The sequence below is a fragment of the Bidens hawaiensis genome, unplaced genomic scaffold (genome assembly GCF_021521415.1).
Source record: "Bidens hawaiensis isolate Kalapana, Puna unplaced genomic scaffold, B.hawaiensis_p1.1 tig00023827_1, whole genome shotgun sequence".
NCBI classification, from domain to species: domain Eukaryota; kingdom Viridiplantae; phylum Streptophyta; class Magnoliopsida; order Asterales; family Asteraceae; genus Bidens; species Bidens hawaiensis.
This window is the reverse complement of record NW_027493748.1, coordinates 82,684-154,772: the sequence shown is the minus strand read 5'-3', so window position 1 is coordinate 154,772 and position 72,089 is coordinate 82,684. Positions and strand designations below refer to the sequence as shown.

The 72,089-nt window shown below is 36.1% G+C and overlaps 2 protein-coding genes and 3 pseudogenes across 2 annotated transcripts; 1 reads left to right on the top strand and 4 right to left on the bottom strand.

Annotated features, from left to right (window-relative positions):
- Positions 1 to 14,010: 14,010 nt before the first annotated feature.
- LOC143568193 (uncharacterized protein At1g66480 pseudogene) lies at positions 14,011 to 14,433 on the bottom strand (annotated as a pseudogene).
- Positions 14,434 to 29,703: 15,270 nt separating this feature from the next.
- LOC143568192 (heavy metal-associated isoprenylated plant protein 21 pseudogene) lies at positions 29,704 to 30,325 on the bottom strand (annotated as a pseudogene).
- A 799-nt stretch (positions 30,326 to 31,124) lies between these two features.
- LOC143568191 (akuammiline synthase 1-like) lies at positions 31,125 to 41,027 on the top strand (annotated as a pseudogene).
- Positions 41,028 to 41,381: 354 nt separating this feature from the next.
- LOC143568188 (uncharacterized) lies at positions 41,382 to 44,532 on the bottom strand. The gene is made up of 4 exons (XM_077054401.1): positions 44,412 to 44,532; positions 43,061 to 43,416; positions 42,940 to 42,982; positions 41,382 to 41,824 (listed from the first exon to the last, which is right to left on the bottom strand). The coding sequence occupies exons 1-4, from the start codon at positions 44,530 to 44,532 to the stop codon at positions 41,382 to 41,384; spliced, it is 963 nt and encodes a 320-aa protein (XP_076910516.1).
- Positions 44,533 to 70,672: 26,140 nt separating this feature from the next.
- Positions 70,673 to 71,086, bottom strand: LOC143568190 (uncharacterized). The gene has a single exon (XM_077054403.1). It carries the CDS (start codon positions 71,084 to 71,086, stop codon positions 70,673 to 70,675), a length of 414 nt encoding a protein of 137 aa, XP_076910518.1.
- Between the last annotated feature and the right edge of the window lie 1,003 nt (positions 71,087 to 72,089).

Genomic DNA, 72,089 nt, shown 5'->3' with positions numbered 1-72,089 from the left:
ACTTGGTTCCTAACTAGCATATCCTCATTTGCAAAACGTAAAAGTCTCATTCTCATCTTTAAAGAAATTAAGTGATTATTATTTTTATTGATAATAATAATAATAGTGATGATGATGATGATTTGTGCAGTGCAGTCAACATTAGAGCTACTACACTTTTCACATATCACCCACAATAGATTTTGGTGAAGCTGGTGTTAGTGCAGCAATTAGTGTTATACCCACTTGGAATAGTCAAATTCTCAAATCACTTGTGACTTCCTCTTGCTAGTTTTGTCTCCACCAATTTTCGATCAGGTATTAATTGATTTAGGTACATTTTTTGCTTTATTTTACATCTGTTTTGAGTTGAATTTTCCATAGTTTTCTGGAAACCATGAACTGCTAACTTGGGAAAATTTGCGAATTGTTAGTTGAATTCTGGTAGTTGTCAAACGACAGGAAAACAGAGATTGCAGGTTGATTAGTGCTTTAAATCCTAATTTTAATTTTAGTTTAAGTACCCCTAATAATTTGTAGGACGCAAAAGGCTATTGTAATGCGATGTTCAAAAGGGCTTTGCTTTAAAAGCAGGCGTCGCAACAAAATTTGCTCTTAGCATTCAAAAATCTTAGTGCTCTTCATGTATTATCTTTTTGGTAACATCTTAGAGATGTCTTTTGTAACTTACAGGAACTAATTCTGGTCCAATCTAAAAGGTTTAAAGTTGAAAATTCTTTACAAGGCGGGTCATGCAAAAATTTTGAGCGCACATTATCTATGGTACAAGAATTTGATATCAAGCTCCGGTACAAGAGATGAGCGTGGAAATTTAAGGATTCCCCTTTTCTTTATTCAGGTAATAAATTAAATATGTTACCTGTATATATTGAAATTTGGACTGTTTGGACTCTTGATTTTTAGTAAAATTTGGAGAAGCATAACCAAAAGCCAAAGCAGCAACAAATCTTCATAGTTTCTTTCCATATGTTGCAGTCCGGGTTGTCACTAAAGAGTTTGAGGTGCGTTCTTTCACGTGCGTATTTATGGTTAAAAATCACGAAACTAAGGTCGAACAAAAAGTTTGATCAGAATTGGCTTTTACTTGCAGGCAGACTTATGAACTAGATTAGGGTCGAACAAAAGTGATCTCTAATGGATATATGGAAGACTTTGTAGTTATCATAATTTTCATGTTGTATTATTATTATTATTATTATTTGTCTTTGCATACATATGATTATAATAATGCAAACCGAACACAGTGTTTTCTTTACCTTAAATTCTTTGACTATTTTCCTAATGCCAATCACGAAATGCATTCAATTTGTTTTTTCCAAAAACCGTATTCACCGGTTAGGCCTAAAAGTCATGTCAGACTCAACTCAATAGGACTGTGAACACTCTCAGACATGGCAAACATACACGTCAATGCATTGCACGCTCTGATTCTCAAATTTCTGCTTTTTTTAATCGGCACCTAAACCCCGCTGCTATATCGCAACCGGTCAAACTACTAGTTATAATACAATTACATATATGTGGCAACCTCAACTCGCATGTAAGGACTATTTTGTAGCCTCTTAATGATTCCATTAACGGACTACCTTTGGATCGTTTAGAGGTAGAGTGTGTTTGGTTTACTAAAAAGATCACTTAATGGTTCAAGGAGTCTTTTAAATATTTCAGAAACATGCTAAATGATTCAAAGACTACCGCAGTTTCAAAAACATGTTGAAAGATTCAGAAACTACCTCTTAATCAATTAGTTTTCCTAATGATTAAGCCTATGGTTGTCAAATATACCCTTAGTTATAAAAAGGTCAATTATATGTTTGAGATTCACTTGATTTCACAATATATAGTTAACGAATTTGAAAAACCTGATAGACATCAATACTAGTTAAAAATCTTATTCATTTGTTTTGTTTTGTTGTTTTCACCGACACTAAATCCTATAAACACCCACAAACTTGTTTCACATATTTTAATAAGATTATCTGGACCCATCCTTCTAAGATGTAGACCAATTTAGCATACCATAGCTTTTCACTCGTCCTTTTCATGTGCTCATTTTACCCTAATGCTACAATCCCTATTCTTCCAGCTTGCAACACCTTATTATATATTTTTTCTTAACAGCTAAAGTTGTACATTATGAGTATTGAATCATTAACTTTCTATTTCACATTCAACTCACTATACCATCTCACTAAAGTAAGAATGGTCATGCAACATCTTATTATTTCCACGTCACAATTGGCTTTCTTATTTAATTAAATAATTAAGTAATTACATTAGTATTTAGTATGTAATTAAATAATCAATTAATTAAATTAGTAACTAATAAAGCAATTAATTGTATAATTACATAAACAAGTAATTAAATAAGAAAAAGAAAGCTATATAACGGCTACTTCAAATATGAGTGTGTGCCTCGTGATCCATGGCATAACCTCTTCGAAGACGGGCATGGTACTGATTTGGATTTATGATTAATATTTTAATTATATTTTAAATTATGTTTTAGAATATTTAGAATTAATTTTTTTAACGGCCAACAAACATTGGATGCCTAGATACTTCGTACGGCGTGACCCAATTTATCTCCAGTTTCAGAGAAAAACTCACTCGCCCGAAAGCCCACTGGTGATAAAACCCAGACGCCCTAATAATCGAACTGAGGATCATAAAGATCCCAGCCTTTCTTTATTGAGTCATTCATACCCCAACTAATATGTTGTAAGCGGGGTTTGAACTTAGGTCTCCAATAAAAAACTCATAAACTCTTTAGAATTAAATTATGTTTTAATTGTAATATTTAAGCTTTTAATGTGTTGTAAGAATTTAATATCAAGAATATTTATTATTAAGTTATGTTTAATTAAAAAGATATTAGAATGAAAATATGATTTAATAATTACCTTCGGAATTAAAAATTAGATTAAATTATACATCACATGTGACATGTGGCGTTCTTGGCTATGTGCAAAGTTCGAAGTGTGCGTAGCCCTTATCGTCGCATGCTGGCGTGGCCTTGCCACATCAGCGATGAGCGGGCTAATTAACTTGCATAAAGGAGCATGACTAACTATTATATAATATCGAATACTGGCTTTTATTAAGTTATTTAAATATTTTTAGTTAAATGACACGAATGTACATTCATGGGTTAAAAAACTACACACACATTATGTAGCGCCAAATCATGTCTCCATATAATAATAAAATTAAGGCATACCCACTTCTAATTACAGTGAAATCTGAACGAAAAAAATATTGGATTGATTATGATTAATAATGTGTTATTTCAATAACAATGAATCAACAAAGGGAATTCATCAAAATGAAAGAAACTAAACAAATAAATTAAACTAGTAATACCTTAAAGCAACACCCATTCTAAAACTACACAACCAACCACGAAAATCCAACAAGTAATTACACCACCACCAACACCGGAGTAAATTTGCAAGGGAAAAGGATGATACACACTCGAAGGGGGGCTGGTCACGTAAATAAAGCGCGGTGGAGGGGGTGGTTTTACTACAACTGGAGGACAATATTGAGTGGCTGGTGGCGGTGGAGGTGGAGGTGGAGGCGGTGGTGGTGTTGGACATGGTTGTGGTGGAGGTGGTGATGGTGGGGGTGGAGGCTGTTCGCAAGGGTTTATGCATGGGCATGATCCGCATTTAATCGATGAGTCCGGCAACGGAGGCACCATATTTGTTCCTTCAAAATTGTCTCCGTTGATAGATAGTAATATTGTTGCCAAAATAATCATGATCATGAAAGTAGTAGATTGGATTGATGGTTTCATGTTACAACACTTCTCCTTTAGAATGCTTACTTGTATGAATGGACAGAGATTAATCGTAACAAAATAGAACTTGGAGAACATGGTAGTAACATGTATATATATTGGAGGATGTGTGTTAAGAATATAGTGAATAAAATAAATTATTTATTTTAGTAATTTCATAAATTTAAAAATAAAATAAATTATATAAGTGTGTTGTTACCTCTCTCTTAAAATTATAAATAGTATTAAACACACACATATAGGTAAAATTCACAAAGTAAAAATAAAAATAAAAATGTTCAAACAAATTACTCTTAGGGCGCACTCGTTTCACATAATTCGTGAAAATTCAAAGAAATTAGAATTAAAATCCCATGACATAGCGTGTTTGTTTTGTTGGAATTAGAATCTTAATTTCATTTTGGGGTGTTCGATTGCCAAATAATTTAAATTGGAATTTAATTCCTTCAAATTTCTTTAAATAAAAGGATTTCAAAACCTTCTAAAATGTGAAGGATTTCGAGTGAATTCATTAGAATCTTTTCTCGATGTTTTTTTATTACAAGGACAACTAATAAGTTTTTACTTTTTTTTATTTTTTATTTATATTTTGAGTTATGAATTTTTTATTATTATTTTTGAGTGGTTTTTTATCTTAATAGAAAACTCATAAAAAAATTAAATAATAATAAATAAATCATAACACAAAATATAAATAAAAAGAATCTAAAAAAACTAAAATATTTCTGCCATTATCCTCGTTAAAAAAATATAAAAAAACCCGATTTCAATTCATTTGTGGTGATAGATTACAATTCATTTGTCAAACGAACACATTAAGAATGGAATTGGATTTCAATTCCTTCCAATTCCAATTTCTATTTGAATGTTTATATTCCAAATCCAATTTCTTTCAATTCCAAATCGTATGCAAATTTTAATTTCATTTCATTATGTGAAACGAACGCGCTCTTAAGGTTTCATGTTAAAGTTTACGCATAAACTATGTAGAATATTTTAAATTTTAAAATATGTAAATCAATAATGAATAAATTAAATGATTTAGATATGGTAGGATAAATATATACAAAAGATTGAACGTGACAAACATACATATAACTTAAGTAATTAAGTAATTATACTCGAACTACGGTACTAGTTATTACACTAAAACAAACTTAGAAAGAAAAGTGGTTTAATATAATTAAACTAGTTCAAAAACTATAATGTAATAATAGTATAGGAACTTTAGTTATTTGTATGTTAATTTCTTACGTTAAAAACTCCCTGTATTCAATTGTAATGTTGTGTTTATATATATATAATACAAATGTTTATATTTATTAACCAGTTCAAGAGAAACTAAAAAGTGAAACTAAAGAAATTAAACATAAATACTAAAGAATTTAATTATGGTTGAAAGAGAAGCAACTGAAAAGAGAAGAGGTGATAGGATGTGGGAATCATATACCCTTGTAAAGAAGTGATGATCAAAGGCTAGCTTACCTTTCTTATATGCTCATCAAAGCCTAAAGAACCTTCTTTTTCCTATGCATTATTGTTATTCCATTCCACAGTTTCTTGTGTATGAGGTTTTAGTAAACCATGCTAGCTTTTTCCTATTTTTTCAATATATCTCCTTAATGTTGTATCGTTTGGTCTCATAACCGCCGTTTTCTAGAATAAAAGCGAGTGACTTAGAGACATATTTTGCGTGTCACAGTTGTGTGAATTAAAGAAAGTTATGTTAACTTCATGCGTACCATACTACCAATTATACTACATATATTGTTCAGGTTTAAGATTATTGTTAAAGCTTTTCTATTTTTGGATATTCATAGGACAGACATATTGATCGAAAAGAGGTATGTAGACTTATAATGTTTGAATATGCCTAAAGATGTTTCCGATGTTTGGTTATACCAAATTAGGTACTGTTTGATAGCCTCTTAATGATTCCTTTAAGAGACTACCTCTGAATTATTTAGTCTTTAGTTCATTAAGAAGACGTCTCTTGATAGTTCATGAAGCCTCTTAATGGTTAAATTTCAAATACATACTGAATTACTTAGATGCTATCAAACCACTTAATGATTTAGCAAAGATTGCTAAAATTACATTATTTTTTTGTTTATTTTGTACATGTAAAGTTGGGTTGATTGTAGACTAATGTCATATGAGCTTTTTGAATTTTGATATACAAAACATTATATTGGTTATTTATCGACAGTATATATGTTAATTAAACAAGTTCAGAAGCAAATATCCAAGACAACCCAAACTTTTATTTCATCAACACCAACACGTTTTAATAAAACTAGTATGTAATAGTAGCAACTGTCACGCATTTTTAGGCATATTCCTTTTCCAGCTTTGTTGGTCCCTTGTTTGTGCCATTATGCTGGAGCAAACATTCTGTGCTAGTTTGGGCCGTTGAACTATTAATTCTCCATACAGAGTTTGATTTGTTAAGCAATTCCGTGATATGAAGATAAAGATAAGAATGAGTGACATAAATCATGTACCTGTGACACCAGATTACAGGTTAACGTGATTATGGAAGACGTCATGATCTTAATGATGATCGGATTTCCGTTTAGGATGTACGTTTATGATGGCTAAGGTGAGATCGGGCCTCACGTTTTAGAGAGAGAGAGGGGGGGGGGGGGGGAGGTTAAAGCCTGCTAGGCTAAAAGTGTTGATCCCTCTCTAATGATGTTCATATGGACACCGAAGTGAAAACCCTATATCATATATGATAGTAAGGGTAATTTACGTCCATCGAATAATTACCATCATAGGATATTTTTAGTCTTTGATCACTGTAATATATTAATCTTACATGATAAGCACGGTATGTATTTAAAGTGATCTAGAAGGTCGGATATTGGATTAAGGCATACCATTTCTAGCCTTTCCTTAGCCCAGGGGCTGATCCATAATTTCTTTCCTATGAGTTCACCTTTTTTCGGTGATATTAAACAAAATGCTAAGTTAAGATATCATAATAAAACAAAATGTTAATTTAAAAACTTGTAACAAAACTACAAGGTCATTAAAAATGAAAAAAAAAAATAATAATAATTACAATCAATGGGTTGTAAAGGCGTGATGCATGAATAGGTCGGTAGTAACCAAATCAAAAACCTTTTTTAATAGCTATTTAAAACCACAACTAATAACACGGTGATGGTTTACCCCAAAAAAAAAAAGAAAAAGAACAAAGTTACCAAAATCATTCTTAAAAAAAACTGAACTTGATAACTTTCAAATTATAAGAGTTTTAGAAAGGAGTTTGTCATTACACCTTTTTAAACTTTTTTTTTTATAGGTTTTTTTTTAAAACCTTATGAGTTCACTAAACTTTTTATATATTATTTTAATATCAAATTTAAAAAGCAATGGGTTCCCAAAAATCCATATTGAATAGTAGGGAGAAGGTTGCTTGAGGGAGCCTGAGAGGAAACCCCACAACCGCTCATCGCACTTATATAAGAGAGAATGTGGGCTAGATCTGACCCATTGAAACAAACTTACCTAGTGGTCCAGCCCGGTATGTTTGGCTCCATCTAGACTACAAGAATGGTCATCTATGAATAACCCACCTACGTTCATACCCATAGGCAATAAGATGATATTAACTATTAAGAAATAACATCAACGGATAATCATCAAACAGACATGTTGATTCAAAAATTAACAAAACAGGCCTTTTGACTCTTAAAAAAATTGACAACTTCAAAACCAATCAACTAGAAAAGGAAAATAAACAAACTCCTCTACGAAAGCTACAACTTAAAACGACAGTGAAAACATTAAAAATAAGTATAACGTCTCCATAAAACAATCAATCTACCAATAACATGTATGAAATACACTACCTGCTAGATCATATTTGGCGACTAAAAGCGCTATCTATATCTTAGCCACACAGATGAAGAGGGGGCTAAAACTTAGTCGGCTCGTGATATATGTCATTATATTGGCTATTTTGTGAATCTATTAATTTTTGTTGATGAATTCTAGTCTTCTTAGTCAGCATTATTGCTTATTTGTTGTCTCGTGATTGGTTGGTTTTGAATTTATTTATATTTTAAAATACTAAAAGCCAATGTTTATTTTGTTGATTCTTTGAGTTAGAGCATTCTCAACCCGTTTCCTACCATATATCCATATATATTTTATAATTACACTAAAAAACACGATATTTTCTCTCTCCTGTTTAATTAAACAATATTTTTATACCTTTATTATCATATTTTCTCTTTTTTCACTCACAACCACTTTATGAAATTATTAAAAAAAATATACATTATCTACAGTGAAACCCCAAATTTAACTTTCTCATATAACATTTTCTCTCTTCTCTACTCACAACCACTCATAATCATACCATATAATTTGTAAATCCCCCTCACAAAATTTTAGGGAGCAGATTGAAAATGCTCTTACCTTGTCTATTTTATTGGTTTTCCCTCACAGATAACATATTATATATATATATATATATGGGAAGTATAAAATGAAAACCCACTTGAGTTGTGAAAACCCTATGTAACATCGATTTTTTTTTGTTACACACGTAATATATGTTGTTACATTTAATACAAATCATCGAAAAATCAAAAAAACATTTTTTTGCTATTTTTTAACATTTTTTTACTAATTTTTATATATGTTTTTAGGAGAAAGAAAATGTTGTATATATGTTTACATTTTTTATTAACTTTAATTGTGTACCACAAGATTTAAACTTTAACTAAAATCATGTGGTTGAGAAAGGATTTCTAGAGTTTTCACAACTCAAGTGGGTTTTTATTTTATATATATATATATATATATATTAAAAGGACGACTTCTTAAGCATTATCTGTTTGTGCCTATGCTTAATATGTTGTACACTTTGATAAGCATTGTTTGTATTGTATCTTGGTTTTGTTGGTTATATAACAATCTATCATAGTTGGTTAACTCAGGTGCATGCACATGGTTTGTGTGGTGGTTTATTACTTTCCCTCCACATGTCTCTTTTACTTGCCTTTTCATCATTTACAACCTCTTGGCGTCATCTTATTCTTCTCTATTCTCTGTCTCTTAAATGGTTGATTCTTGTAAGTGTTAAGGTTTCGAGCAAGCTACACTTCAACGAGCAAGAGTATTCTTCTATCGAGCATGGATTGCCAATCGAGCAAACAGCTTGATCATACAAGTTTTAACCAAGTGTTACGAGCACAGGATGATCGAGCACTAGGGACAAGCATGGATGCAATAAGAAGATGTCATGTGATCAAAGCAAGGACTTCGAGCACAGTTCAGTTCCACGAGCAAGATTTACATCCGAGCATGCTAAAGATTGCTGAATAAGTCTAAGGACAAGACTGAAAACATCAAGAAGAATGAGCTTGCTCGATAGACTAGTTCGAGCAAACCAAGGATTGGTCAAGAGGAATGAAGCTTGCTGGAGGAGAATATCTTCACTGAAGATATTCTAAGAAAAGTATGCTCAAGGACACTCATCAAGCATACCTAGCATAGTGAGTCTGCTTGAGCAAGATTGTTACCTTGCTCGAGGACTCAACACTTGTATTATTTTGTTTTTCATTATGTAATAATTATGAACTTCTAGAAGGAATGTCAGGGTCTACAAATAGGGTCCTAGGTTTCCATTTAGGGCACGGATAACGACACACACAATACGAGAAACATCCCAAAAGAGTATTCTATTTTTTTCCTCGTACAGCCGCCGCCGCCGTCATACACGAAACCCTAGACATTCCTTTCACTGTTTTATTAAATGATATATTAAATGCAGTGAATCTTTGTCTTTGATTGTGTTCTCATTGATTATTTATTACCGTTTCGTGTCCACTATATCACACCTTCGTTCTCACTTGTTGGATATCCTGATTCCGTCGAGATATTCAATAGGCCTTTGGGTTACAGAGTCGTTGTGTTCTTGTCAACCTTTTTCTAAGGTTTCACCCGACTCACGGTCCTGACATTAAAACACATTGTAAAACATTGAGGGTTGGAGTCACACGTCGAATGAACCACCATGACTTGTATAACATCCTTAGGAGTGTAACCATATTCTCTTTACAAAGGGAACATGGTTACGCTTGAAAGCTTAAAGTTGTAATTCGTATGACGTTTGGTGTTGTACGTTTTGGCCTAATAGGTTTCATGCCCTTTCCGAACTCTCCAAGTAAGCAAACGGGTCCCGCATCTGATTGTGATATATGTGTATTGCTTATCCTTAGGTTTCAATAACCTTGGTGTCAAGAGTTCAGAAAACAATCAGGTCCCCATTCCAGTTACTACATACCCATCACGTAGAACCATATTTAAGAAGAAGAAAGATCAAAAATCGAAAAAAAAATCGATTGCTGAAAATATTTGATAATCTTTGTTTTAGGCATAAGCTTTGTACTTGTGTGTGTGCTTGTGTACATGATGCGCAAATGAATCAATAATAATAAAATAATAAGCAATTGTATTGAACAATCAAATAGGTCCCACATAATTTCTAATCATGCAACCCTAAACAAATAATTAAAATAAGCTATAACCAACTAGAACACTACGTCTAATGTCCTGTCTTATAGTCATGGCTCTGATACCAATCTGTAACACCCCGGCTTAAACACAAACAATTGAGTGTAACGTACAGATTGCTCAAAACTCATGTGACAATATTATCATAAATTAATTTAAACATCAAGTACACAAGTTTATAACAAGAAATACAAGGAAATTAGAAGAAAACAATTAAACAATTTGTCCATTTATTGATATTACCTAAGTTCTAGCATCTTCTTCGAGCATCATCTTCTAATAATTGTTCCTGTAGCATGCATATAAAATAAAGGTCAACTAAATTAATAACTTGTGAGTTCACACAAGTTTTGTTATATATAATATAAAAACCATATAATTCCATGAAAAATATGATAATCGAGCAAGTAAGGTCCTTTCCAGTTGGTAACAACCAACGTACTCGGGTAATGGCGCAAGTAAGGTCCTTTCCAGTTGGTAACAACCAACGCACTCGGATTTTCACTCATAACAAAATGATCCTGAGTGCAACGGGGGCGTATGATCATACTTATTAAGGATATAATGTGCAAGTAAGTTTTGAGCAAGTAATCAAGTAAACACACAAGTCCATAATATGAATTGTAATTTTGTAAATGAATAAGTAAACAATTGACTCGATAGGATATATATGCTACCCCCAAATAGCGTAAAAGCGTTAAAAATGGGGTGTGAGAAACTCGCCTCGAAAATTAGGACGATAATTTGAACGAATCGAACAAATGAGGCGGAGAATCACAGTGGATTATCTAAACTAGTAAATACGTGTGCTCGATTTTAACAACAAGTCTAAATGGAAAGGAAACTACGACAAATTGGGACTTAGGTTTTTGATTTAAAATGAGTTTAAATAAAATGAATTAAAGTTTATATAAATCATTTGATTTGATATGTGTGTGTGTGTGTGAAGAATGATTTGTAAATGAATAACTATATCTTTTTAATATAAGCTTAACTAACAAGATTGATACCAATTTATGATTAAACCTTTCGTTTTTTTAGTAACATAATAAATTAATTAATTAATTTAAAGATTTTTACATGAATTATTTTAAAGAAATTATACATGTTAGTTTATGTTGAATAAAAATAAACAATAATTAATTACTTAAAGATATCCACTATATTAGTCCTATTTTAAAGAAAAATTAAATAAAAATAATTTGTATAAATCATCTTAATTAAAAGAAAGTATGTAAAAGTTTATGATCATCAATGGATCATAAGATTTAGATAAATATATATTCATGCTTGTTCTTGCAAAATAACTAGGTTTGATCCAAGATTTAGAAAAATCAAAGTGTTTATATTGGATATCCATGACTATATGGATTCTTGAAACTAAAATATAGATTTTTATAACAAAAGTATCATGATCATGAAAAACAACCTATAAATAAGTATGAACATTCAAAGTAAAATTAAAACAAAAGCTATAAAATACATGAAATCATAAAACTTACTTGTTTGTGTTCTCAAGCTTAAGAAAAGAATGTATTTAAGGTGTGAAAATGATGATGAAGGATTATTCCTCTTTTTATAGTGAAATTGTAGAGTTATGTTTATAGAATTTATGAAACTTAATCATGTTTAATATAATTAAAAATAAAAATTAAAATGGTTTAAAAGGCTTTCAAAGTGTTTAACTCTTTCAATAAATTTATTTAATTAAAACATTTATTGGTTTGTTTTTATTAGTTAAAAAAAATAACATATGAAAAGATGGTAATAATAATAATCCAAGAATAATTCTAGTGATTTGCATGGAAAAAGTTTAAAAATATATTATCTTGATTGTGAATGTTTTAAACGAACATGTAATACTATAAGGGTGGTGAAAATATAATTGCATAGAAATGATAACATAAAATACATGAAACGAAAATTGAGATTAATTATAACATTATAAAAATGTATAAATAAATAAAAACAAAACCAAAAATTTAAAACGGGTCGAGTTTTCAAGTTTGAAAATTAACGAATATTACAACGTATGCTTGGAAGGGTCTAAGGCGATGACCGGATGACCTTTAATTTTGAGTTCCATTTACATTGTTTTAATTGTATTTTGCCTCGTTTAATTATCAGGTTATTAGTTTTACATAGATCGGTTGTATTTTAACTTAATTTTATGCCTTGGTTTGCGACTAAACAATAAACCATTGGCATGATATCATTTTATATAAAATATGATTTTTTATATAATAATCAGAACTCCCAATTTTCTGAAATTTTTTCAATGGATTTACTTAACAAATTATGTAGGCAATCAAACTATCTTTTGTTATTGAGAATCATCACAACACCTTTACAATATATATGTTGTTGTGGTGAGGTTCAAAGAGCTAAAAAAAATACATCTATATTATCAAATAATAGTATTTTTAAAACTTAACTTCATAACACTTTTACATATAAAGTAGTTTTGGGCTTGAATTTTAATCAACAACTGAGGAACTTGAAGGGTAGACCCAGGATTTGGAAGGAATATATACATGTACAAATGTATATGATGATTAAAGCCACTTAACTTTCAAACTACCACGAATGAGCTAGGTAATTATAATACTATTGCACTATTATTTTATGGAATATGATTGATGGTTAATCAAGTTATCAGACCCAAATGACTAAAAATTGTCACATTTGGTACATGTAGTGATGGTGTTACTCGATTGTTGGCTACAGAAAAGATTTATCAAACGGGATGAAAGTTGGTCGGAGTTAAATATTTGACTCAAATGAACAGTCTGCACAAATTAGATTGTTTCAAAGGATGGCCTTTACCGGTCCATTTCTCGGGTTTCTCAGATTGAGTTCTTCGGGTTTTGTGTTAGTCAAAATCTATCCAACTTCTGACTTAGGATATGATGGGTTAATCATGTTAGAAAGTGTCGGGCAAGACGAGTTTCGGTTTACTCAGATGGGCATCAAAATTATACACTGATTGGCCCTTAAATAGGATTTGAAGAATAGATACCTCGTGGATGCTTTGTTTTTATTATTATTTTCATGTCTAACAAAATCTTCATTGTAGAAACTGTGTATTATTCTTTGTGGTAAACTCATCCTAAAGCTATTTACCAAGTTAAAGTGTAATTAAACTTTGTTTATAATATGAATTTGAAAGGCATCCAATTAACAAGATTAACTTGCAAAGAAGCACGGTGTTACTCCCATGCACATGTTTACTCCAATGCGGCTTCTTCGAAAGATTTTACTTCAAATCTGATTATAGACGTAAAACCCACCCCGAAGCATAGTCTTACGACCTCTACTAAGATTAACATCCCCGTGGAGTACCATCTCTACTAAGCTTAACATCCTCGCCGCAACACGGCGGGGTCTAACATCTAGTTTTTCTATTAAATAACATATTATCAACATAGCACTCATCCATAAAAATTAAATCTAAATATTAATACTTTAATCCAATAAAATTAAATCTAAATACTAATACATGTATAATTATAATCTACAAGTCATCAACATAAAATTAAACCTAACATGATAAATATCATTTTCACATGAAAATATATAAATACAAACCATGCAAATTCAATACATATTCAAACCAAACACTTTGCATTAATTCCCAATTTCTTATCTACAATTTGACACCAACAAAAACACCACTAACCACCCTTGTTAGCATAATAATCAACAATCTTCCCCGCCAGCTCCATCTCATCTTTACTTTCTCCAATCAACTTATCCACTTCCGCCTTCGGCAACCGCACCTTAACTCTAACCGGACCACCGCCACTCTCCGCCTCAAAGTTCCGAGGCATCTCTTTCTTCTCCGCCGTCTCCGGCAGCTTTGGCAACTCTACAAGAAAATATATCTTCCCACCTTCCAAATATTCTTCTGGACCTAGCGGATTCGCTCTGATCCCGAACCGTTTAAACGAGTTTGATTCCAACATAACATGACCCGGGTAATCCTTGACGGCTTCAGACACCTTTACCGGTGTTTTCAGTTTAATGATTTCACCGTCTATCTTCATCACTTTGGCTTTCTTCTTATCTCCCCATGCAAATGCTAAAGTGTTCCCCATAGTTGTTTCATGTGATCACTTGTTGATGGTTAATAGTGATGGTGGTATATCATATTGGATACTCAAGTGTACAATATTTAATTAAATAATATTATGAGTGGATTATGATGGTTGAAATAAGAACTATGTTACAAAATGGAAGGATTGTGTTTGGATGAGATTTAGGAAAGAAGTGGGGTAAGCCAATTGCTCCTTGTCGACTTCTTTATTTGATTCACACATGTAGTGGAACCGGTTTTGTTTTAAATTTTAATTAAACTTCAAACGAAATCGTTGGATTTGAAGCAAACCGACATTACATCATTAATTAATGTAAAATTGGATAATAAAAAATATATATTTAAATACATAAGTTAGGTTAATCTACAATAATTGCTTATCATACAAAAGGTACGAGATATTCTAGACCCTTGATCTCAATTAAAAAACCCAATGGCATAATTATAAGTATAGATGTGGATTACACAAAGAGCATAATGATTACAAATGAAAAAGAAAATAATTACGTATGAAGAAAAATCATAGCGCATGATAAAGTAATTACGTATTAAATAAAATAATCACGCATGAAGTAAAATAATTTCGTATGAACATGATCACGCATAATATAAAATCATTGCGCATGGAATAAAATAATTACGCGTATATATAATCATGTACGTTATACCCCATCAAATCTGGGTTTTTATAAAAGTTTATCTTAAAAAAGTATAGAAACAGTGTACCCGATTTAAATAGAATAAAATGTTTGATTTTATGGTTTAGTTATTTTTTTTTCTTTCTAATATTAATTTCATATAAAGCATTATCAATGTTTGAAAAAAAGTAAGAAAACTTTTTGTTCTGCAATTACAATTATGTCACCGTTATAAATCAACAGTCAGGATGATTTTGTACAATTTGTATGATAAGGCCAGGGAATATGATTTTGTACAATCTGTTTGAAATATATATATATATATATATATATATATATGGGCTAAGTATAAAATGAAAACCCATTTGAGTTGTGAAAACTCTAGAAACTCATTCTCAATCATATGTTTTTAATTAATGTTTAAATCTTGTGGTACACAATTAAAATGAATAAAAAATGTAAATATAAATATAACTTTTTCTCTCTCCTGAAAACATATATAACTATTAGTAAAAAAATGTTAAAAAATAGCAAAACATTTTTTTTTATATTTCGATATTTTGTATTAAATGTTACAACATATATTACGTGTGTAACAAAAAAAACGATGTTACATAGGGTTTTCGTGGGTTTTCACAACTCAAGTGGGTTTTCATTTTAACCTTACCCTATATATATATAGGGGAAGTATAAAATGAAAACCCACTTAAGTTGTGAAAACTCGAAGAAACCCTATGTAACATCGTTTTTTTTATTTTTTATTTTTTGTTACACACGTAATATATGTTGTAACATTTAATACAAAACATCGAAAACTAAAAAAAAATTGTTTTGCTATTTTTTAACATTTTTTTACTAATTTTTATATATGTTTTCAGGAGAGAGAAAAAGTTATATTTATGTTTACATTTTTTATTAACTTTAATTGTGGATCACAATTTTTAAATTTTAATTAAAAACATGTGATTAAGAATGAGTTTCTAAAGTTTTCACAACTTAAGTGGGTTTTTATTTTAACTTTACCCTATATATATATGGTGATTTACTGATTTGCCCTATATAAAATGTTTAAGAACAATCCATTTGAAATTGTAAATTATAAAAGCCATAAAAACATGAATATATGTTATTTAAAAGTGATAATAACATATATTATAAATAAAAAATGTTTTTTTTTAATTTATTTTTTAAGTTTGATATTGTTATTCTCCTTGTTTTGAACTTTTTTTTTTTTTTTTTGGGGGTGTGTGTGTACTAGATTGGTTTGATTTACGCATGAAATTATTTTGTCGGTTTTTCTTTTGACTAATAAAATAAGTATACTAATGTAATGATTTCAAAGAGTAGGCCACCAAGTCATTTAAACTTGTTAAAAGTCAACTTACGAAGACAATCATAGATGGTGATTTACTGATTTGGGCTTTACATTTAGCAATTATCTTGGTAATTCTATCAAGGTATTGGGCTTAGCGATAAGCCCATAAACTTTGGCTAAGATTAATAAAATAGGCAAATTTATCATTGTCAAAATGCCGTTCAAATACAATAAAAGAAAAATAGTTACAAAAGAAAATCGAGTTGGGAACACTAGAACATTCAGTAAGTTCATTTATACCCTAATTTGTTGGGCCTTACCCAGTTACCCAACTCTTGAATTGGGCTGCCTAATTTATGGTGGTATTGACGTTTGTTGGGTTTAGATTATAGGTAGCGTTTGGTATAAAGTAATAATAGGGGAAATAGAATGATTTATTGCATGGGGATGAAAAATGTGAAGTTTGGTTACCCAATGGAATTGAATCGTCCATTACACATGGAATCTCATTCCATCAAAATCATTCATTCCCAGCCCCCCCCCCCCCTCCGTTTTTTTTCATTTCATTCCTCATTCACCCTACTTTCTCAACACCACCACCACCATCGCCACCACCACCTCTGCGCCAGCACCGCCGCCACCACCAACGCTACCACCGCCACCATTGTTGTCGTAACCAACGCACCCGTTGCCACCGCCATCACCAATGTCGCTGCCTGACCGCCACCCCTATCACCGCCACCGCCTCTGCTGCCTGGCCGCCACCACCATTTTCTTCGCCAGAGCTACCACCACCGTGACCATTGCGGTTTTTTATTTCTATTATATTTCTACAAATTTTTTGAATACCAAACAATAAAGTAATAAATCGTTTCATTCACGTAAGTTAACCAAACAAGACAAAGGAATGATAATGAATATTTCATTTCTTTTCCATTCCATTCACCCTTAATTCCATTACTTCCAACCAAACATACCCATATAGTGTTGCCCTCGCTTTTCATGTCCAACTTGTCCTCAAGGTGTAAGGAATGAATGCCTTGAACGATCTTTCTTATTTTCTTTATAAATTACGAGGCAGAATTAGGAGCAGTTTGGTAGCCTCTTAACAGTCATTAAGAGGCTACCTCTTAATGGCTCATAACCTCTTAATGGTTAAGAGATAGCATTAAGTTTGAATGGTTAAGAGGCTACCTATAGGTTATGAGCCATTAAGAGGTAGCCTTTTAATGACTATTAGAGACTATTAAATAGCCCCTTATGTATATGGATTCATAAGAGATCTAAATCCTACGAATTACAAACCTACAGTATATATGAGCGTATTTTTTAATGTGGGTATTATTTTTAGATTTATGTTGCCTAGTGTAGCACATTGATTCCTTAAAGTTGTGTTTGGTATGCTGGAATAATTTTCCAAATAAAATGGATTTGAAGGGAATAAAAAAATGGATGTTTGATTTGTCAGTGTAATATAATAAACAATTACACAAGTAATGGCATTCCATCATAACCATTCATTTACATCCTTGCTTTATTTTTTTATTCCATTTCTCTTTCAATCTTTTTTCTCGATACCATCACCAAACAACCACTATCACAACCACCATCGCCACCACCACTGACCACTACCACCGTTGTCTAGACCACTTGACTGTCACTGCTGCCACCTACCCCATTGCCATCGTCACCACCACCACCACCACTGTCATCATCACCGCCGCGACCACCACCACCTGGCCGCCATCACTCTCGTCACCCAAATGACCACCACTTGACCATCACCACCACCACCATAACCACTGTGATCGTTGTTGCCGCCACCAAAACCACCGTCGTCGCCCTCGCCACCACCATCACCGTTGCCATGGTCGTCGCCACCACAATTACCACCATGCCCTTTTTGTTAATTTTTAATTTTGAGTAAAGGGTATTTTTGTCATTTGTATTTCGTTATGACTTTTTGTGTCTACAAAACATCATAAAGTAATGATTTATTCAATTTCCATAGGTTAATCAAATATAACAAGTTAAGGAATTGTAATAATCAATTTCAGTTCATTTCATTGTCATTCCATTGTCTTATCCATTCCATTCCATATCCAATCCAATCTGTTACATCATACCAAGCAGAGCTTAATTTTATTTTAGTTATTTGTTTTTGTAATCAAGTTCATATTATCACCTCAAACTATAGAGCATGAAAGGGTAAAGTAAGGAGACACTAACGGATACAATAATCTTGCTTTAGGTTGCCAATGAACTTATATGGGGTTAAAGTGGCAACCAAGAATCTTGTTCTTAACAAAAACCAAGCTTCACAAATCATTTTTCCCTTTTGAATGATTATATACTAATTATATGTAGATTTGACTTTTTGCCAACGCTCCATTCTTCATTCCATTGTTATATAGCTAAGCATTCTCATGGAATTCTGGTATCACATATGCGTACGATTGTGCACTAAAAGATTTGTTGAAAAGAATAATATGTATTGTCACTCTTCAATATAATAATATTCACTGCATAACAAATGATCAAAATAAGTTTTGATTCTATCATTGAATGGTTTGATGACCAAACGAACAAATCCTAGCTGGTGTGAAGGTGATAGAAAGTAAAGTAGAATCTCAAAAGTAATTTGATAAGAATATTAAGACTAGAATTTCGAACTTTTTAGATGAAACAACGGGTATGGGTGAAGAACAAGCATACATCATTAAGATGTACACTCATTACCATCCATTTCATTTTTGACATTCAAAATTCAAACATTGTACTTTTGTACTTAAATACCGTATTGGATTTCTCAGTTATTTCAACAAGTTTTTTTTTTCCACATGCTATAAACTTAAATAGTGTTGTGTTTATTTCACACAAGGAAATAACGTTTCATCATTTCTAGGCCAAAATTGCTCAACGGATATTAAAAAATTAAAAACTGATCCTTTTGCATTTAAGGGCATTCGTGATGGGCTTCCTCGACGCCAAGAACACCCCCACACCACAACGGAGGGGGCGTTTTCGTCAAAAAAATGCTCTACACATGTATGTATGGGAGCAGCGTGTGGGAGCAAAGGAGAAGGTCCCACCATTATATCAACCACATCATCTTACTTCTTTTAACTATTTAACTTATTTATACAATTTATAATTATTTAATCATTATAAGGGGCTTGATCAATCACTAAGTATAAAATAAAAAAACCCCGATGTCTATATAACGTTAACGTGACATGAAAAAAAAAAGACTTTTGCTCATCCACTACATATGCCATAAGTTATACATATCGGGTTAGGTTGCATCGTGCATATATTAAAACAAAGAATAAAAGCGATAAAATATTCCCTTGATCATAGCCCCTTCGCCCATCTGTGTTTCCTTTTCGTTTTTAGGAATCTTGGCTTCCCTGCCTTGCCATATCTGCGTATATCATACATTTGAACTCCATCTATTTAAATATATTAATCATTTTGATTTTTGAAACTTGTAATATTATAAAGCAACTTATAATACAAATTTCTGAAATATCATAACTCATAGCGAAGGGTGAAAACTAGAAAAGATACCGTTTGAGGGAAAATGGTACACCATCAACCAATAATATCTTAAATATATATAAGCGAAATCATTAAAAATTCTCTAGTTGCTTCTTATTTCTTCTTAAACCATCAAATTGTTTTATTTGTAAAAAGAGGTTTCTTATGTATTTGACCCGAATTTACATATATGGGTCTCATCAAACTCAGATAAACGGGTTATAACATCTCAATAAATTAAAAATTAATCTCACTAAATAGTTGATGTGAAAAATCCTATAAAATAGGCTTATACTAAAAATTAATATATAATTTTTTTAAAATAAATATTATTTTTAAGTAAGAAACAATTTTATAGTAAAAAAATAAGCGAGTATTGAGTCTCACCAAACCCAGATAACTTTTCAACTGGGTTATAGCATCTCATTTATTTGTGAAACCCATTTATCCCTTAGTATAGTATTAACTTTCTTACAATATATAAAATTAGAAATCAAAAAAATATATAAATAATATAAACGAATAATGTAAAACAAGCCCCGTGATACGGGAGATAAAAACTAAGTTATATATATATATATATATATATATATATATATATATATATATATATTAACGAAACCTCCCTAAATTCTCTCAAGCCACCAGATTGTTTTATTTGTAAATGAAGGTTTCTCAAACATTTCAACCGAATTCACGGGTATGGGTTTCACCAAACCCAGATAGTCCTTAAACGGATTATAACATCTCATTATATTAAAAATTAATCTCATCAAATATTTGATTTGAAAATCCTATAAAATAGGGATATACTAAAAATTAATATCCATTTTTTTAAAAAGATATTATTTATAATTAACAAACAATTTTATAGTAAAAAAAGCGAGTCATGAGTCTCACCAAACCCAGATAGCTTTTAAATTGGGTTATAACATCTCATTTATTTGTGGAAGGCTTTCATCATCAAGTCTAAGTATATTAAAGCGGGTCATGAGTCTCACAAAACCCAGATAGCTTTTAAACCAGGTTATAACATCTCATTTGTGAAAGCCTTTCATCATCAAATCCTAAGTATATTAAAGCGGGCCATAAGTCTAAAAAAACCCAGAAAGCTTTTAAACCGTGTTATAACATCTCATTTATTTGTGAAAGCGTTTCATCATCAAATGCTAAGTATATTATTAACATGCTTACAATAATAAATTAAAATCCTAGAAAGTATATAAATATTAGAAACTAATAGTGTAAAACAACTCCTGATACAGGGTAAAAGCTTGTGTGTGTGTCTATCTATTTATCTATATATATATAGGGGAGAGATATTTTGAGAACCATGTTAAGTTTTAAGAACTTAAGAACTCAATTCTTGGCCACACATTTAATTAAATGGATTGGAATACGTGGTTGAGATTAAATCTGACCAAAAAGTCAAAGTAGGAGAGAGAATAAAGATGTAGGTGATTACACTAACTTTTACGTCCGTTACATATGTGTAAAAAGTTGACTCGGTGCGTAAAAAATTCTTTAATTTTTTTTACGTATATGTAACCTTCGTATATTACGCATGTGTAAAAAAAATTCGAAAAAAAAAATCGTTACGTTGAATTCTTTCGAGTTCTTAAAACTCAAAGGGGTTCTCATTTGAAATCTCCTCTATATGGCTATATATATATATATATATATAGGAGATGGTTCAAATAAAAATAAAAAGTTTTCTAGGAATGGGATATACAATCCGTTTAAAGGCTATCTGAGTTTGGTGAGACCCATACTCGTGAATTCGGGTCAAATGCATGTAAAGCCTTCATTTACAAATAAAGCAATCTACTGCCTTGAGAAAATTTAGAGAGGTTTCGTGTATATATATATATATATATCATAAATCATAAATATATTTAAACGAAACCTTTAAAAGCTCTCCAGTTGCTTCCTACTTTCTCTCAAGCCACTAGATTGTTGTATTTATAAATGGAGTATTTTCATGCGTTTGACCCTAATTCACGGATATAGGTCTTACCAAACCCATATGGTCCTTAAACGGGTTATAACATCTCATTAAATAAAAATTAATCTCACCAAATATTTGATATGAAAATCCTATAAAATAGGGATATACTAAAAATTAATGTCCGATTTTTAAAAAAATGATATTATTTATAATTAAGAAACAATTTTATAGTAAAAAAAAAGCAGGTCATGGGACTCACCAAAACCAGATAGCTTTTAAACCGAGTTATCACATCTCATTTATTTGTGAAACTCTTTCATTATAAAACCCTAAGTATATTATTAACATTCTTACAACAAATAAAATTAAAATCCAAGAAATATATATATAATAAACGAATAACGTAAAACAATTCCCGTAATACGAGGGATAAAAGCTAGTATATATAGTTAAAATTTTCGAAATTGAAATCTAACATAATTAGTTAAAATTAAATAAATAAATAAACATCAAAATTTAGGCATTTATTATTATTCAGTATAACAACAAACTAACATAGTCTTAAATACTTTGATAAACCACATGTTACTACACCTTGCAATTTTTGAACCTCCACCTGTATAATGCAAAGAAGACACGTTACCACCAAATTTTATCACTTGATAAATTTACGTGTTTAATAGCAAATGATAAGCAAGTATTAAATGCATTTTTTTTAATAATGCAGTTAACAACGACTAGTTTAACCAAAAGCTTCTCAACACCGTCGTTTTGTGGGAAGTGCCTACCACCCATGGCACGCGCTAGGGCTCTGTGTCGGGGGCCATGAGGGCGCTACGATAGGCTAAACCGGCCCATTAGACTCGATATAAAAGATGGAATCCGGGATTCTAAAGGCAAACGCCGCAAACCAACTAATTACCAATTAGCGTAGTTACTTGTAACTCAAGTTAGCCTATATTATGTTTCTTCTTCCCAATTCTTCTTTTACCAATAGAAATTTGCTATCATTAAATAACTCCATACCAAATCAAATGATATTATTTGTAAAGTACCCTTGGTTTATTTATTTATTTACTTTCATAAATCTATAAGAAAAGTTGAAATATGTATATATAAACGAAATAATATAATAATATAAGAGTCTATTTAGTATGAGATAATATATTGGACAACGGAATGAAATGGACAAATAATGAAGTAGATCAGTATCATTTCATTGCTAAGTTTGGATACCTTGTAGGAATTAAATGAATCATGATTTTATGTTGTTTGGTAGCCAAGTGAAGATGAAAGAATGTAATACAAATGTGTTGGGGGTGACTCATGGTGGCCGATGGTGGTGCAGGTGGGGGAGCAGAGAAATGATTTGGAGATTCTATTCCTTTTGTTATAACTAAGTGTCATGCCCTAAAAATCGTTAATTTAACAACGGAAAACTTAATTGTGCTATTTTGGGCGGTGACAGACGTTTAGCCAATAATACTCAAACATGAACATTTATATATGTTGGAAATTATTTAAATATAAAATCTTTGAACACGAGTTTACAAGTATGCATTTACTAAAATAAATTTTTTTGTCCAACTTTTTTGGGTTCAAACATGACACCCGTTTTTTCCCTATTCCTTCACGAAGCTTCTGTCTCATTTACCTGAAAAACACGTTTAAAAATATCTCAACACAAAGGTTGGTGAGTTCTCAATTTATAAACCATATTTTGAAACCGTGGTGTTTCATAATATATATATTTCAAGTCAAAGCGTTTTCTTTGATAAATTATTTATATAAAACTACTTCGTCCTTTACCGGCATGAAGTCAACTTTTATTTTAATTGAGAAAGTGTATGAATATAATATTTTTAATTCAAATTGTGATAAATCATATTCACCCAAAATTCCCTTCGAATTCTTATGATACCGTAACTTTTTCTAAACTTTATAATATTAACATTTTATTTCTTTGAACAAATCGTATTAGTCATAAACTAGTTAAGAATATGACACATGTATGACTATTAAATCAATAACTAGAAACATACCATACTCAAAATATTCGTCACAACTTTACCTTGAGCGGCTGGAAAATGACGGGGCGTCGCCCCAATAGATCTACTAACATTTCTATGTCCTACTTTGAGGTTAACTGTTATAACGACTTGGTAATTTATACTAGGCAATTTATGCCAGTCTAATTTAACTCATCCCATTTAATGCGCTTGTAAAAATAAAATGCAATTCTTCGAACGTCTTCTTCCTACAAAACATTTATAATCGTTAAAAACATTTAAAAAGTGGGGATTGTGAGAAACTCACCTTTGCGTCAGCACAAATAACACATATGAGGTGATACACAACAAGTTGATGTCAAGATCTTAATAACATTAATCCAATGATAACTAGATTCCTATGTTTAATACAAAGTATATTAATAAATAAACATAGATACAAATAGGATCGTATCCTAACTTAACTCGTTTATCCTCATACGTCTTATTCATCATAATTATAATGATTTAATTATGAACTTCAATTGTTTTAGAAAATCGTAATTGAATCGAATATTTCAAAATATCCTATAATAGTTTGAATAACTTGGTTTCAAATATTCGTTGTAAAACTAATATATGTTTTCGAAACTAAACTTGGATGTTATTTAATAAAAAAGTATTGGTTTATAACAATATAATATTCTTTTGTTAATCAATTATCCGAACAAAACTATTTTAATCCAAACATCGTATATACATTTTTATAAACTAAAATACACACGAAATTGTCCAAGTCTTGGTTGTATTGCTTTTTTTAACACGCGTGGTAATGAATTTATATCAGCTATTCACTTTTATACTATCATTTTTAACACTCGTTCATAAAATTAACTACAGTTAAAATAATCATTAACCATATTTTAATAGTCAAAATTAAACTCAGTAGCTCTATTTGTACTAATCTATCACAATATAACTTTATCAAAACTAAAGGGATAAAAGTTATACCCTTTCGCGTGTGGTTCACGTCTAGAAATTTGTTCAAAACCCGTATGCAATGCAATCCGAATGTACCAACGTGTTGGTTTTTACATCACGAACATTTCTCCACTCTCGTTTTAAGAAACTGTTTTCGTCAGTATGACACCTCAAAACCTGCATGCAACTTGTTTTAAGAAACTGGTTTCGTTTTACAATCTGACCAGGAGCTTACGGAGCTTATAACTCACCATCCAGACATCAAATCATACAATCCTTTGATGGAATTATAGATCTAGGTGTTAGTAAGGTTTACAAAAAATTTCAGCTCGATCCTATGGTCGGATCTAAGGGAATATGCGTTTCTTTAGAGCTGCGTTTGACAAATCCGGCCAGTCATGAAACCAAGTTTAAAAACCATACTTAGGCAGCTCAAAACCTCATCTCCACTGTTCATAATGATTATTTATGGGTAATGAACCCTCTGTAGAAAAATCAAGTTGACCAAATTGTTAGATTTACCGTACCAACATGATATTTGAAAGCACGCAAACCCAGAACAAACTGTCCAAATTTTAAAATATAAATCTAACTAACTTAAGCTCAAAATTAGGATGATCATGGTTTATCATCGCGTTCAGGATGTCGATAAATGATTTTGGGTAGAAGATGGGCTTTTGCCGCCACCGGACCACCACTGCCTGCCATCACCATCGCCGGTGTTCTCTCTAGCTCTCCCCTCTCTTTAGTCCCTCTCTCTCTCTCTCTCTACATTTCTTAATTATTTGTGACTGGTCGGGTTCTCGATGTCTCAAAACTGGTCACCCAACATTTCTATATAGAGCATGTTCCACGGGACTCAGCAGGACATGCATCACATCCAGAGTCACCATCACGACACTTGTCGCGAGACTCACCAGAATGTCACACTTGTCTAATGACTCACCCACACTATCGACATTTGTCATGCATAGAGGTAGGCATGCTTGTAGTGGTGAGATTTCCCACGTGGTGTCTGTTTGCGTGCTAGTCTCTTGCTCCAACAAACCCACTACTTCGAGTGGTGTTATATTTTTCATATATTATTTGTCAAGTTATTTACATCAATTCCGACCCAATTTGTCTCGTTAATTTATTTTTCAAAATGAACTATTGTTGGCCGTTTAGTTGGTGTCGATTCCACATTAACCCAAAATACTCAGAAATATATAAATGTTGTTTTTCCTAAAAAAAATAATTCATTCAAGAATATTATATTGTTTTGATTTATTTTTTTCCAAATAGTAAATCTCAATTATGGCGACAATATTTATTACAAACTCGTTGGTAAGTGTACTTTTAACGACCTTGTTCGAAAATACTAATTTGCATTTTCCCATTTCATTATAACTCTGAATTGGGTCACGTTTTTGTCTGCGTTCTTAGTTTTAATTCTCAACAATATTCAAATGGACTCGTCCATGAATATTTTCTCGAATATCAGGTTGGATATTCCAACGTTTAATAGAAAATGTTCGTTTCATCATAACTTATCACCAAAATTCCTTTATTTGGTCTGATTCCGCACATGTTTTCCATTAAATATATTTTCTTTATTCTCAGAATAAAATAATATTTTTCACTTATGGGTCTTAAATCTCGCATAATCCAGTTTAAACATATCTTAATCTCGATTATGGCATATTATAATACTTTTTATTTTGCGGGTTGTCACACTCGTCTGTTTCATTAACTTACCAAACACTCCTTTTTTTAATTTCCTCGCAATAGTCCATTCCATTCCGCTTATAATTCATGCATACCAAATACCGCATAAGGATCTGTCTGATATAGGGTAATGGAATGGCTGAAGGCATTTATTGGACAAAGGAATGAAATTAATTATCACCGATTAATGTTATGTTTGGTTAATATATATGAATCGAATAAACCATTACTTTGGGTGCTAAGTAGGAAAGAAAAGATGAAGGAATGAAATACACATGACAAAATACCTTTGCCTCGAAATAGAAATGGTAATGTCTGTGTTGGTAACGGTGGTGGTGGCGACTTCGGTGGTGGCATCAGTGACGGTGGTTGTGGTCGGGTGGTGATGAAGGCGGCGATAGAGGTGGTCATTTGGTGGTGGTGTCGAGAAAGGTGGGTGCAGATGAATGATTTCAACATGTTAAGAGGGAAAGAGAATCTTTATTAATAGGTGATTGCATTCTATTAACCAACCAAATATTCTCATTTTTTTCATTATTTCACAATAGTTCCTTATATTTCGTGGCATAAGTTTGCATTTTTACATACAAACATTGCCTAATTATATTTTATAACCCATTGTTATCATCATTTGAAGTTTGTTTCATTAAGTCATTCATTTTTTTTTACTCTCACACTACAAACAAAATTGAGCAATAGCAGCGACAAATGTTGCCGCTAAAGGGTTAAAAAATCACCGCTAAAAACCAAAGCATCACCGCTAATGTTTGAACATCGCCGCTAAAGTATGTCGTCGGTGACGGTTTTCCACATTTTTAACGCATCAAATGAGAGTTTGTTGTTAATTAAATTGAACTCGAAAACGCAACAACACGTGATTAATTTCTCATTAAATTCAGTTTTTCATTACATGATTTTTACAAACACGAGTGGCCGAAGCTCTAAATTAACACTACATAATTACACGATTTACAGATTTTTGCAAACATGAGTAGTTCGCTGGAGCTTGAAAGCACAATGGCAGGAATCTATGGTGGAGCTTGAAAGCACAGTGGTCGAAATCTATGGTGAAACTTGAAAACACATAGGTCTTGATAGTGGCAATCTGGTACTCTTAACGACAGTAGTCCGATGTCTTGAAGATGGAAGTTCGATGGTCTTGAAGTGGAAGTCCGATGGTCTTGATGGATGAAGAAGATGGTGGTTGAAGGAATGGAAAAAGAAATTAAGGTGATGCTTGAGAAAGATAAAGTTAAAATATGTTGTGTTTGTTTGAGATGATGAATAAGAGTAGGGAGAGATATGGGCCCTTGGATCCACCACTTATCGATGGTCAGACTAAGCCAGCAAGATGGGCGCACGGATCGCGATCATTAACGGCGACAAGGAGCATTAGCAGTGACATTATCCATCTCGTCGCTATTAGTGTCGCTGCTAATGGTGAATTTCTTGTAGTGTCTGTTAGGCCACTTAATTTTCAATTTGGTGTTATAAAACAAAGCAAGAACTACTATATTATCGTAAGTGATATATTTATTCAAAAAATAAATAAAAAATTGGTTTTGATGATGTTTTCGTTATTTATGAACATATAATATACATGTAAAAAAAGATAGTATTAGAACACTCACTGAAAGTTGAGTGACCAAATTGAGACAAAATTGAAAGTTGAGTTACTTGATTGAAACACATTGAAAGTTGAGTAACCTAACCAAGACAAATTGAAAGTTAAGTAACCTAATTGATACAAACAAAAAATTAGGAGTAACTTAATAGAAACAAACTTGAAACTTAATATTATTTTTTGGAACGACGACTTTCTTGTGTGTTAGGAACCGCACTCCTCACATTTGGAGAGCTTCGCTACCCCACCTGGCCAGACTATGTTGTCTTAATTGGGCCCATGATGACATCAGAGTTTGGCTTGGACATTCCTCCGGGAAACCTTACTGCGGCTGCCACTTGACAGTCGTTGTGCCACCATAATAGCATAACTTTTTGGTGTAACACACAATGGGATGAATTCCCGGTTGTGCTCGGGATTCAAATTGACAATCTTGCAAGGCCTAGCTCAAATCCTTTATTACTATAATCTACCAAAAGTGGCACACACGAGGGTCGAATTTGGGTCTTCACTGAATTCCCAAATCTCCTACCATTTTTGGTTTTTTAAATTTTTTCATTTTTTATTTATATTTTGAGTTATGATTTTTTTTATTTTTGTTTTTTTTTTGAACTTTTAAAAGTTTTTTATGTGGCAACAAAATTTCTCACACTTCTCATTTTTATCTCCCTTTGCATTTTAACTTTTCCCTATAAATTAATGTCCAAAAGAGTATATAATTCGGTAAAGACAAGCAGAAAATATCTTAGAGCATTCCCAGCCCGTCTTCTATCTCCATCTCTATAATTACACTAAATAATACTACATTTCTCTCTCATGTTCAATTAAATAATACTTTTTTATACCTTCATCATTACAGTTTTCTCTCTTCTCTACTCACAACCAATTCAACAAACATTAAAAAATAAATATGGGCAAACAAAGTTTCCCCAAATTTACAAAAATCACTATATTTTCACTCTTCACTATATAATTTATACTCATAATCACTCAAAACTCCCCTCACATACTTTTAGGGGATGGGTTCGTAACCAGTCAAAACCTCACCATATAGTTTGTGAACTCTCCTCACATATTTTTAGGGGATGAGTTCGTAACCACTCAAAATCCCACCCTATAATTTGCAAACTCCACTCATGTACTTTTAGTGGATGGGTTTTGAGGTTTTAAGTGGCTGTGAGTGTAAATTATAGGGTGGAGAAAGAAAATGTAGTGATTTTTGTTAAATTTGGGAAAACTTTGTTTGCCCTATTTATTTTTTAATATTTGCTGAATTGGTTGTGAGTAGAGAAAAGGGAAAACTTTAATGATAAAAGTATAAAAAAAATATTATTTAATTGAATAAGAGAGTAATATAGTGTTTTACAGTGTAATTATAGATATGGTGATAGAAGACGGGCTGAGAATGCTCTTGGTATTATACAAATACAATAATTCAGTTACATGAGCCTCGCCAGAAAAATTAATTTAGCGAAAAATTAATTTATCTTGATTACTAGACGTGACAAATTGTATCTAAAAGTATATTTTTTTTCACATCATAGTACTCACAAATCAAAACAATAAGAGCAAACAATCAAGTAAAGAGACAATAGTATAAACTTCTAAATATATAGCATCTCACATGACTGAACACGCATTAGGGTTATCGTCACTAAAGAGGTACGCCATCCGCTCATCAGTCGCATTCGGGGCTGAGACCGCCTGAACAACGTTCTTGACATAACCAGCAGGAGCCCTTTTGTCATACGCTTGATTCACGTAAGGGTAACTGACCAAATTATAAGGTATGTATGGCCAGAATTCGGCTCTTTTGCCTGTGCTCTTTACTCTTTTCAACACCTGGTTGGGATCCACATAACCACTAACGGTTAGCCGACTTTGCTTTCGGTTAACCTCCACTATCTTTACACCTTATGAGCATACCAAATCAAATATGCACCGTTACATTTGAATATAAAATTAATCAATATGGTTAGATGGAGAAAAGATGAGTATGTGTACCTTTGATGTGCTTAACTGAATTCTTGACTCTTCTTTCACATCCATCACAATCCATTTTGACTTTGATTTCAACTGTCTGCATTGATTTTCTTCTGCTTCTGGTGCTTGTGACTGCACAAAAGTTGGAGAGGTAATCAAGGGCACCCATCAACTATTTTGCTAATGGCTTCGCTTTGCAGAAAGAAGATGCTGAGAGAGGTGAGAGTTGCGGTATATATATAGATATAAATGCTAATTAACCATTACTTGAAATTGGACCCTGAAAATGTAAATATATGTGGGTCTAGATCCTTTCAGGCACACTAGAATGAGAATAATATACATGATTCTGAATTTCATTTTAAAGTATATAAGATGCTAGACGGAAGTACGCTAGCTAGATGTGTTCGAACAAATAAAAGAGAAACGCAAGGCATAACTTGAAACGTTTCTATAGGATTTTATTATGTGTATACTTGCACAAAAAGTTATGTTTCTTATCCACTAGTTTTGGATGTGAAAAAATATAAATTCATTAGAAAATTTGATTTAAGAGAATACTATAAAATAACATGTCCTTTAACGTGGAGATTTGAGCCTGAACCATATAAAAGAAAGGAAAAATTCTGAAAATAGTTGAAAAGAGGGGAGAGATTCTCAAAATAATCCATGAAAATTTCACATTTCATAAATAGTCAAGCGAAATCTATCGGCGCCTATAAGTTTGAAAAAAGTTGAAAAAATCCGATGGTTTTCAAAGATCCAATACCAAGCTGCCAAGTGTCCCACTACCCACCTACCTCCGATGGTTTTCCAATGAAATCCGTCTGGACCGATAATTTTGGAATAAAAATCATCTCCCATGAAAACCATCTCCAAAAATCATGAAAATCTGTGTTTTTTTGAAATTCACCTAGGCCGATGAATTTCAAGTGAATTTCATCTTCGAAGATAATTTTCAAAAAAACATGCACCACCACCACCTCCATCATGATCTCCACTTTCCGGCCACCAAACCACCCACCGCCGCCACCACCGCCACTCCCGCTTTTCCGGCAAACATCACCTCCATTACCCGCCCATCATCATCACACCTTTCCGGCGGTGGTGTTTGCCAGAAAAGTGGGAGTGGCGGTGGTGGCGACGGTGGGTGGGGTGGTGGCCGGAAAGTGGAGATGATGGTGGTGGTGGTGGTGCATGTTTTTTTGAAAATTATCTTCGAAGACGAAATTCATCGGCTCAGATGAATTTCACAAAAACACGGATTTTCATGATTTTTGGAGATGGTTTTCATGGGAGATGATTTTCATTCCAAAATTATCGGTTCAGACGGATTTCATTGGAAAACCATCGGAGGTAGGTGGGTAGTGGAACACTTGGCAACTTGGTATTGGATCTTTGAAAACCATCGGATTTTTTCAACTTTTTTCAAACCTATCGGCGCCGATAGATTTCGCTTGACTATTTATGGAATGTGAAATTTTCATGGATTATTTTAAGAATCTCTCTCCTCTTTTAGACTATTTTCAGAATTTTCCTTAAAAGAAAAGCTTTATCTAATACCTTGATACTGTTAGGTAAAAGATCCTTTGATTATTAAAGAACTTGGATACTGTTAGGTAAAAGATCCTTTGATTATTAAAGAACTTGTATGAAGTAAATTTATAATAATAGAATTTATCTAAAGTATATAAGGCGCCGATAGATTTCGCTTGACTATTTATGGAATGTGAAATTTTCATGGATTATTTTAAGAATCTCTCTCCTCTTTTAGACTATTTTCAGAATTTTCCTTAAAAGAAAAGCTTTATCTAATACCTTGATACTGTTAGGTAAAAGATCCTTTGATTATTAAAGAACTTGTATGAAGTAAATTTATAATAACAGAATTTATCTAAAGTATATAAGGTTGGAACTGTCTATAAACATTTTATAAGTTAAGTTTAATCAAGGTCAACATATAAAAGTTTAGATTATTAAAATCTAATAACCTAACTATATATACAAAGTGAGGTTGGATCACACGAAAACTAAAATTCTCTCTTATTGTTGGAAGGTTAGGAAAAAAACAAAAAAAAATAACGGCCCACGAAATAAAAAGATTTGTTTTCTTGTAACCACCTATATGTATCTCGCATAAGATACATATACAGTAGAAACTCTATAAAATAATACACTTGGGACCATCAAAATTTATTAATTAAAAGAGTTGTTAATTAATCGATAAATTAATAATTATTAATTTAGATATTAATTAATATTTTATTAATTTATAGTAAAATGTTCTGACTCACCCAGAAGAAAATGTAGTTGCACAGTTGTTGACTGATGAAGAAATTATTGAAAGCGTTATTGGAATTAATAAAGATGATATTGATGAAGAAGATGATGAAAGTTCTACAATGGAGCCCCCTTCGCGAAACGAAGCTATTAAAGCGGCAATCACATTGAACAATTTCTTGTTGAGCTATGAGAAAACAACACCAGAAGTTCTTACCATGCTAAGGAAAATTAGAGACGAGATTCAAGGGGAAATTGATTTCAACAAAAAACAAAAGACAATTGAGTCATTTTTCAAGAAACCTTCATAAATCATTCATGTAATATGCTATATATAAGGAATTATTAATATATATTTTATATGGGGTCTAAAGAAATTATAAAAAATGTATTATCTTATAATTTTAGCGAATTATTAATTTAGCACCCTATCCCCGAGTCGGGGCCGGCAAAAAATATTATCTTAGAGAGTTTATTAAATAATCGAGTATTAATTTATCGAGTTTCTACTGTATGTAACTTCATGGGATATATATAAGTAACTTCTCGTATTTCTAAGTAAATAAATAAATAAAATCATCTTATTTTACATCTCTAACCTTATAATTAAAAATCTTTTTAATTAATAACGTCAATATTGCCACGCATCATCCATGGTAAAAGTTGATAGATCCATGCCAAGGGTCAATCGCACTTTCAAAAATTAACGAGATAGCCAAAAATCAAGTTTTATATTGTATGTCCCTTCCCTTTGTGATGGTATGGTTGGGGTTGGTACTTTACAGGATGGCAATTCTTGCAGAATTTGAAAGGATGGAAATTGGTCCACACGCAGCGACCAAAACTTTTACTTAGTTTAATCACAACAAATGTTGTAAAGTACTTTTCTGTTTGCTTTCATTTTCTGCAAGATGTACATAGCCTTTTCTTTTTAATTTTTAAATAAATTATATTTATATCTGTCATCCATTATTAAGGTCATGTTTTGAAAAAAAGAAGAATTTTGATCTCATATTTTTACACAATTTTCAACTCAAGTAAAGCTACTTAAGAGAAATTGATTTTAAAGGGAAACGAGGTGTTGCGTTTTTAGTTGGTGTCGCTTAAATTCATTACGATGCCGAAACTAAATCTAAAACCCAATTCCCCTCAAATTATTATACTTAGAAAAACCTTTAACAAAATCTAGATTGAAAGGCCTTTCAAAAACGTGATGTCAAAGCACACCAAAATTAAAAGAAAAAAGAAAAAAAAACCACCAAAATTAAAAGAATAAATAGATGAATGAGTTAATGTCCATTTTCGTCCCTGTGGTTTGCTACTTTCGCCACTTCAGTCCAAAGTTTGAAATTTTGTCAATTTAGTCCTTATAGTTTTAAACATTAGCCAATTACGTCCCTCCGTCTAATGGCATCCAACTATGCTGTTAGTTTAAGGGGTATTTTTGTCTTTATCTTGTTTATTTTTAGTTAATGGCCATTTCCGTCCCTGTGGTTTGATGTTTTTGCTACTTCAGGCCAAAGTTTGACTTTTTTCAATTTTATGTTTAATTTAATTCAGTTTTTTTTCTATAATCCCTAAGAGCATAATTCAAGCCCAAGACCAACGAGCATCGACCCAAACAGGTCTACATTTACTTTATCGACAACAATAATCATACCCCCCCTCCTCGTATTTAGTTTATAGACATTTTCTAAACTCACCCCCATGGTGGAATTCATTGGTAAAGTGGTCAAGGTAATTCCCTGAAACCGTACTATACCGATAAAAAATCATTTCTTTGGTTAATGCATAATAGTTAGGGTTTAGAGATTAACGTATCCTAGCATTCTAGCAAGCATCTTGGTCGAAATCAACATTAGGTGGTCAAATATCCCGCATTTACATGCTTGCTCAAGCAATCGATATACTAGATCGCATGTGTGTTCTTCAAATCGTGGTGTTGTTCTTGAATTCTTCAAATCGACAACAACTCTGGGGTTGAATTCGACGAATTCAAGAGCAATACCACAATTTGAAGAACACACATACGATTTAGTGCCTCGATTTCTTAAGCGAACATGGAAATGTGGTATATTCGACCTCCTGATGTTGATTTCGACCGAGATATTTGCTACGATATGTTAATCTCTAAACTTTAACTATTATGCGTTAATCAAAGAAACGATTTTAGTTTTTTTGGTATAGTTCGGTTTTAGGGAATTACCCTGACCACTTTACCAATGAATTCCATTATGGACTGAAGTAGCAAAAAAAATCTGAATTAAATTAAACACAAAATTGAAATATTTTCAAATTTTGGACTGAAGTAGCAAAAGTATCAAACCACAGGGACGAAAGTGACAATTAACTAAAAATAAACAGGAGAAAGACAAAAATACCCCTTAAACTAACAGCATAGTTGGATGCTGTTAGACGGAGGGACGTAATTGGCTAATGTTTAAAACTATAAGGACTAAATTAACAAAAATTCAAACTTTGGACTGAAGTGGCGAAAGTAGCAAATCACAGGGACGAAAACGGCTATTAACTCAATAAATAATGCATTTGAACAGTCAAGGGGATTCAAACCCTGGCAACTTAACCACAAAAAAGTTAGCAAGACACACTTAAGTCAACACACCACCACTAACAAACTTGTTTAAATGATGAAACTAAAATCTTAAATATAAAGCAGTGGGTTTCTTGTGACACCAACATTTGATCTTTATCTATCTGGGTCAAGTTATTATACAAAGGGAGACAAAAATGAGAGGGATGAGAAAAATTTATAGCCACACAAAAAACCCCTTTAAAAAAATTTAAAAATAAATAAATAAAAAATCATAACTCAAAATTTAATAAAAAAACAAAAAAAGTAAAAACACAAAAATATATCCACCGTCTTCCTCGATATTAAAAAAAAAGACACAATGTTGATTGAGTGAAAAAGACCATTGTGTCTTTTTGTTTATCATTCATTGTGTTTTGTGTTTATTTTCGTCATTGATTGTGTCTTTTTTTCTTGATATTGTGTCTTTTTTCCTTGACATTATGTTATATTAGTCAACATTGTGCTATATTTCTGTGTGACATTGTGTTATATTTTACGATTTATTGTGTCTTTTTTTAGTTATAATTGTGTCTTTTGTTCATTTTCATCATTGTGTCTTTTCGGGGTTTTTTTTTTTGGAACTAGAATCACGAGGGAAACATTTTTGTTTTTAAAATTTTTTTTATTTATATTTCGAGTTATGATTTTTTTTATTAATTTTTTGAAATTTTTTTAAGAGCTTTTTTTTTTTTGCCACAAATCCTTCTCACCCTTTTCATTTTTACCTTCCTTTGTATTCTAACTTTTCCCTTTCTATATATATATATACTATTTAAAAAACGTATTCCTTTTGAGAAGAAAGGATTAAAGCACTCATGTTAAAGAAATGCCACATATATTCATCTCTCTTAAACTTTTGAAAATTTCATTTCTGCTTTAACAAAGTGTCAACCACTATTTGACACGTTCAATATATTGTTCTCTTAAAGGAAGAAGAAAATTGTACATATGACGAATCTCTGTTACTTGATCCTAATTTGCTTCAAATGAAAAAAGGTTATGGAAAAAGATGGGTTGGCCGATTTGATTGGAAACAAGGAGATAATTTAGGTGAGTCAATATACATGGAAGAATTCGAGAGTTAAGTTTAGTTTACTGGTTTGTGTTTATCAAGTATGGGCTAAGACAAGTGTTTGTTTTATTTAATAAGATTATCTAGTTGTCTAAAGATATACTTATTAGACTATGTGTTATTGTTGAACTCCATTCAGGATTTATCCTGTAATATTGTGTCGTGATGATTGAATGTTAATTGTACAAATGGTTTTGGAAAAAGATGGGTTGACCGATTTGATTGGAAACAAGGAGATAATTTAGGTGAGTCGATATATATGGAAGAATTCGAGAGTTAAGTTTAGTTTACTAGTTTGTGTTTATCAAGTATGGACTAAGACAAGTGTTTGTTTTATTTAATAAGATTATCTAGTTGTCTAAAGTTAAACTTATTAGACTATGTGTTATTGTTGAACCTCATTCAGGATTTATCTTATAATATTATGTCATGCAGTGATGTCTGAATGTTAATTGTACACTTGTTGAAGTCCCTATTAAAACTACCTGAGCATGTTGTGGTTCATGTGAACAGGGGCTTCAACGAACTTTGTTTTTGTTTCTTTTTTTCTAAAATTTAAAGTAAGAATTAAATTAATTGGTATTTATTGGGATTAGTCGGGATTAATCAGATTGGAATTCTATATTTAATTTTTCAAAAAATTACATAAGACCTTGTAATCTTCTAGCACACAAAACGGAATAAAAATAAAATACAAGTGTAAAGCAGGTCTTCGAGCAGAGTTCTTCAATACGAGTAAGGTGTCACACCACAACCTAAGGCGGAAATGCGGGGGCGTGATCCCATTATTCACAGCTCGAAGATACTATCATACATAAAATGTGACAATATCTAATTAATTATTTTATGACAAGATTACACACAATACTCAAATATAACGAACAATTTAAATGCATGAATGGAAACTCGAATAATGATTATCTTATTTATATCCTAAGGTCTTGTCTAAGTATCTAACTTCAATCTTCAATAACAAGCTACCTGCGTATGCGTAGAAAATAGAGTTTGCCAACATAAAGTTGAGTGAGATGATCACCAATTTTGACACAACAAATAATTATATAATAAATAAATAATAAATGATAAATATTAATACACAAACAACACATGTGATAGTAATCAATCAAATCATAACAAAGCATGTATCAACCATAAACGTACTAGTGTGCCATTAAATCGTTGCCAAGCGAATCAGGCATTGATTACAATGACTAAGATTGTCGGTTTACCTTCGCCAAGCGAATCGGGCTCGGGTTACTACAACGGTCGTATGATCATACTAATGAGCACCCTATACAAGGGAATACGGTGGACATCTCCGACAATGACAGATTATACAAATAATCAAATAGCAATTAGCAAATAGCATTTAATTGATATACACACCATGATTATGTTTGCGAGTTTGAGTGTATATATAAATGATAGAAAATATGAATAAGTACGCATATGTCTCCAAAACGTTTGAAAATAGTAGATAAAAAGGAGAATGATCAAACTCACCTTAGATTAAAGGCAAGTGATTAATATATATGATAAACGAACTAAGATTTAAACGAATCGTCCACTACGCATCAAACGATATTAATGATCAGAATCTGAAACTTTGAGATATGATGATATAAGTAAAAACGAACTCATGGCCGCTGGAATCAATCTAAACGGACGTTTAGAACTCAAGTTATATTATATTTAAGATTTAAGCGAGCTAGTACTGACCAGAATCCGAACAGCGAGTCAGAAGTCGTGTTTTGGAAAATAGCCTTAAAATTTCGTTATGACAATAAAAGTCTTCTGGACTTAACGTTGAATCCGACCCAGAAGTATGAGAAATTGACTAGTCAAAGATGTTGACTATTATGCCCTTAAACGGGTTTGAGTCCAATTGATCACCTAGACTCCATCGATCGGCAAAATTTATTGAGGGCTTTTGTTCTACATATCAAAATCTAAAATATTGAAGAAGACAACTTACCCGAACGATGAATGGAACAAGAGATAATCGAGGTCAAAGTGGTCTTGAGCATCAAAGTTAAACCGTATATGAAAGAACTTGAACAAAATTTATGAAATTGATAAAGGGGAAGGATAATTTCGTGGGAGAGGATGATGGCTGATCTTTTCAGTAGTTTTTAGGGTTTAGAGGTTTGTTTTGATTAAATATTATGGGTTATAACTTGTTTATGAAGTAATTCACCCGATTAGGAAACGAAATAAGCTATTTATTGAGAAAATCTAGTACAATAATTAACAAAATTTGGCTTGGACACCAATAAACCGAAATTGAACCAGCTATAACATTTCTTGGAGTTTAAGTTTCGTTAATTTAATCAAAAATAAGAAAGAATTGGCAAAACTAGTCCCCGTAGTTCTCGAAAATGCGATTTTTAGCTGTTTTAAGCGATTTTAAATGTTTCTAAGGGCTATTTGGCATAATTGAAAGTTATGAAATTATAAAATAAGTTAAGCCAAGTTAAATACCAATAAATACAAGTTTTAAATAGTTCGAAAGATCCGAATTACATTCTCGAATCGGTTTAAACAAATACGAAAAATCCGAAATGCTACATAAGGCTCCTAAGACCTTGTAATCTTCGAGTGTGCTCGGGAATTTACTTCGAGCAGACCTATACTTAGAATATTTGAAGGATTCAAATATTCCTCTCAAGCAAGCTTTAATTTTCACGAGCACACCAAACTTTTCTCGGATAGCTCCTACGAGCAAGCAAGCTCTTGCTTGAATCTCTTTAGCCTTCACTTATGATAATTTGAGCATTCTAAGTATACTCAGGTATTATAGACATGCTCAAGGTTGAATCATGCTGGGAGTAACACTTATAATAATTTCCACAAACTCCCTACCAGCATACTTGAGATTCTTCTTTATTCCAAACCGTGCTCGACCTACTAAGTTGCTCGTGAGCTTAGTTTAAGCAAAGTTACATCAAGAGTTTGCTCGGTAGTAAACCATGCTTGATCAAGAACTAACCTTGCTCGACGAAGTGTAGTTTACTCGAAACTCAACACATAGAAGATTTCTGAAGTTATATCCTGCTCGGATAGGATATCTTGCTCGTGGAAGCATTTCCCCTGCTCGAAGTGCTTCAGCTGCTCGGTTTCCATATCTGGGGAGGTTGAGAAATTTCAATAATTTCATTAGACCCAACACCATTTTATATTATCTTACTGATTGTTCCTGATATTTACCCCCAAACATTCAATGGCTTTTGGAAACATGCCTCAATCTAGTGTGAAACTGACAACAAGATGCCTTTGGAGTTAAATGATGATGATTAGACACAAAAATATGCACCATAAACTCTGAAAGCAGAGTTCATTGAGAGGAGATACTTAGCTTCAATTCAAAAGGCCACACTTTTTAAAAAAAATTCCCCCCTCCATTCTAACTAGAGAAAACTACTGTTTTTCTAAATCACTTTTCAAAGATTTAGTTGCAAATGTAAAAGCATGACCTCTTATTCGGGAAAACCATTTTTGATGTTTCCAAGGTTTCTTATGGTATACCTCATAAAGGTACTACCAAAGTCATGAGGTACTACCAAAGTCTGATATGGAACAATGATCATCATTCAAAAGTCAAAGTCTCAGCAATGAGATTTTTTGCGAGAATTAAGGATTTCAAGTCATCAACTTTAGTTGGTGAGGAGGAGCCTACACAAACTGTTGATGCATCTGCAACAGCAGTTACAGAAAAAAAGCCGCTGCTCTAGGTGATCAAAGTGTTCAGCCTAGCACTTTGAAATCCACACCTGCCACCAAAAAAAAATCTTCCAAGAAATCCACAAAAGGCAAACTCCTAAGAAAACCAAAAAAGGTGGTTTAGGAATATGAGGTGCATGCAAAACCATTGGTAACACAAATGCCGTAAATCAAAATAACTGTTTTTCCTTCCTCACAACATATCACATTGCCACCCAAGCCAACTCCTCAGTCTTCCTCACAAAAGGAGACTGTTGTAAGCACAGGGGACCCACAACAAAGGGTTAAAGGGCTAATCAGCACTCCAACTCCAAGCCTCTCTCCCAGGGTTATTTCATGTTCGTTCATTGAAAATCGAAAAAACAAGCGCATCTCAATTGAAAAGCCCAAACGTTAAAAAAATATGATGAGCGTAACAAACTAATATATGCGTATTAAATCTAAACAAAACTACAAAATAAATTACAAAATATAAAATAGCAAAACGAGATTAAAAATAAAAACCTAAGTAAACATCCGTAACACACGGGCTCAAACTAACTATATATGTTTCCCACAAGGTTGCAGACGCGCCCCCGTAGGGGATTTCGCAACGGCCCTTGGTGGACCACCACCAATGATTCTAGCCACATCCATCCCTTATTTAGATCTTGCATACGCAATCCCCAAGATCGAGCTCAAGATGAGTGAAACCCTTGTCACAAAAAGATATGTATTTGATGCCCAAAACATAGCCCTGTTTAAACAACCAATAACCGGGCTCGTGGAAAACCCTGCAAAAATTGCACTTGTAACCGGGCTTCTTTACAAATATGCCATCACTTCATGGATTACAAAAATGTTTTTTGGTTCTTTTTTTTTTGATAAGTCCAACTTTGATTCAGCTAGTAAACATGAGGCCCCGTGTGAGACCCACGTTGACCAGCATCAGAGTGAAACCAGTTTGGGAAATTTGGTTATTCAGTTGAAGAATGGAGTTAAACCCTCGGGTTGAGTCGGTTGGATGATTGGTTAGTGATTGCAAGGGAGTCTTCAAGCAGTGTAAAAGAGTTGTTTGACAATCTTGATATTTATCGATGCAGTCACGTTCGCATCGAGTCGTTTTTTCAGATGAATTTTGGGTGAGGAAATCCAAAATGGGGCTCCATTGCAGATGTGTTGGTGAAGAACACTTTCATTTTGTATGATACACCAGGTGAGTCTTGAAGAACACATGAGCCCTTCTCGAATTCGATGACATATATTTTGTTTTGTTAGGTTTTTTGGGGCATAGATTGTAACTAGTATTAAACCAGCGCATGTTATGGCACACTAAACATGAAAAACATTAACGTTCTCGAAACTTTATATTAAAAAGCCAAAACCTTTATTTGAGTGTACCATGAGCGCTGCGACTAGTAGATCGTTCTTCATAGCTCAATAGCTCATATAATTCATATCATTGTACATAGTCACTGATAATTGGACGGTGGCATTAACTCACCAGAGATTATGTACCTTATAAGTATATAAAATAATAAAAGGTTACATGAAATAAAAACAAACTTAAAAGGGAGTTTATTAAATAGAGTTAACCGAGTCCCCATCACTGCTGTCACTATCACTGCTGCTGCTGCTGCTGCTGCTACTGCCGGTGTCGCTGCTGCTAGTATCTCCGGAGCTCGAAGGCGGTTCTTTTCTTTCCTCAGCATTCAGTTGAGCTCTCAGGGCTTCTGCAGCATTTGAGACACCGTCCACGTCATCATCACTCACGTCAACCTCCGCAATTTCATCATCACTTTCAGTTTGATGCGGGATGTTAATATCAATTCCAGTAAACGGTTGTCTTTCTGGTAATGTGGTGTCCATATTATCGGTTCCGCCGATGTCGATTTCATCATCGTCGTTGAGTATGTCTAGCTGTTCGTCCAGGTCATCATCGGTCTTGGGATCAGGTGATGTGTAGAACAAATTTGAAGGGATTGATGGATTATCATTAACCTTCTCTTCTCTGGCTTTACCATCTGGAAAAGATAAAAAAGTTTACGAATGCGGTTAGCTTAATAAATAATAATCTTGGTTTTAATAGGTGCACCAAGGAGATAGGGTCCCTGGAGTCTAGGCAAGAGACAAGGTGCACCCATCAGGTAACCAAAACTAGGGATGTGCAAAGATACCAGAAACCGAAAACCCGAAAACCCGAAAACCAAACGGCATACATAACCGAAAAAAACGAACCGAATTGTGAATTCAATTATGTTCCTAACTGTATCCAAATTGTGAATTCGGTTTTCGGATCAGTTGTCGGTTCCACAAATCTTGCTTATTCGGAGAACCAAACCAAATTAAATCGAATAAACTGAATAATAACCGGTTTAATCAGTTAAATTCGATTAGGTTAGACACAATTATAATTCGAATTGAATCAGTTCAATTTTCGATTAGGGCGAAGAAGAAAATCAAAACCAAATAAATCAAATTGAATAAACCCATATCCCAACAGATGAGCACCTCTACCCACAATTCAGATAGCAAAACCTCTATGTACGGCACACACGCACACGCACACGCACGTATACTTATATATAGGGGAGGGTTCTAAGCTGAACACAATTTTTCACAAGAACAGAACAAAATAAATCATCCATTTATTCATTCTTAACAAACTTAAAATCCAAGAAAATGGTTAAAAAATTAATATTTATTTATCCTTCTAATATTCAAGAGATGCAAACAAAAATTTGTCTATTTGTAGAACCTACACATGTGCAAACCATATTTAAGTCATATTTCCTACAAGTGTAGGTAAACGTTTAAAAACGGAAAAAAAAAAAAGATATGAGCAAATTAGTTTAATGGTCTTTATGAGCGCAACATAGACATTTGTATGCAAGAAGTAAAAGTTCTAAAAACGTATAAATCATTGATTAAAAAATTTTAGACAGTTCAATTTCATTTTTTTGTTCCTCATAATAACTTAGTGCCTTGTAATGAACCTCTGGTGTCTATGCACAACTCAAAAAGCTATAGCACAACTTTAAAAAATCACAAAATCAGCCCATGTACAAAAGGTGCTCCAGAGGAATGCGTTTTTAAAACTAAGATAACAAGTAAGAGAATAAAGAATAAGAGAACATACCAAAACCTTTAAAGTTGCCAATTTCAATTCTTTCAACTTCAACCTACACATTTACAAAATAATTCAAATAATTAAATTGTAAGATCATAAATCGAAGAAAAAAAACAAAAGAATAACTTACAGATGGAGGAAGCAAGCTCTTCTTTGAAGACTGCATTTTAGGTCCCTTTCCAAGTGGTGGTGAGCTAGCCTCAGGTGGCGGCACTGGTAAGCTACTGGCAGCACCAGCAGCAGACTCGCCAGGTTGCCGAACATGCCTTAACCGCTTAACCGATCTATGCAACCGCTCTAACCGAAAACGTGTCCCATCAAAGAACAATACTGCATCATTATCCTTGTAATCTTCTATACTACCTTCGAAGCTGACTTTAGGTTTCCCTGGTTGATTGTTTTGAAACTCAACTGCCACCTTATTATCCTTACTCTTATGCAGTTTTCCAGGCTGGTTCTTATCAATGGATGCAGGCTTAAATTCATCTGCAATATCCAGATTTACACAGACAATTAATCTTCATAAAACAATCTCCAATTCGATTTTCACAAAGATAAAACTTTGATTCTGATAATGATAATTAACAATGACCTAAATCCAAAAGTAGCAGACAATTAATCTTCATAAAACAATCTCCAATTCAATTTTCACAGAGAAAACTTCGATTTTGATCACACCTAATTACACCAAAAAACATCCTAAATTTATAGATTTATAACTGAATTGAATTAAAACTAGGGGTGTGTGCGGGGTGATTCATGCGGTTTTGGGCAAAGACCGAATCGAAAAACAAAGTTTCAGTTTTTTTGTATTTTCAAAATCGTTTGATTTCCTGTAGATATCCACATGAGGGTGGTGAAGGAAGGGCCCCAATTGGTAAAAAAACCCACAACCCCTTGAGGTTATCCTGCACTTGGAAAAAGAAGTCGGAAAGGAATAACTTTTAGTTCTCGTTTATCTCTCAAAGTTTCCATCTTTTTGATATATATATTGGATATCTATATAAGGCATTCTCGAGATAATTCAAATCTAAGCAATTGGATGTCCAATTCGGTTGTCCCAAATTTCCAGAACTGGCTCGTAAGGCATAATTTTCTTTGGATTGAGCTGACATCCGTTACGGTCGTCATTCAATTCAAAGAATTTCGGTTTTTTTGGTTTTGCTAATCGAGCTAGTAACTTTCGGGCCAATTCTGTTCAACAAACCGCCTTTTCTGTTCGGTTTTCCACAAAACACAAAGCCGAACCAAAACTGGTAATTCTGATTTTACCAAACTCAAAACCGAACAGTCAGTTTCTAATTTGATTTGGTTTTTTGGGTTTCGTGCACACCCTTAAATAAAAAAATAATAATTTCCGGTGGAGCCGAGCGCGAATCCGAACAGATAATCAATTTATTTCACACAAACTAATATTCGATCGAACAAACAACACACACACATACGTGTATATATATATATATAAAGAGATGTATACTTACATCGAAGAGTGCAGAATTTGGAAGAAGGGTTGTCTTGGAAAGAAGAGCCTAGGGTTAGGTCAAACCATTGATCGCCCGGTGGGGCGGTTAATGGTTCGTCTCTTCGGTTGCTATTTGCCATTGATTACACTGTTTGATTGTCAATGAGTCGGAGCCCTAGAATGTGTGTTCGGAGGTTTGATGGATCCGCATTTGAAGAATTTTTTCACAAAAATAGGGTTGGGTGGAAAAAGTATTTATGCTTTGCAAATCTTTAAAAAATATTTACCAAACTAGTATCGGTGGAAAAAAGTAGGGTTAGGTTATAATAGGAAGTATAGTTTTTGTAGGAAGGATATGAAGTAATCTTGTCCATTGATTTTGTACATGGAGGGTTGAGATTAGTTTAGGGGGAAATCAAGTGTGAACATAAAGGAAAGAGTATAAAAGGAATAACACATTTGTTGACTTTCAATCTCCACATGCAAGACACATGTCAAATTCCCCCATTATTTTTAAACGTCCATAACTTTTTTTTACGACGTTTTTATTGAAAAACAAATTCACCATAATAACGAGTGTCTTTTTATCTTTTATATGAGTTCCATATTGTTATATAAAAATTTAAAAAAAAAAGTGGGTTTTTACAAATTGTGTTTTACCAAAATTGTGTTTTACAAAATTGTGTTATACAATAGTATTTTTCATTGTGTTTTTTCCGTTGTGTTTTTTACATTGTGTCATACAATTGTGTTTTTATCATTGTGTTTTTTTCCATTATGTTTTTCATAGTGTTTTCCATTGTGTTTTTTCGAACTTTTCCGGCGAGGTGGTGGCGGTGGCTGACGGTTGTGGTGGCGGTGGGCGGTGGAGTGGTGGTGGTTGTAGGAGATAAGTGAAGATGTAATTGGGTTTTATGTAAGTGGGTTTTTGAAATTAATATACGTGGGTTTTGAGATTAAAGTAAGTGCGTTTTGATATTAAAGTGTTAGACTAAAATACCCTCCTTCCTAGCCTTCTTAAGAAAATCAAACTTCTTATTTGAACCTAATCCGAAAAAAGTATTGACCATTTTGGTGTTTTCCACTTATTTTGTATTCACCTTTTACTTTTAAATTTAATATTTCTACTTTTTAATCTATTTTTTTTATTTTTTATCATATTTCTTATAATTTTTAATCTAATAAATCTATATATATTTTTTGTCAATCAACGTTTCTTATTTTTTTAGTAACTCGTTCTAAATCTTTTTTTGTTTTTTGTTTCTTTTCTCATTTGGTTTTTTTTTTGTCTTCAAATATTTTTTTTGTATTTTTGTTTAAATATATTCATTTTACGAATTTTATTTGGGTTTAGTTTTGCACCGTAACGAACCTAATCGATATTGATCGAGTTTGGGTTAAATATCACAATGTCTGCGTTTTACCAATGCCCGGATTTTACCTATTTAAATTGTTTTTTTTATTTTGTTTTAAATTTGTGCGTTTTACAAGTTTTATTTTCGGTTTAGATCCGATACCTTAACAAACCTTGCTCACACTGACCAAATTCGCGTTGAATAGCCGCCACGACTCCTGGTTGTTATCAACGCCCGGGCTTTAGCGATCTCTTTTATATTAAATATGATAGTTCCAAGAATTTATTTTTAGGTTTAATTCCAGCAGTATAACGAACATAGCCGATACTAACCAAATTCTCATCGAATAATCGCTGCAACGCATGTGTTTTACCAACGTATATGTTTTACTGACTTTTATTGGAGTTTTTTTCTTTAACATGAACATTTAAGCGGGTCAAATTTAATTGCACGTTTTCTTTTTTAATTACAATAAAAGATTTAGAACGAGTTAGCAAAAATATATAAATGTTGACTATTAATAAAAATAATAAAAAAACATTTTGGATTGATTGGACATAAAAATATATAAGAAATATGATATAAAATTATATAATAGATTAACCAAATCAAAATAGAAAGTAAAAAATATGTTGATTCGTAAAATGAATATAATTAAACAAAGAGACAAAAAAAAAATGCATATATTTGAGAAAAAAAATCAAAAGAAAATATTTAGAATGAGTTAGTAAAATAATAAAAAAATGTTGATTGATAAAAATATAAAAATTAAGTTATTTGATTTATTGGATAAAAAATGTATAAGAAATATGAAACAAAAATAAATAATAGATTAACTAATATAAAAACTAGATTTAAAAGTAAAAGGTGAATAAAAATAAATGAAAAACACCAAAATGGAAAATACTTTTTTTCACCAACACTAGTTTGGTAAATATTTTTTAAAAAACACCAAAGTGGTAAATACCTTTTCCACCAACACTAGTTTGAAAAAAAAAACTCCGCATTTGAATTGCAAATTTGATCATGATGTTTGGAAAACAGTTAGGAAAAGCCCATGTTGGTTACCCTTGTTTTTATATTTTCTACTTTAAATGGCATAAATAAATATAACTATATTACGGATTATACTATTTATTAAAGGAAAACCTCAAGTTACAGTGTTTTTAGTGTAGGTCAAATCAGTGGCTGCCACACTAAGTTTCTTTTCTTTTTTTAATATTTCGCAATCTGTTTCACTATTTATTCATTTGAAAGTAGTAAAAGTAATAAAAAAGTAAGCTGGTGTGGTGATGTTGCTAGATGGTTGTGATATGCACATCCAGAGTTCCAACATTACCTAAGTCGGTTTTTTTTAAATGGATTTCATACAAAATCAAGCAACGAAAAAGTAAGGTGGTGTGATGTTTTGTTTTTTCAATTTGTTTTAGACAGAATTACAAATTTTGTCCTTTAAAAAAAGCCAAATTACGGTTTGTGTCCTTTGTTAAGTTTCCTTGCAGGCGGTGTACTTTAAACATTTTTTTCCTACACGTTATGTCCTTTACGCTAACTGGGTTAGAAAAACTCAGTTAAGTATGACATGTGCCAGACATGTGATGGGCATAATTGTAATTTTAGTGTATCTTTAAATTAAAAAAAAAAGAAAATATATATAATCACCTCATTTCTCTCTTCTTTCTCTCTAAGCCACCACAATCACCATAAACTCCGGCCAACATAAATTCCGGCCACCGCAAACGATCCCTATCACCCGAACCCGACCCATCCTTTTCCAAAACCCGTATCCCTATCACCCGAACCCGACCCATCCTTTTCCAAAACTCCGGCCACCATCCTTTTATATTATAGATAATATAAAATTATAAATACGTTAAAAAAAATAATAATTCACCCACCCACCCTGCCGGAAGGCCACCCACCACCTGTCACCCACCCGCCGGTAGACCACAAACAGTCACCCACTTCATCGGAATGCCATCATCTGCTGCTACATCGCTGACGGGAGATCACAAACGTCGGTCGATTTTCGCTTCAAATTGGCTTCGACCATCGGCAAATTATCCACGAGTTGCAGGTTTCCGGTAGTCGATGTCCACGCCGGAAAAACGGGTATGTATAATACGATATGCCATCGCCGCCAACAACCCTCACTGTCTAATTTGTTTAAAAACTAAACCTTTCAATTATTGAAAACATCAAAATTAAATTATTTATAAATATTCTTTATCCAAACCCTACCTTCCATCTTCCATTTGTTCCTTCACCGCCACTACACGTTCATCTCCGGCGAGCCGCCACCACCGTCTACTCCGGTGAGCCACCACCACTGCAACTGAAAGTCACCACTATAGCTGGCTCACCACCGCAACTAGCTCACCCCATCTTCAAATCCCAGAAACCCTAAACCACCGCAGGAAGTCCATCCTCTTCGACACCAAGCAACCCAAACTTAAACCTTAAAATCAAAAAGAGGGGAAAAAGGAAAACCTGCAACATCGCCGGTGTTTATGGAGGTCATAGATCTGGGTTTTCGTCATCATCTATCGCCGGAAAAACGAAAGAGACGGTGAGGGTTGTTGGCGGCGATGACATATCGTTTTTCCGGCGTGGACATCGACTACCGGAAACCTGCAACTCGTGGATAATTTGCCGATGGTCGAAGCCAATTTGAAGCGAAAATCGACCGACGTTTGTGATCTCCCGTCAGCGATGTAGCAGCAGATGATGGCATTCCGATGAAGTGGGTGACTGGTTGTGGTCTACCGGCGGGTGGGTGACAGGTGGTGGGTGGCCTTCCGGCAGGGTGGGTGGCCTGTGGGCTGTGGTTGGAGATCGGATGGTTGTAGTTTTTTGGTGGTGGTGGTGGTGTTCATGGCTGTTGGTGGTGGATGGAAAGGGAGATTAAAGAAACACAGGGAAAGAGGAAGAAGAAGTTGCAGGGTAGACGAAAAGACAAAAATGCCCTCACATGCGCCTCACGTGAGGGCATTTAACTGACTTTTTCTAACCCAGTTAGCGTAAAGGACAAAACTTGTAGGAAAAAAAAGTTTAAAGTACACCGCCTGCAAGGAAACTTAGAAAATGACACGAACCGTAATTTGGCTTTTTTTAAAGGACAAAATTTGTAATTCTGTCTTTGTTTTAAATAAATTATTATGAGGAACTATTTTTTGGGTTTAGTTTTGGTACAATAAAGAACGTAGCCGATACCAACCGATTCGTGCCAACTTACGGAAACGAGGCCCAACCAACAGAACAGACCAGCTCAACGCGTCGGGTAACAACCTAGTTATATATAGGCTATCATAAGAAGATATGCAGTCTGTGCATATAATTAGAAGTTTATTTAAAACCAGTGGCGAAGCTTGGGCTTCGCCATGGTGGTGACCGAAGTCACGGACCCAAAAATTTTCGGGTCGGCGATTCGGTTCGTGTCGGTGGTTCAGGCCATGTCGGTGGTTCGGTTCGTGTCGGTGGTTCGGTTCGGTTCAATTCGGTTCGTGTCTAATTAAGAAGATTCAATAGGTTAGGTTTGAGTAAAATTTCATCATACAACACCTATTACAAGCTTAATTGACTAATTTCCCTAAATCCCCAATTCACAATTACAAACTCTAATTTTATAATCATTGATTTAACAAAACAATAACACAATGGAAGAGCAGTTAAAGTATTACCTTGCGGTGGTGAATGAGCGAGGATGAGCGCAGACGGCGGTGGGGCGGTGGGTCGGTGGCGATGGCGGTGGCGGTGGCGATTGGCAAACAGAAGGCAGAAGGGAAAGGGAAACAGGTGAGGGCGTGCGTGAGACTGAGGCCGATCCTTTTTTTTTTTTTAATTCTCATTTGTTTTTTGTTTTTTATTTAAAGTTATGTTATCCAACAATTTACAACAAGCCCCCTCCAAATTTGAGTACTATTAAAAACTAAGCTTTTTTATAATTTTTAGGAATATTGTTTTTAAATAATCCCAACTCTGGCCTATTGGTAAATATCAGTCTCAACTTTACACTTGTGTGCTGACCGTCCCAACTAGTGATGTATTTGTTTTTAACGGGCCGCGACTAACGGATGTTAACTCCGTTAGTGATTTGCTGACGTGGACCTTCTTCTTCGGCCGAAAACTTGCCGGAAACCTGCAACTCTCCTCCATTCTCCCTAATATCGTTACACCATTTCTCTCTATCTTTCCCCTCATTCGTGTAACATTCGTTACTTTTCATATCCGAAAACCCGACCCATTTTAAAAATGTTCAGTTACACATACACACACACACACACACACACACACATATATATATGTATATTATGATGTCGTTGTCATTGTTCGTTCGCTTCCTATTCGTGTTGTTCATTAATGAAACTTCGAGTTTTAACGTGTTGATCGATTTGCGAACTAGCGGGTATAATACGTAAAGTATCCAAGTATTATAATTTCGTTTTCATTTTTCAAAAGTTTAAGGTCCAAGCTGAAAGTTATATTTAAATTTTGATTTAAAGAGAAATATAAACTCCAAGGGCTGAAATTGTAACTTTATTTAAATTATAATATTATAATAATATTATCCCAACCCCAGCCGTCCCCTTCCCCTGTTCACCCCGTTTTTCCGACGGGAAGCTCCGGCGACGGAGGGAATATTCCGGTGACCCTTATACGTTACCAAATCTCGCGTTTCAAATCAATTAAGACCCGTTTAACCTTTAGAACAAACTGTCAATCAGCAATAACACATTAAATGGAGAATTGAATCCGTTAGCGGCCGATGACCTGTAATTTCTGGTAATCCCAAAATTTCGGCAACACCCAAATCTTACTTAAAACGCGTTTAAATCAATTAAAGACTCATAACTCGTTTATACCTAATGGGAAACACACAATCATCGTCAAAATTTCATTGCAACCACTAATAACGAACTAATCAATCCCGAACTTACCGGAAATTCATGAAAATCGCAATAATGATAATTAAACATAATATGCTTCAATTGACACTATAAATAGGTCCTAGACTCATAACTAAACTTGCACCAAACATCAAAATACATAAATTACCCTCTGTAATCCCCTATTAATTTTGTCAAGTTCGTATTTCTGGCGAGCCGTGTTCGTCATAAACCAAAACGTTACCAAGTAAGTATTATATGTTTTTGATTCACTTCTCTTCAATTAACAAAATCCCTAACATAATTTAAACCAACATGGAACGAATCAAGATGATTAGATGCTAGGGTTTTGAATAATGGAGATGATGAAGTTTTCATATTAAGTTATATATATCTGTTTGTCTTTAAACCAACAAACCAACTTGGTCCGGTGGTTAAGTCTCTCGTGCAAAACCTGGAGGACCCGGGTCCGAACCCGGGTCATAGCAGTTTCGTAAATTCATTTTTTTTGAACCAATTCTTATTTTGTTTTACCAAATAAATATTAAAAATCATAATAATATCATAAATTTTTTTACCAAATAAAAACTTTATAAATGAAATATAAAATATATTTTAATCACTTTTCCTTTTAAAAACCCAACTTTCATTTTCGCAAGCCATATTTAAAATCCGTTTATTTATTAAAACGCAAACTCTAATTCTTTAGAACGCTTTCGTTGAAAACATGAAAATATAAATTCTTCGTGTAAACGTTAGTCTAAGTGTTTTTTTTTTGCAAACATCTAACTTCGTATCTTTTTCGTTGCGCCCTTTACATCGTAATATTAACCGGATTTCTGTTAAATAGAAATATTATTAAAATAATCAAAAACTATAAAAATAGTAATTTTATATAATAAAATAATAACTAACTTCTAAATAAATTCATACTTCGGTGATATTATAATAATAACTAAAACCTAAATAAATTTATACTATTATTAAACTATTCGCTAACATGTAATACACTTTTAGCATGTAAAATCCGTACCTTGTAATATCGTAACTCTCATATTAGTGTTAAAAGTTATAATATTAAAACATTATAAATCATTAAAATGCTAATTAACGCAATATTCCGTTAACCAAATATTTACAACATTTTCAATCCCGATAGTTAGATTTTGTTTGTGTTTTATTTATAGTTCTTGAAGTTCGGTTGCTTCGGTTTCGTATTATGCTTTCGACTTTTATTACAAGTTGTCTTCGAGTTCGAGGTGAGTTTCTCACCACCCCCTTTTTAAATGTTTTCATATTTTGGGGTAGCATATGTATCATACAAAACTTTAAATATATACGATATTGCTTACAAACTACAATTCATTACATGGACTTGTGTGTTTACGTGATTACTTGCTCAGAATTACTTGCTCAGTGGTTGCCAATAAGTATGATCATACGCCCCCCTTTGCACTCAGGTCCATTTGTATCTAGTGGAAAAGGGACCCCATATCCGAGTACGTTGGTAGCCCCAACTGGAAAGGACCTTCGTTTGTTCTTTGAACTCAGGTCCATTGCATCGAGTGTAAAGAACCCTTATGTGCTCATTTCACAAGTTTCATGGAATTGTATGATTTTTACGTATTATAACAAACTGTGTGAATCTCACCAGCTATGTTCATAGCTGACTTTATTTTATACATATGTTACAGGTGTATTGATACGAAGATAAAAGTTAGAAGACACATAGCATTCCTATAGGATATTCAAAGAACAACTCATCTTTTGTTTTTTTATTTGTTACAACTTATATTATTTGATTAATTTGTGTTACATGAATATTTAAATGAAATAATGTTATTATGGTCACCTAATAGTGTCACGTGTGTTTGAGAAATATGTACGTTACACTTAGGCGTTTACGCTTTAGCCGGGGTTTTACAATTCGAAACCTAACCAACTTGCCGCCGTTGCTGTCTCCGGCAAAGTCCACCCTCATCAATCGTGCACCATTCAAGGTAATTGACACATCATTCGACTCGTTTTTATCCTCTTAACAAAAGCCCTATGCTTATTTTGTAAATCGTGTAACATTGATTTCAAATTTTTTGAAAATAAAATCAGGTTTGGTATATAGGGATTGGCCATGAAAGAAAATGAAATCTACTTCATTTTCTAATTTTCGATGTATTTTGAAGAGGGAGGGAGACGGTGTGACGATATTAGGGAGAATGGAGGCAGGTTGCAGGTTTCTGGCAAGTTTCCGGCCGGAAAAGAAGGTCCACGTCAGCAAATCACTAACGGAGTTAACATCCGTTAGTCGCGGCCCGTTAAAAACAAATACAGACGGTCAGCAGGCAAGTGTAAAGTTGGGACTGATATTTACCAATAGGCCATAGTTGGGATTATTTAAAACCAATATTCCTAATTTTTATAATATTTGTTTATAAAAACCGTGATGTTTTATAAAAAAAAAATCAAACGATAGGGTATTATATTTAAAAAAATTTTTTGTGGTGACCGGTAGCTCCTTGGAAAAATAATTTGGCAGTGACCGCGCTTAATACCTATAAAAATTTTCAGGAAAAATCACAAAATTTAGCCTATTAACGGAGAAAACGACAGTGACCGGGACCACTCCGGATCCCTCTAAAGCTGCGCCCCTGTTTAAAACATTACACATAGCGTAATAGAAAAAGAGTGTTTGTGACACTTCGTTGTGGGTCATTGAACGTGGACAAACTTTGATGATAAACAGTCCTCTTCCGATTACAATCCCGTTACTTAATACAAATTATATTAAATATTATAAATAATTTGTATATACAAATGTGTATAGAGATATTTTCATTAAAAAATGTTAATTATACTTAGGGTACCAAGGGCATAAACCGAGCAAGCCGCGCGGCAACTAATCATTCACTTTCGGTTTCATAACTAACCGATTGTACTAGGGTGGTGTTCGGCATGCACAAAACTATCCGACTTCCACAACAAGCGTTCTTCTTCATTTTCACAATCGGTTTCACTAACCGAATTTGTTTGTTGATTTCACAAATTGAGTCGATTTCATCGGTGTTACCGAACAAGATGATGATCCGATACACTAACTGGATGGTGCCCAAAAATTTTGATGTTTCATTATGTAAATTGTGAGCATACCATAAAGGTTCGGCAAGAATAAAGGACATAGGCAGTAACACATCATAGGCTTGTTAGGTATTCAAGTTATGTTGTTGAGTTATTAGATATGGCTAATATTTTGGATGGTTGAGTGCTAGGTGTCTCGATGGTTAAGTGCTATGTGGCTTATCTCCAAGTCTTGATGTAAAACTACTATCGAGTCGGGGTTCTCACCGGAAGCAGCCTCTCTATTCCTACAAGGTGTCGGTAAGGTTGTCTACATCGTACCCTCCTTAGACCCTGCCATAGCTTTGCTATTTGTGGGATTTACTGAGTACGATGATAATGATTTCCCATGTAAAATACAAACAAACGTGCTCAATAAATACCACTCATACCAAGCTATTGATAGAGTTTTGAGATATTGGAGTGTGTGTGAAGAGGTAGGTCCCAGCAGAGCACAGTTGGACCCGCAAGACTCACCTTGAACAGGGACGTTTGCGCAACGACCAACTGCTCCCGCAGGACCCACCATGCTCAGAGAACCTTACGCGCAGTACGCCAGCTGTACCCGCAGGGAAAGCCTCCCAATGGTGAAGTACCCCGCCTGTTCCCGCAACTGCGGATACAAGCCATCAGGGAAGGCTACCCGCACTAACAGCAAGGCTACATGCACAAGGCATTAGCTACTTCAGTAGTCACATGAAGGAATGAGCAAGGCGGGAATACTCCCGCCTAAATGAGCCAGTCCGTATGCTTCTGGAAGATCTTTCGTACTATACCTACTAAGGTATGGGCAGAACAGACGATTTGACCAGAACAGCCCATGAACCAATCACAGGGTGACAGCTCACCGACAACAGTACGAGGAGGAGCACCCTCTAGTACTGTTTGTCACTATTAGCCGCTGCCTACTCACCAACCCTTACGATGGGACGTGCGCAGCCTACAGTTGGTGGAACAGTGCGTAACCGGCAGTAAAGGAACAGTGTACAGCCGACCTTGTTACTGTTGGCCGTAGCCTATCCACCAACCAGCATGGCCTGTGCGTAGTCCACTGTTGGAGGAACAGGAATACTATTCAGCCGGCTACACCTTCTTGGAAACCTACCTTCGGCTATAAATACCCCAAATGGTATGATCATCTCATCTTATCTTATATCTTATATCTGATATCTCACTCTCGTCTAGCAATCTCTTAATATACAGTTATATTCAGAGCAATCTAGTCTGATTCTCACGCCGGAGGGTGGTCACAAGGAGGAACCCCCCCTTCTCAGTGACGAGCTTAAGGTGTCTGTTTTGCAGGTCCCCTGAAGAACAACCTTCTCTGCTGGACCTCATCCTCGTGGGAAACATTACTTAACCCCCAGATTATCCATAATCTGCCCCGGGTCACTTAGTGTTTCTTCATTGGCGCCATCCGTGCATAAAAGCTAGAACTAATTCTTAGTTTTTTCAAAATCTGAAGAAATGGTTAACGTTACTCCGGTCCCAAGGCCAGTAAATGACCAAGAAACCCTGGTAACCACAACCCCAGCAACTGGGGGGAACACCGGCGGTTATACAAATCTTACGAACACTACCCCGGTTACCCAAGCCGGGGCAAGTGCAGTAAATATTCCACTGGGGTTCACTGACGCCCAGTTGGAGAAACGAACGAAGGTCCCTCGCCAAACACTAGATCAAGTTAAGGCGTGGGCCGAAGCACGTCAGAAAGAGTTCCAAGCTGAGTTGGATGAACGCTTGCGTTCAGTTCAACAGGCTGACGAATTCGGCAGTACTCGCCAACATCTCAATATGAACAGTGAGTGCGAGTACTCAGACGATGAGCGGGAGGAATCCGATACCGACGCAAACCCTCGCCATAAGGCAAAAGGGAAGCGTAAGGAAACGGACTTCCAACCGACAAGGAATTTTGGGGAAGCCTTTAAACCAACAAATGCGGAGAGAAACCCGCGTGACTTCTCCAAAACCTTTAGACCAACTGCTGCAAATGCAGGAAAGTCTAAGTTCGCAAGGGACATTGCGGAAGCAATCGCCCCGAGAAGTGCCAAACAAATGTCCAACATCGGCACTTATGATGGCCTATCCGACCACTTGAACAGATTCATTGCGGGGGCAACCGTCAGTAACTGGACGGAACCCACGTGGGGTTATATGTTCCAGATGACTCTGGTTGGAGCAGCCAGGGCATGGTTCGATCGTTTACCGGTCCACCACATTATGATTGGGCGGACTTTCAAAACAAGTTCAGCCAACACTTCAGCCAACAGAGGAAATATACTGAAGAACAGTGGACGATCCTCAACTGCGTCAGAGAGGAGGATGAATCTTTACTAGACTTCATCACTCGCTTCAACTCCAAAAAGCTAAGTCTGGGCAACATAAGTGAAGATCTTGTTCGCGCTGCTTTCATCCAGGGCGCCGAATACCCAGAGCTTATCCGCACATTGACGGGTAAGGACGGCATGCCATCCACATGGGATGCCATCATGACGGCGGCCAAGCGCTTTGCCGAGACGGAGAAGCAACTGGGAAGGGATCTTCCCCAGAGTACACACCTCTACACGCAAAGGACTAGAGAAAACAATGTTCGGATCGCCCGGCAGAACAAAAAGAGGAAGCTAGGTATTTGGCAGTCAAGGGTAAACTTTGACACCTCATCCAGCTCTCACCCTCTTGTTGGCGGAAGAAACAACACACACCCTTCAAGCCAAAAACACCTGTGGACGCCACTCACCAAAAGCGTCACGGAGATATTTGCCACTGAAAAGCTACCATGGCCAAAAGCTCCAATGATCCGGCAGCGACCTAATGCGGATCAGAGTAAATCCTGTGACTTCCACGGGACAAAAGGTCATAGTACGGAAGAGTGTACATCCTTGAAGGATATTGTTGAAGCATTCGTCAAGGATGGAAGACTGGCACACCTGGTGGCATCAATCAAGAAGGGAGGAAGGAACGACAACCGGTACCGAGGCAACGGACGAAAGCCCGTTGACATCAGCATCAACATGGTTCATGGTAAGATCAGAGGAAGAAAAAGGCGAACGACGGAACCATGTGCGTGGAAGGAAGCTGAGGTGCGCTTCCCGCGAGTGCCAGGAGGACCCAGCAAAGAAGGCCCTATCGTCATCAAAAGCCAGCTGGGGCACTACATCACTTCTCGCACTCTTGCTGACAACGGCGCCTCGTCAACGGTGATGTACAGGCAGTTCTTCGACAAGCTAGATGACGAAGACAGGGAACGCCTGGAAACGATCTGCGCCTCGATGGAAGGGTTCGATGGCAGCACAAACACCCCCCTGGGTATCCTATCTTTCCCCGTCACTCTTACGGACGGGAATCACTCACGCACAGAAGACGTGGATTTTGTCGTAATGAGGAAGCCACACCACACATACGACATTCTCTTCGGAAGAGACGGGATGGCAAGATTCAACGCCGTGGTATCCTCAGTCCACGGCATGATGGGATGGCCAACAGCTGAGGGTGTAGCGATGATCACCGGCATTCCCCAGGTATGCATCGCATCTGTCTCATCTAAACCCAAACCAAAGATGGCTAAACCAACCATCACCGAACCAGAAAGATGGGCCTTCAACGGCAAGTACCCTGACCAGGCCGTTTCCATCGGCCCAACAGTTGTTGATCCCACACGCACCTTACTCAAGCGCTTATTACAAAAAACGCTGACATCTTCGCGTGGACACCAGCTGAAATGACTGGTGTACCCCGAAGTAAGGCAGAGCATAAGCTCAAATGCGATCCGGCTGTTACGCCGATCGTACAAAAGCGCAGAGTAATGGGGCCAGAACAAACTAACGCGTGTAGAACCCAAGTCAAGGAACTCCTTGACGCAGGCATCGTACGCGTTAGTAGATATCAAACTTGGGTTGCAAATCCCGTTATGGTACCGAAGAATAACAAACAATGGCGCATGTGCATAGATTTCAAGGACTTGAACAAAGCATGCCCCAAAGATTGTTATCCGTTACCCGAAATTGATCTTAAGGTGGATTCGTTGGCACCGTTCCGCCGTAAATGCTTCCTGGACGCATATAAGGGGTACCATCAAATCCACATGGCCGTTGATGATCAGGACAAAACCGCTTTTCGGACTCCCGATGGCACATTTTGTTACCAAATGATGCCATTCGGACTTAAGAATGCCGGGTCCACATACCAACGCCTGATGGACAACCAGTTTCATGCCCAAATTGGGAGGAACTTGGAAGTCTACATGGATGACTTGGTCATCAAAAGCCCTGACCCAGAAGCGATGTTGAAAGACATCGAAGAAACTTTCAACACGCTCAGGAAGATAAACATGAAGCTCAACCCGAGCAAGTGTGCCTTTGGAATGGAAGAAGGGAAGTTCTTGGGGGTCATCGTCACTAAAGATGGCTTCAGAGCGAACCCTGAAAAGGTCGAAGCCATTATCAAAATGGAATCACCTACTACCATCAAACAGGCTCAGACACTGAATGGACGACTAGTGGCACTTAATCGCTTTTTGGCAAACCACGCGGATAAGTCGTTTCCCTTCGTGTCAACGTTGAGAAACTGTTTAAAGAAAACGCACTTCCGCTGGACACCAGAAGCGGAAGCAGCTTTTCAGGAGATTCGGTCACGCTTGATCGAACTCCCAACGCTCACAACACCAAAAGCGGGAGAGGAGCTAATCCTATACCTTTCCGCAACAGATAGAGCAACCGGGGCAGTCCTGCTAGTAGAGCGAAAAGGCATCCAGATGCCAATCTATTATGTCAGTCGTATCCTAACAGACGTAGAAACCCGGTACTCTACCCTAGAAAAATTAGTCTTAGCACTTATACACGCTTCACGCAGGTTAAGACGATATTTCCAGGGTCACCCAATCACCATTCTCTCCAACTTCAAACTTGCAAACGTTCTAGGCAAACCCGAGTTATCGGGACGCCTAGCTAAATGGGCAATTGAGTTGGGGGAGTACGCGATAAAGTATAAGCCAAGACCAGCCATAAAAGGCCAGGTTTTGGCCGACTTTATTGCAGAAGTGCCTGCATCGCGGGAAAAAGAGTGCCAGGAAGAGGCTCAACCCTCTCCAGCACAAGACATCAATGATGTCTGGCGACTCTACACTGATGGAGCAGCCAGTAACGAGGGTTCAGGCGCAGGGCTGAAACTAACCAACCCAGCAGGCCAAGAATACACTTACGCTATTCGACTGGATTTTCCAAGTACGAATAACGAAGCTGAGTATGAGGCATTCTTGGCTGGGCTGAGAATTGCGCGTAAGATGGGAGTGAAACACTTGGAAGCCCACGTGGATTCCATGTTAGTAGCCAATCAAATCAACGGGACGTACACGGCCGTGAACGACACAATGTCCCTGTACCTCGCACAAGCAAAATCCCTTATGCGCGATTTCAACGACTGCAAAGTCATACACGTCAAGCGAAGTGAAAACAAATCTGCGGATGCGTTAAGCAAGCTTGCATCGTTAGCCTTCACCCACTTAGGAAAGGACATCCGCATTGAACTCCTCGAGACACCTTCGGTCCCGCACAAGGAAATTTGTGTCATCCAAACCGGCACAGAAACATGGATGACACCAATAATAAAATACCTTGCGGCAGGTACACTACCAGAGTCAAAAACACAGGCAAGAAAACTACGCTGTAAAGCACTGAATTATCAACTCATCGATGACATCCTTTACAGACGTAACTTTCTTGGCCCACTCTTAAGATGCGTGGACAACCAAGATGCTGACTACCTCCTAAGGGAAGTACACGAAGGCATCTGTGGAATACACGCAGGTCCCCGCGCTGTTGTTGCTAAGCTAAACAACGCGGGATACTTTTGGCCGGGGATGCATACGGATGCGCTGGCATATATCAGAAAATGCAGGTCTTGCCAGCTCCACGCACCCAACACGCACCGCCCGAAGAATGAACTTGTTCCAGTCACCTCTTCATGGCTATTTCAGAAGTGGGCCATCGATGTGACAGGCCCATTTCCTACAGCAGCAGGAAATGTTCAGTTCCTAGTGGTAGCCATCGACTACTTCACCAAGTGGATAGAAGCAAAACCCTCAGCCCAAACAACCGCGAAACATATCAAAAAATTTATTTGGGAATTTATTATTTGTCGTTTTGGACTTCCACAGAATTTGGTGAACGATAACGGCACCAACTTTGCTGACAAGAAGCTACAACAGTGGCTGAAAGAACTTCAAATCACCCACACCTTTACCTCAGTGGCACACCCGCAAGGTAATGGTGAGGTGGAAAGAGCAAATAAGAGCATCGTCGAAGGCATAAAGAAAAGACTCTTGGAACACAGATCCGGCTGGGTGGACGAGCTTCCGCACGTCCTTTGGGCAAACAGAACGCTGAAGAAGGCCAGTACGGGAGAAACCCCGTTCAGTCTCACTTATGGCACTGAAGCCATGGTCCCGGTCTAAATTGGTTTACCCTTACCAAGGGTCTTGATTCAGCCAGAAGACAATGATGCGGAAAGACGGTTAGATCTTATGCTAACCGAGGAACGCAAAGACTTAGCCGCAGTGCGTGAAGAGAACTACAAGCGACAAATGCAAAAGTACTACAACACGCGGGTAAAACTCTGCAACTTCAATATAGGAGACTACATACTGCGTAACAACGAGGCTTCGAACCAAGAACGCCCAGGAAAGCTGGCCCCGGTCTGGGAAGGGCCATACCTTATCAAAGAAGTTCTGAGAAAAGGCGCGTACCGGCTCGAAAGGCTTGATGGCACTCCCATCCCAAGAACATGGAATGGAGCTCAATTACGCAAATGTTATATGTAGATCAATTCCAAACTTGTAAAGAAAAGGCCTAGAGCCACTTCTAATGGAAATGATTCTCCTTTCACAATGTGTTAATAGCCTTACCTTTATACTTATGAACTTCCCACACTTATGTGCCGGTATTCACCGCATAAATAGGGGAAGAAGTAAGTCGTTACGTGTGGAAGGCGGCAAAACCCGCATAAACACAACGGTAAAAATTTCAAGTTTTAAGGAAAACCTACACGCAGGTCAGATGTAAGTAAAGTTTAGCCATCCTTGTAAGTGCAAGTGACGGTCTTACCCGCACAATCACGAACAAGGAAGCAAAACTTCAACCTATCATCTACCACGTTCAAAGGTTAACTTATTCTGAACACTTAGAAAATTTCAAAGGAAAAGATAAGGAAAACTTCCATGCAGGTCAGATATAAGTAAAGTTAAGCCATCCTGCTAAGTGTAAGTGACGGTCGTACCCGCACAATCATGAAAGAGGAAGCGAAACAAACTTATAATTTGCCACGTTAAAAAGTTAACTTATCTAAGTACTAAAGAAATTGCTAAGTTAGATCAAAACATGCGTAAAATAAACAAGGCAAAGAACTAACACAATCTTTATTCCATCAAATTCAAATATTACAAAGATAGCTATACAAAAGCAAAAATCTACGCTAATGGTGGAAAGGGATCTTCAGAATCAAGCTTCAGGACCACTTCCACTTGGACCCGCTCCATCAGTAGAGCGTGGTGGTTCAAGGAAAGCTCTAAGGATAGCTAGCCCATCATCAGCAGCAGCGACTTCGTTCACCTTCTCCACCACCGGATGCGGGAAGGCGGCATACTGGTTCACTGCTTGGTCATAAACAGCTTCAGTATCCACATCATACAAAGGGAAGTTGGAAGGCGGGATGCCTTTCTCAACGAACCCTAGACCAAGCAGGAAGCCGGCCTTTTCCCCATCCTCATGAGAAGCGTTGAGGGCTGCGCTCATAGCATCGTCATAAGACGTCTCTGAGAAGACCCGATGCACAACCTACAAAGAAAAAATACAAGTATCAGAACCTTTTCTATTTACAAAGAAAAGCGTAAAGACATTAAAAGCTTACCTGAGACAACGCTTCTCGAAGAAGCCATTCCTTGGCAACCAGAGCTTCTTGGAGGGCGGCTTGAGCTTGGGTACAGGCGCGTTCGGCTTCACTTTTATTAAGGTTGGCAAGCAACACTTCCTTTGCAGCAGCCTCTTCGACGCCCTTTAGCTTCCGCTCAGTGTGGTCAAGCACGCCCCTCTGGTCCAGGATCTCTTGGAGCTTCTTCGCGTCCTCCATCGACAAGGCATCATGAGCCTGTTGAAGCGCCTCTAATTTAGCTTTAAGTTCCTCATTCTCGAGGCGTAGAGGCTCAGCAACAGCTTCAGCCTTGGTGGCCCTTTCAGTTGCGTTCCTAGCAGTTTCCTTAGCCAGCCGAAGCTGTTCGTTAACAGCTTGGGCAGCCTTGGAACGGGCCTCGAGACGGGCCTGAACCTCAACTTCAAGGGCCTTGAACGCCTTCTCCTTCTCAGCAGCCGCGGCGGAGAGCCTCCTATTCTCCTCCCGGACAGCCCGCGCTTGAGCCACCTCTTGAATACGAGCTGCTTTTAACTTGTCGTTTTCACGACAAAGCAGCTCGACGCGCGGCTGCATCCGGGCCAGGAGAACCCGAAGCTCATTGGTTAGCCTACCATCCAGGTAGCTAGCCATGGCTTCCCCCAACGCACCACTGGGAGCTGCGTGACGAGCCCAATCCACGCACTCCACAGGGGTGCGAAGGGTTGTTCCTCGGCGGATGTTCCATCGTGGAACATACACTTCATTGGAATCCGACACTGCAAAAAACAAAAAGCAGTTAGGAAAAGATGATATATAAAAAAAAATATAATAATAGGCCAAGAGAACCCTACGCACCTGTAGGGTCAATAACAGGCCGATAGCCGCCAAACCCGTCACCTGAACCCAAGAGAAACCCGTCCAAGAGGTCAGGTAGACGGGAAGGAGGCAGAGGTTGGCTAGAAGCCCCATGCATACCTGAAGGATCGGCCGTCGAGGCCGATGACGGAGGAGGCATGTTGAAGTCCGCCGCGGTCGCCGCTGCGGAGTCCGCAGCAAAAGTAACCGCCGGCTCGGTGAAAGATGCGGTAAAAATGGCACTCACAGCCGGCGGTGACGTCATCACAGCTGGAACAGTCGGCTCAAAGGAGTGAGCAACTGAACCAGCGGAAGCAGGCGCAGGCGCCTGGGTCGTCGTCTCAGGTAGGCTGACCAAGCCTACCGTCATGGGCGGAGGGGTACTCTCCGCTCCACCCTGGAATGCGTCAACATCCACGCCTGCACAAAGAAGATAAGTATTAATGATGGAAGACTATGAAGTTAAAGAAAGGAAGTTTGTACTTACGGGTTTTCTTGAGCCTGAAAATGCGGACGGGCGGGGATGAACCCGATGGAGCCGGCCTCTTCACGCCGGTCACCATTGTCATCCTGGGCCCTCCGGAGGTAACAATCGTCGCAGCCTCCGGAGCTGTGGTCTTATCACCACCGGGATTCCCCGCCACCTCTTCGCTCTCGGTCTCCGAATCAGACCGAGGCGCCGGATCGGCAGTGGAGGCCACCTTCTCCTTCCCCTTTCCGCCGGCAGCCTTCTTCTTCCGCACCAACGGAGGACCATCTGCGGATTCCTCATCAGAACATACGATTAGAGGAATTCCAGCAGAGGTTTCAACATTGAGGGGTCGAGGGTTGAATAGCGCCTTACCTGGCCGCCTGGCGCTTAGGATCTCGTGGCCTAGCGGGTAGACCTCCACGAACCGATCCGCCGTTTATTCTAGGATGAGCAACTCGTTCTCGTCTAGAGCGCGAGTACCCATCCGAGCGGGACCGTCAGCCTCCCGCGGGTACATGAGCGACTGCAAGTCGTTCCCCTCTGAAATAAACAGGAAAGAAGTTAGAAGAGATTCTAAATCAACAAAAAGAAACAAAGCATACCGTAAGGAACAGAGTTCGAACCGTATTCGAGGACGATCGGGATCTTTCGCGCATCCGCATCCTTCCACACCCGGCTCATCCCGAGCATTACCATCCCGGACTCCGCAAACCGGTAAACCGGAGATTGGACTCGTGATATCTTCGAAAACCATTCCGCCTCCTCGTAGTTGGAGGCGTGAAGGCTGGGAAGTGCTTGCCCATTTTTGAACTTCATGGCAAGGGGGATGGCGCGAGCGGAGACGTAGAAGAACTCCCGCTTCCACGAGCGAAGACTGCGCTCGGTTGCGCAAATCTTCAAACCCTTAATCCGGGTTATCAACGTATACCACCCCTAGATGCACCTCCAAGAGTAGAAGGTCATCAGGCGGTCAACATAGGGCTCAGTGCCCAGAATCCGGCACACCCACTCGAAGTGCCGAATCTTGGCAATCGCCATCGGGTGCACCTCGGTCAGGTGCACACCGTGCCTCTCCAGGACACGGTACACAAACTTTGTCAATGGGAACCTAAGATTCCCATAAACAAAGAATGCAGCATATACCCCGATCTTGCCTCTGGGGGCATCGTACACTGTCTGATGGGGTTCAGGAAACTCAGGCTCGAGAGACTCGAGCATGAACTTCCTGACGACGTACTGATACAGATCGACAGACAAAGCACACTGGCACTCGCCAGCAGTACTCTTGTCGTCGGCTGTAGATTCGAGATCACGAGACGACATCTTGCAGATGAAAGAAAACGATTTCGAGAAAAGGCTCGACTGAAAAGTTGAGTATTCACCGGAAATCGTTCTGAAGATGAAGAGAAAAGTGAAAGTGTGAATTACAAAGAACCCTCTCCCCCTTTATATACTAATCGCAATTAATGCGATGAATTTAATGCGGAGGAGAGAGAAAACGAAGGTGCAATGAAACTATGACACGTGGCAAAAAGCAAGCTGGCAACAGCTGTTGAAAGGATGCATACCATTAATTTCGCAGCCACGCGCCCGAAAAATCGGGCCCACGCGCCTGAAAAAGCGTCTGGAATGACCAGGTACTGTCACGTCACCATAACTTCCTGCACGTCCTGACACAGTCAGAAGAAACCGTCACACGACGTTTCAGAGGTTTGGACTGTTCTTATCCTTTCACCAACTCTTCGAATTTCAAAAAAATTCAAAAAGATTCAAAAGTAAGCGGGAAAATACCCCTTACCTTGGCAACCAAGTAACCATAAGACGGGTGCGGGTACAGTGTCAAGGCAAAACCCTTCACATACTTAGCACCCGCAGGGAATTGACGCCAGGAATACCTTGGAAGTAAAGTAACCGTAAGACGAGTGCGGGTACAGTGTCAAGGCAAAACCCTTCACATACTTAGCACTCTGTAGGGAATTCAAACCAAGAAGGATCTTCTGGGCCATGCTTGCGGAAACGGGAATAACATCCCCGCATGACGGGAACGTCGAGAACTATATTGTTTGAAACTCCATGATGGGATTGGTGGTTTTAGCATAATTGATCAATATGTTGAAAACTACCAAAACCCCATGGAGAATCCACACAAGTGGGACTCAACGCTCCTGACTTGCGAGGAGGTTACAAACCTACCCGCTTCACACCCAAAGATCAAGCAGAAAAGTCGGGAATTTCTGCGTGACATCAGGAAAACCGCGGGAAGAATCACCACGGAAAACCTAAAAACTAAACCCTTTTCAAAACCCCTTGCTAAGTCCAAAAGTTCACCTCACTTATTAATAATTCATGAGAAGAACATTGGACTGGGGGGACTTGAAGAGGTAGGTCCCAGCAGAGCCCAGTTGGACCCGCAAGACTCACCTTGAACAGGGACGTCTGCGCAACGACCAACTGCTCCCGCAGGACCCACCATGCTCCGAGAACCTTACGCGCAGTACGCCAGCTGTACCCGCAGGGAAAGCCTCCCAATGGTGAAGTACCCCGCCTGTTCCCGTAGCTGCGGATACAAGCCATCAGGGAAGGCTACCCGCACTAACAGCAAGGCTACACGCACAAGGCATTAGCTACTTCAGTAGTCACATGAAGGAATGAGCAAGGCGGGAATACTCCCGCCTAAATGAGCCAGTCCGTATGCTTCTGGAAGATCTTTCGTACTATACCTACTAAGGTATGGGCAGAACAGACGATTTGACCAGAACAGCCCATGAACCAATCACAGGGTGACAGCTCACCGACAACAGTACGAGGAGGAGCACCCTCTAGTACTGTTTGTCACTATTAGCCGCTGCCTACTCACCAACCCTTACGATGGGACGTGCGCAGCCTACAGTTGGTGGAACAGTGCGTAGCCGGCAGTAAAGGAACAGTGTACAGCCGACCTTGTTACTGTTGGCCGTAGCCTATCCACCATCCAGCATGGCCTGTGCGTAGTCCACTGTTGGAGGAACAGGAATACTATTCAGCCGGCTACACCTTCTTGGAAACCTACCTTCGGCTATAAATACCCCAAATGGTATGATCATCTCATCTTATCTTATATCTTATATCTGATATCTCACTCTCGTCTAGCAATCTCTTAATATACACTTATATTCAGAGCAATCTAGTCTGATTCTCACGCCGGAGGGTGGTCACAAGGAGGAACCCCCCCCTTCTCAGTGACGAGCTTACGGTGTCTGTTTTGCAGTCCCCTGAAGAACAACCTTCTCTGCTGGACCTCATCCTCGTGGGAAACATTACTTAACCCCCAGATTATCCATAAATACCCCGAGTTTTGAGATATTGGAGTGTGTGTTATGACTTGCCAAACGACTCTGTCAAAGTGCCATCTAAGCATGGTTTCGTGGTAAACACCATTACATGCACGTCTCGGAAGAGGAGCCTATAAGGAGGATGTCAACCGTGAAGGGCAAAAGACCATGATCTTTCTTCCTTTTAAGTATTTATTAATCTATATATATATTAGATTATAATAAAGATATGCGACCTTTCATTATCAGCCTTCAGACACTGTTATATTAACTATCCTTTACCGCCGTTCAATAATTTAACTTTATCGGCAACATTCTCCGGCGGAATGTCAATGACATCCGGCGCATTGAAGGCATCCACCATTACCAACATTAAATCGTCCGTTATCTATTATCTATTTCTATCAGCAAAAATCTCAATCCGTTACCATCAGCAAATCCCCACGGTTTCTTGAAAACCACCACAAATCCCCCGAATCTCGATCATTCCTATTCAAACTTAGGGTTCATACTTTACATATTTAGGTTTTTGACTCAATTATGCATACAAATTCAATTAAAGCCGTTGAATGTTTAGGTAGGTGAATCATCTCCACTCTCCACTGAGTTGCAGGTAATTCAGTTATTCAATTCTAGCTATTTAATTCAACTCGACGATCACGTAACTGTTGCGTAGTTTATCTCATAATTTAGGGCATACATTGATGAATCAGCCTTTTGATTTGGTTTGACCACTCTCTTGGGTACATCATGTGTATGCTTTAATTTATGAGTTGCGATCTACATTTTGAGTTCTTTAGGAGGTCTGAGCGAATTATTGTATTTGTTAATGGTAGGCCTAATTCAATGTCAAATTTATTAAATTTAATCTAGTTTAAGTGGAATTGAGTGGTGATGCTTGTTAATTGTTACAATGAATGTAGATTCAAGGTTTCAAGTGTTCGTTCCATCTATGACGACTGCCGCTATAATGTGAATTGAGTTAATTAGCATGTTTGTATCCAAATTCGAACATGCATTTAGATCTAATTTTGTCCTCATGTAACATCTCGGATTTTTCAAACCCGTATTCGTTTGCGAATAAACCGACCCAGAAACATTTTTAGATCTTTATTGTTATTGGAAATTAAATATTTATAAGAATTTAAGTTTCTAATATTCAATTTAGGCCCTTCATATTTTAAAAGATGTTCAATTCTTAATTTATGCATAAAAGATTCATTAATTATCCAATTCTCAAACTCCAAGGACTAAAAGTGTCAAAAATCAAATTCCTTTCATTTTGGCCCGAGCACCACGTTGTGGGAAGGCCCTCCTCCACCACGCGGCGCTATGGGCAAGCTGTTCAGATCGGTTTGTTTAAAATCGTTTCCTAGTTTGTTTTTGGCCCGAAATCGCTTATTTTTGGACGAAATCAAGTGTTTTAAAGTCCCAAGAAGTCCCTCAAAGCCTAGATACATGTCCATATACATTAACCCTTGTCCAAGAACGAAATCCTCTGTTTATTCTATTGATTTGATCATTAAAGGCCCATTCGGTTCTTAACGAATAAGTTACCATATTTAGTTCGATTTAGTGAATTCTATATAAACATAGGGAAAGTGAATACGGTGCTGTTGTGCACCTAAGCTTACACGCAAAACCATCAAAAAGACGTAGTTTTGATTACAAACAATTAAAATTTCAAATTTTATTATGTTTTATTCCCTGTTTTCCCTAAATAAATCTATAACATTCGGAATTTACTGACTCAGCCAAAAAATCAGCCTCCGTGGATTTGTAGCCTGAGTTGAAACAGATAGTTTTATTTCCTTCTGTGTTCCACAAGTCTACAATGTAGAAGTAATGTTCAAAAGAAAAAGCTACAGCTAAAAGTTTCAAATAATTTACATATCGAATATGAGAACTCCCACTTAATGCCTTTTCTTGTTTTTTATATTGATTTGGAGAACTTTTATTTCTTTTTGTATTTGGATTTAGAAAATTACGAAGCAGATGTTAAATTCATGGAGAATTTAACAATTTTATATAATAAAACTAAAGCTTTAATTGGATTACATATAAACCGCTAATTTGAATTATGATATGTGGATAATACTTTTATGTGATATATGAAGAGTGGTGACATTTTAATAAAGTGACCTTTCATCTCTAGCTATATGATTAATCCATTTTGATGAACAAGTAAAGATAATCCATTTTGATGAACAACTAAAGAAGAAAGTGCATACTGATCGATAGTAGGGATTTAATTAGGGATCCGAATTTAGTGGAGGGAAAATAGGCAACTCAAAAGATTAAATTTATATTTAAGTTTAGTCAAAACTACGTCGTTTTGATGGTTTTGCGTGTAAGCTTAGGTGCACAACAGCACCGTATTCACTTTCCTCATAAACATATCATTATTTCTCTGCCACAAATCATCCCTAAACCCTAATACACAAATCCCAGCCATCACCTACCTTTGCCATACTCCATCTTCTTTGGTTTTCATGTTATTGTTGAAGATTCAAGTTAAGACGGTTGACTTTGCTTGCTTTAGGATCTTTGACTCTTCGTTTCTCCTGATCCTTTCACTTTCTGGGTAAGTTGTAAACATAGGAATTGTTCATGCATATTTCCTAGTCAATAACCTTTAATCAATTTCAGTGGTTGAAGCGTGTTGACTGGTCAATTCGCTTAAAACCCGTTAAAGGGCAAAACAGTCAACAAGTTTGACTTTACGTTTTCTCATGCTTCTGTTCGGATTCAACGTTTGGTCCAGAAGACTTTTATTCTCGTAACAAAATTTTAAGGATACTGACCAAAGCCCGACTTCCGACTTCCTGTTCGGATTCTGGTCAGTACCAGCTCGCTTAAATCTTAACTATAACATAACTTGAGTTCTAAACGTCCGTTTGGATTGATTCTAGCGGCCACGAGCTTGTTTTTACTTACATTATCATATCGCAAAGTTTCAGGTTCTAATCATTTATCTCGTTCGACGCGTAGTGGACGACTCGCTTAATCTTTAGTTTCGTTTATCTTAATTATTAATCACTTGCCTTTAATTTAAGGTGAGCTTTATCATTCCCCTATTTTACTCAATTTTCACAACGTTTTGGGACATATGCGTATATCATAATATATATATATGTGCTTAATTGTTTATGTGCATTCGGTTAGCATATCCCCTTGTGGAGGGTTCTCATTGACCAACGCCCTATTCGATTGGAAAACGGTCTTATTATTATTTGCTCATGGTTGATTTACCGGCGCCCGATTCGCTTGGCAATGATTTAATCGACAACTTATTTGCTCATGGTTTGATTTCATTACCGCATTTATTACGTGTTGCTTATTTTTCTTATTTATTTTATTAACATTATTTTATTGCAAAACTGGTGATAAACTCACTCTACATGTGTTGTTGACAAACTCTGTTTTCTACGCATATGCAGGTTGCTTGAGTTGAAGTTTGGACACTTAGAAAGACCTTAGGGTTTATTGAAGACAAACATGAATTTAACTTGTCATATATATATATATATATATATTTATTTGAATTGTTTGTTGTATTTGAATATTGTGTGTACACATTTGAAATAAAATAAATAAATAGATATTGTCACATTTATATTATGATAGTATCTTCGAGCTGTGAGCAATCGGATCACGCCTCGACATTTCCGCCTTAGGTTGGGGTGTGACAGATTGGTATCAGAGCTGAAGGTTATAAGATAGGTCATTAGATATTGTCCTAGACATATGTTAGGAACCCTATACGTGCTTATCTAAACTGCCTTAGGTGTTATTTAATTGTTTACAACTTAATTAGATTAATTATTTTATTGTATTTTTATTTATTTATTTATTAGTTTGAGACTCGTGTATTACACGAGGAATTAACGAAACTTACAATATTTAAACGTTAAACAAAATACAATCAATAACATAATTATCATATATTGTTAATATAATTACAACTTTCATTAAAATTACAGGAATTACAAAACAAACATTAATCAAGTTGTCTACAAATAAGAAAAAAATTTCCTTGTACACTGCATTTGTGGTTGTATTGGTCAGATTACCTTGTTTATCAAGAATCAGAATCTTGAGCCCAACCTGCTTGTAACTCTTGACAAGGCGACGTATAGCTGTCCATGTGAGAACACGGGTTCTTTCAAGTACAAACCAACCCTAGATAATGATTGACCTTGGCTTTTGTTTATGGTCATTGCAAAACATACTGCAAAGGGAAGCTGTCGTCTTTGAAATTTATATGCTATTTTGTTGCCTGTTGGAGTCCGTGGTAATCTATGGATCAAAACTGTATGTCCAATGTTAGTTCCAAAAATAACTTTTGCTTCAACTACACGAGTACCCAAAGATATAATTTGTAGTCGAGTACCGTTGCATAAGCCTTCTTTCTAGTTAAGATTTCTAAGGAGCATAACAGGAACACCAACTTTTAGCACAAGCTTGTGGTTTGGTAGTCCGGATATTCTTAGACCATTAAGCAGTTTGGGCGAGTATAAAGCCGCATCAACTGTGTCATTGATATATTCTGAACTACATATGGTATCTAAACTTAAGTACTCGAATCCACCACCTGGAAAAAACTTGAGCAAACTATCATTAATCTCATCAACAATTTCGTTTGTTGGTGCAAGTATGGCTCTATCCTGAAAGTAACATTGGTTCTCGTAATTCTGTAGAATATCAGGACATACAAAGTCAAAAAGTTTAGATATAGGATCAACAGAATCTTTTATAAGTAGATCGTCAGGTATATCTATCGTTGCAACACCATCATTAGGACCGCCAACATTACCTTCACTCATGGTTGTAAAAGTCGTTAGGTGGTCCTAGGCGGTCGACTAGGGAGTCGCGAGTACTTGGGTGTATTCGGGGATTACTCGAAAAATACCTACGGAGTACTCGACCGAGGCGGGAGTACTCGATCTAGGCGGGGAGTATTCGGCCACCTACTCGGGAGTTTTACAACATTGCCTTCACCTATATCTAAAAGCCATTTTGCAAATTATTTGTTTCTTCAACATCAGATGATGGCTTACCCATAGTTAATCTTAGGTTTTTTGTTAATCTCAAGACATTGCATTCACTCAATATGTTAGAAGAACATACAGAGGCGTTTACTATGTCTTGTCTAGTGTCTTTTTGAACTACAGGTAGGATTTGTCGAAAGTCTCCACCAAATACAACAACTTTTCTTCCAAATAGCAAATTAGAAGATAAGACATCTTTTAAAGACCTGTCAAGAGCTTGGAAGCCATGTTTGTGAGCCATTGGAGCTTTGTCCCAGATTATTAATCTGGTTTTTTCTAATAATTGTGCCTCGTCTATGCCTGGATCCATGTAGCAAGTAGAATCCTTGTTCAGATTTATAGGAATATGAAACCTGGAATATGCTGTGCGACCTCCGGTTAACAATAACGAAGCAATTCCACTTGAAGCAACAGTTAGGATGATTTCGCATTTTGATCTTACAGCAATTGACAAGGTCTTCCATAAGTTCGTTTTACCTGTTCCACCATAACCATATACGAAGAACACACCCCCTTTATTCTTCTGAACAGCCATCATTATATGATTAAAAACATTTTTCTGCTCATGAGTAATTGAATTAAATAGAGTTTGGAACTCTACTTTTAGCAAGTTTTGATCATATGACAACTCTTCGTGAATCAAACTATTAGATGCAATAGATATATACTTGGCATCAGGGAAAGGCTTGCGCAGCATGATTTTTTCAATCTAAAATAAAATGAGCTGCTTGATTTGATCTTCAGTTAGCGATAACTCTGTGAAAGTTGAAAAAAAAAT

What these genes read in the sequence shown, in the direction of transcription:
- LOC143568190 (XM_077054403.1), bottom strand. Translation starts at nt 71,086, where the DNA reads ATGAGTGAAGGTAATGTTGGCGGTCCTAATGATGGTGTTGCAACGATA.
- LOC143568188 (XM_077054401.1), bottom strand. Translation starts at nt 44,532, where the DNA reads ATGGCAAATAGCAACCGAAGAGACGAACCATTAACCGCCCCACCGGGC. An exon ending in CAAATTCTGCACTCTTCGAT is followed by an intron (nt 43,417 to 44,411) that starts GTAAGTATACAT and finishes TGGATATTGCAG; the next exon opens with ATGAATTTAAGCCTGCATCC. An exon ending in AGAGCTTGCTTCCTCCATCT is followed by an intron (nt 42,983 to 43,060) that starts GTAAGTTATTCT and finishes GTAAATGTGTAG; the next exon opens with GTTGAAGTTGAAAGAATTGA.